Source organism: Rhinoderma darwinii, unplaced genomic scaffold, assembly GCF_050947455.1.
Source record: "Rhinoderma darwinii isolate aRhiDar2 unplaced genomic scaffold, aRhiDar2.hap1 Scaffold_671, whole genome shotgun sequence".
Lineage (NCBI taxonomy): Eukaryota > Metazoa > Chordata > Amphibia > Anura > Rhinodermatidae > Rhinoderma > Rhinoderma darwinii.
This window is the reverse complement of record NW_027464229.1, coordinates 61,187-133,275: the sequence shown is the minus strand read 5'-3', so window position 1 is coordinate 133,275 and position 72,089 is coordinate 61,187. Positions and strand designations below refer to the sequence as shown.

At 48.3% G+C, this 72,089-nt stretch overlaps 1 protein-coding gene across 1 annotated transcript; it reads right to left on the bottom strand.

The window, feature by feature from the left end:
• Positions 1-16,576: 16,576 nt before the first annotated feature.
• On the bottom strand, positions 16,577-53,651 carry LOC142728077 (immunoglobulin superfamily member 3-like). The gene is made up of 11 exons (XM_075849095.1): positions 53,547-53,651; positions 53,024-53,156; positions 38,048-38,425; positions 33,271-33,678; positions 31,461-31,850; positions 30,137-30,538; positions 28,309-28,713; positions 20,883-21,284; positions 20,073-20,489; positions 19,218-19,616; positions 16,577-17,925 (listed from the first exon to the last, which is right to left on the bottom strand). The coding sequence occupies exons 2-11, from the start codon at positions 53,070-53,072 to the stop codon at positions 17,675-17,677; spliced, it is 3,501 nt and encodes a 1,166-aa protein (XP_075705210.1). The 5' UTR covers positions 53,073-53,156; positions 53,547-53,651; the 3' UTR covers positions 16,577-17,674.
• Between the last annotated feature and the right edge of the window lie 18,438 nt (positions 53,652-72,089).

Below are 72,089 nucleotides of genomic sequence, written 5' to 3'. Positions count from 1 at the left end.
AGGAGGGTCCTGTGTAACATGTAACTTGTCCTGTGCAGGTGATATCAGAGAAGGGTCCTTGTGTAACATGTAACTTGTCCTGTGCAGGTGATATCAGAGAAGGGTCCTGTGTAACATGTAACTTGTGCTGTGCAGGTGATATCAGAGGAGGGTCCTGTGTAACATGTAACTTGTCCTGTGCAGGTGATATCAGAGAAGGGTCCTGTGTAACATGTAACTTGTGCTGTGCAGGTGATATCAGAGGAGGGTCCTGTGTAACATGTAACTTGTGCTGTGCAGGTGATATCAGAGAAGGGTCCTGTGTAACATGTAACTTGTGCTGTGCAGGTGATATCAGAGGAGGGTCCTGTATAACATGTAACTTGTCCTGTGCCGGTGATATCAGAGAAGGGTCCTGTGTAACATGTAACTTGTCCTGTGCAGGTGATATCAGAGGAGGGTCCTGTGTAACATGTAACTTGTCCTGTGCAGGTGATATCAGAGAAGGGTCCTGTGTAACATGTAACTTGTGCTGTGCAGGTGATATCAGAGGAGGGTCCTGTGTAACATGTAACTTGTCCTGTGCAGGTGATATCAGAGAAGGGTCCTGTGTAACATGTAACTTGTGCTGTGCAGGTGATATCAGAGAAGGGTCCTGTGTAACATGTAACTTGTGCTGTGCGGGTGATATCAGAGAAGGGTCCTGTGTAACATGTAACTTGTGCTGTGCAGGTGATATCAGAGGAGGGTCCTGTGTAACATGTAACTTGTGCTGTGCAGGTGATATCAGAGAAGGGTCCTGTGTAACATGTAACTTGTGCTGTGCAGGTGATATCAGAGAAGGGTCCTGTGTAACATGTAACTTGTCCTGTGCAGGTGATATCAGAGGAGGGTCCTGTGTAACATGTAACTTGTGCTGTGCAGGTGATATCAGAGAAGGGTCCTGTGTAACATGTAACTTGTCCTGTGCAGGTGATATCAGAGAAGGGTCCTGTGTAACATGTAACTTGTCCTGTGCAGGTGATATCAGAGAAGGGGGTCCTGTGTAACATGTAACTTGTGCTGTGCAGGTGATATCAGAGAAGGGTCCTGTGTAACATGTAACTTGTCCTGTGCAGGTGATATCAGAGAAGGGTCCAGTGTAACATGTAACTTGTGCTGTGCAGGTGATATCAGAGAAGGGTCCTGTGTAACATGTAACTTGTGCTGTGCAGGTGATATCAGAGAAGGGTCCTGTGTGACATGTAACTTGTCCTGTGCAGGTGATATCAGAGGAGGGTCCTGTGTAACATGTAACTTGTGCTGTGCAGGTGATATCAGAGGAGGGTCCTGTGTAACATGTAACTTGTGCTGTGCAGGTGATATCAGAGAAGGGTCCTGTGTAACATGTAACTTGTGCTGTGCAGGTGATATCAGAGGAGGGTCCTGTGTAACATGTAACTTGTGCTGTGCAGGTGATATCAGAGAAGGGTCCTGTGTAACATGTAACTTGTGCTGTGCAGGTGATATCAGAGAAGGGTCCTGTGTAACATGTAACTTGTCCTGTGCAGGTGATATCAGAGGAGGGTCCTGTGTAACATGTAACTTGTGCTGTGCAGGTGATATCAGAGGAGGGTCCTGTGTAACATGTAACTTGTCCTGTGCAGGTGATATCAGAGAAGGGTCCTGTGTAACATGTAACTTGTGCTGTGCAGGTGATATCAGAGAAGGGTCCTGTGTAACATGTAACTTGTGCTGTGCAGGTGATATCAGAGGAGGGTCCTGTGTAACATGTAACTTGTCCTGTGCAGGTGATATCAGAGAAGGGTCCTGTGTAACATGTAACTTGTCCTGTGCAGGTGATATCAGAGAAGGGTCCTGTGTAACATGTGACTTGTGCTGTGCAGGTGATATCAGAGAAGGGTCCTGTGTAACATGTAACTTGTCCTGTGCAGGTGATATCAGAGAAGGGTCCTGTGTAACATGTAACTTGTCCTGTGCAGGTGATATCAGAGAAGGGTCCTGTGTAACATGTAACTTGTGCTGTGCAGGTGATATCAGAGAAGGGTCCTGTGTAACATGTAACTTGGCCTGGTAAGTGTTTTTGATTGATAGAGCTTTTGATGTCTGTAAATATGACCTCCTGATTCTGCAAATTCAACAAATGACCATTTTACTTCTCTTTACAACCTGTAAAATGTATTGATCTCTGTTGGGTATAATAATGTGAAACAAAAAAAATCTGTTCTCATTAGGAGATTGATTCAATAAAATTTGCATTATACTCCAACGGTTGATGCTGGAAGATTATACTGACTGTCATTGCATCGACTATTTAGGAAAATCAGCGAAAAGTAACATTTGCAGAATAATTTGTAACGCGGCATATATATGTCAGAGCTTTGTTCTAGTGCTGTATTTATGTACTGATCTTGGTTGTGTTACTGTATATATGTACTGAGCTTGTTTCTGGTTCTGTATATATGTGCTGAGCTTTGTTCTGGTGTTGTATATATGTACTGAGCTTTGTTCTAGTGCTGTATATATGTACTGAGCTTTGTTCTGGTGTTGTATATATGTACTGAGCTTGTTTCTGGTTCTGTATATATGTACTGAGCTTTGTTCTAGTGCTGTATATATGTACTGAGCTATGTTCTGGTGTTGTATATATGTACTGAGCTTGGTTCTAGTGCTGTATATATGTACTGAGCTTTGTTCTGGTGCTGTATATATGTACTGTGCTTGTTTCTGGTGCAGTATATATTTACTGAGCTTGGTTCTGGATCTGTATATATGTATTGAGCTTGGTTCTGGTGTTGTATATATGCACTGAGCTTGGTTCTGGTGTTGTATATATGCACTGAGCTTGGTTGTGGTACTGTATACATGTCAGAGCTTTGTTCTGGAGCTGTATATATGTATGAGCTTGGTTCTGGATCTGTATATAAGTATGGGCTTGGGTCTTGATTTGTAATTATATAGGATATATTTAAAATAACAAAATTGCAGGGCAGATGGAATTGTTTTCAATTCATTATATATTTCATGGGAACCGTTCTGGTCGTTTTAACCCGTTGAACCGCCACCATGCGGTAATACATGACCTGACAATATTTCCAAACATTCCCTTGTATGTTTTTTTCAGATGCAGCAAAATCCTTAAAATCCACTTTTAAAACAGCCCACACTATATGCTAATTACTCATTAGAGGGTCATGGGGCAGTCCGCTATCCTGAAGAGTCACATAGTCCTGCCTACAAACCCACCTTTCCATGTTTGACTGGCATGCTCCTGGCTGATGCAACTATCTCGGATGCGCCATTGCCTTGGTGCTCTATACACAAGGGGGGGGACTGTGTGGCACTATACACAAGGGGGGGGGCTGTGTGGCACTATACATATGGGGGGGTTGTGTGGCACTATACACAAGGAGGAGCTGTGTGGCACTATACACAAGAGGGAGCTGTATGGCACTATACACAAGAGGGAGCTGTGTGGCACTATACTCAAGGGGGAGCTGTGTGGCACTATACACAAGGGGGAGCTGTGTGGCACTATACACAAGGGGGAGCTGTGTGGCACTATACACAAGGAGGAGCTGTGTGGCACTTTACACAAGAGGGAGCTGTGTGGCACTATACACAAGGGGGAGCTGTGTGGCACTATACACAAGGGGGAGCTGTGTGGCACTATACACAAGGGGGAGCTGTGTGGCACTATACACAAGAGGGAGCTGCATGGCACTATACACAAAGGGGAGCTGTGTGGCACTATACACAAGGGGGGACTGTGTGGCACTATAAACAAGGGGGAGCTATGTGGCACTATAGACAAGGGGGAGTTGTGTGGCACTATACACAAGGGGGAGCTGTGTGACACTATACACAAGGGGGCTGTGTGGCACTACACAAGGGGGCTGTGTGGCACTATACACAAGGGGGAACTGTATGGCACTATTTACAAGGGGGAGGGCTGTGGATCTATCTACAGGGGGCTGAGTGTGGCGCAATCTACAGCGGTCTGTGTGTGGCACTTTCTACTAAAGGGGGCTGTGTGGCACTGTATACAAGGGAGGGGGCTGTGTGGCACTGTATACAAGGGAGGGGGCTGTGTGGCACAATATACAGTGGGAGCTGTATAGCGCTATATACAGTGGGGGCTTTATGGCAATATCTACAGGGGAGCTGTATGGCACTATCTACAAGGGGGAGGTGGGGGCGCTATCTACAAATGGGGTGTGACACTGTCTATAGGTGGGGCTATATAGCACTGTCTACAGGGGGCACTATTTATAAGGGGGCTTGCTTGTGGCACCCAGGGGGGCCCCGGTCAAGAGTTTGCTATGGGGCCCAGTCTTTCCTAGTTATGCCCCTGTCCATAGGGTTATGTTCTAGGGATCTTGGCATTTATAGGTTTATGATATAGGATCTTGGCATTTATAGGGTTATGATATAGGGATCCTTGCATTTATATGGATCCAGGCATCTATAGGGTTGTGCTCTAGGGATCCTGGTGTCTATAGGGTTGTGCTCTAAGGATTCTGGCATCTATGGGGTTATGGTCTATGGATCCTGTTTATAGGGTTATGTTCTAGGGATCTTGGCATCTATAGGGTTATGATATAAGGATCCTGGCATTTATAGGGTTATAATAAGGGGATCCTGGCATTTATAGGGTTATGATATGGGGATCCTGGTGACTAAAGGGTTATGATATAGGGATCCTTGCATTTATAGGGACCCTGGCATCTATAGGGTTATTGTCACGAAGCGGGTTAGTGGACCCACTAGGCCGTACCGCCGTAGCGGGGAGGCAGCTGGCCAAACAGGAAACCCAGGAAATACAATGTCCCGCACAAGGTTACCTGGATAGTCCGGACGTGGCCACTCCAGGACAGCTTTCACTTTCTCAGGATCCATCTTGAGGCCTTGATCAGAGATGATGTAGCCCAGGAAGGGCAGATAACTCCTCTCAAAGACGCACTTCTCCAGCTTGGCGTATAAATGATTCTCCCTCAATCGTAGTAGAACCTGACGAACATGCCTCCGATGAGTCGTCGGATCTGGGGAGAAAATCAAAATATCATCGAGATAAACAACAACACAGACATAGAGTAGATCTCGGAGGATGTCGTTAACGAACTCCTGAAACACTGCGGGAGCGTTACACAGTCCGAAGGGCATCACCAGGTATTCGTAGTGCCCGTCCCGGGTGTTAAATGCCGTCTTCCACTCGTCACCCCGGCGAATCCGGACTAGATTGTAAGTCCCCCGCAGGTCTAGCTTAGAAATTTTTTTGGCTCCTCGTATGCGATCAAATAGCTCAGAGATGAGTGGCAACGGGTATTTGTTCTTGACTGTTTTCTGGTTGAGACCACGGTAGTCAATGCAGGGACGAAGGGATCCATCCTTCTTTTTAACGAAGAAGAATCCAGCCCCGGCCGGGGAGGAAGACTTTCGTATGAAACCCCTCTCCAGATTCTCCTTGATATAGGCCGACATGGATAGAGACTCAGGCAAGGAGAGAGGATATACCCGTCCACGGGGGAGAGAGGCATTAGGAACCAGTTCAATGGGGCAGTCATAGGTGCGATGTGGAGGCAGCGTCTCAGCCTCCTTTTTGCTGAAAACATCTGCATACTGAGCAAAATGGGGAGGCAGTCCCGACAGCGACTGAGGCAGAGAAGGCTTGACAGGATGGATCTGCAACAGACAACGACCATGGCACTTGGAGCCCCATTGGAGAACCTCTCCAGAATTCCAGTCCAGAACTGGGGCATGTAGTCAAAGCCAAGGCAGGCCCAGCAGAACCGGATTGATGGCCTTGGGCAAAACAAGGAAGGAAATTAATTCAGAATGAAGTACTGCAACCTGGAGCTTCAACGGCTTGGTTTTAGAAACGATGGGATCAGGCAGAGGCAGTCCATTAACTGAGGCAACAGCCAAAGACGTCTCCAGGGGAACTGTGGGCAGCTGAAGATGATCCACAAGCTCTTTCTGGATGAAGTTTGCAGCAGAACCAGAGTCTTCCTCCGGACGTGGCAGATGACACAGGACGTGGCGGATTCCTCCGGACGTGGCACGACTAGATACTAAGGGCACAGCACGGGAAACAGGAACAGGGAACAAGGCACGGGTAACAACTGGAACGGGAAAACACTAAGGGACCATTTGCAAGACAGACTGGGAAAACTAACAACGCTCAGGCAAGGATTAGAAGGCCTGGGGCCTTCTTATAGACCAGGTAATCGTGGCAGTTGATGATGATGACGACTTTCTATTTGCGCGAACGTGCGCGCGCACCCTATGGGACATAGCAGAACGGAGCGGAAGTGGGCGCTGGCGTCTCCTAGGAAGGAGATGGGGACCAGCGCTCACGGATCCATGGCTGCGGGCGTCGGGAGGTGAGTAAACCCCACGGCCATGGACGCTACAGTTATGATATAGGGATTCTGGTGTCTGTAGGATTAAGATATAGGGATCCTGGTGTCTTTAGGGTTATGTTCTAGGGATCCTGGCGTCTATAGGGTTATGTTCTAGGGATCCTGCCGTCTATAGGGTTATGTTCTAGGGGTCCTGGTGTCTATAGGGTTGCGCTCTAGGGATCCTGGCATCTATAGGGTTATGCTCTAGGGATCCTGGCATCTATATGGCCATATCCTATGGATCCTGGTGTCTATAGGGTTATGGTTTAGGGTGCCTGGTGTCTATAGGGTTATGATATAGGGATCCTGGTGTCTATAGGGTTATGATATAAGGATTCCGGTGTCTGTAGGGTTATGATATGGGAATCTTGGTGTCTACAGGGTTATGATATAGGGATCCTGGTGTTTATAGGGTTATAATATAGGGATCCTGGTATCTATGGGGTTATGATATACCGCTCCTGGCGTCTATAGGGTTATGATATAGGGATTCTGGTGTCTGTAGTCTTATGATATAGGGATCCTGGCATCTATAGGGTTATGATATCGTGATCTTGGCATCTATATGGTTATGATATAGGGATCTTGGCGCCTATAGGGTTATGATATAGGGATCCTGCCGTCTATAGGGTTATGATATAGGGACCCTTGTATCTATGGGGTTATGATATGGGGATCCTGGCGTCTATAGGGTTATGATATTGGGATTCTGGTGTCTGTAGGGTTATGATATAGGGATCCTGGCATCTATAGGGTTTTATGATATAGGGATATTGGCATCTATAGGGTTTTGATATAGGGATCTTGGCGTCTATAGGGTTATGATATAGGGATTCTGGTGTCTGTAGGGTTATGTTCCTGTGATATCAGCTGACTCTCTTTAATCACCAGTAGGGGGCACCAAAATCTTAATTTAGGAAAGTTTCTGGTTGATCTCCGTTTTTTCCCTTCCTTGTTCTGTGCAGATGATAAGAGCTGAGGGGAAAGTCCAGGGCCGTCAATCCATCTCCGATAATAGCGTGGGCCGCGCTCGCCTTCTGATCTCACTTTCAGGTTGTGTACCGTAAACAGCTGTGGATGTAGAACTATCATCGCCCGCTCCCTCGGCTCCACTGAACACAAGTTATATGTACAGACGGGGGGAAGCAGCGGATCCTCCGGCCTGTCCGATCTACACATCAGGCGTCTGGCGAGGGATTGGCCACCACTAAAGACGTCAGCAATAGTTTTCCAAAATGACGCAGTTTTTTTTAAAGAAATTGCCGCCTGATGTGACCCGGCATCGGCCTCCAGGAGTAGGAAATGGCGCATGTACTTTATAACTGTGGTGATCGGTTATGTCAAAATAAGCCACGGCCTCGAAGAAATATTGTCGAAGAGAAGATGTGTCCGGGCGCTGTATAAATTCTATCTGAATAAATGCCTGCGCCAATTTTTATATGTGCGCCCCCAGTCACATGACTGGTCACTGACCCACAATATCCCACCCAGCACACATGGGGTAAAGTTTCGGGGGTTCTGCGGATCCGGACAAGTTGGCGTTTGCTCTTCTCCAGGTGACATCATCAATGACCTCACAAGTGTTTGACAGTGGGACGCGAACCCCGGGCCGTGTGATGTCACCCTGTAATTACTATGACTCACGTCTTATCAAGACTCCGATCCAAGAAACACCCGGTAGAGATCTGAGAACGAACGCTGCGCCCAGGGATCAACACGAGAAACATCGGAAATACCCCCCCATGCACATAGATTAGATTGTAAGCTCCTCGGCTGCAGGCCTGATATTACATGTGACCATCCCCATGACCGCTGCAGTGCATGTTATACAGAGATGAGAGAATCAATCTGACTGTTCTGACGTTTCTCGTAATGTTCGCTGCTTGCCCACCATCGCTTGTTTGAGGGTCGCATGATCAGTGATGTCATCAGCTGGATATAGGATGGGCGCTCTCTATCTGATCAGACCCCCCCTTAAACAGCCGCCGCGTAACACATATGACAGACCGCACATGTGGGGGAGGGGTGTGGATGCAGCTGACCCCCACGTCTCCGCCATATCTGCTGATAACGGAGTCATGAAGCCGCCGCAGCCTCGGGATCCGCAGATAAGCCCTCATCATCTGCATGTTTGTTTATGCAGTTTAATATTTCATTAGCAGGGAGCGGCGGGGGGCCCCTGGGGCCCGGTATTCGCACATATCACGTCTAATTACTTCTTCTTGTTTTATCTACCAGGTTATAGAGGAAAGTTCTGGAATCTCAGATCTTCTGTATTCTGCAGATCTCACTCGGATCATTATCTATTTATAACGTACCAGTGGCAGCGGCAGGTTCTACAGGACGACCGGGGGACGACAAGATCAGTAAACATGTAACTGCGGTGGGGACTGCCGTCTCTCTGACTTCAGGGGTGTTACCACAGCGCCAGGCCGCGGGGAGACGACGCTTTCACCGGTTCGCGGCTTCTGCTCGTCTCTAGTAGGGGGGATTCTCATGGTCGGGGGCTGCACTGTCACACGAGTCGCGTCCACATCCTGTCTGCTCCGCTGTGACATCATGCCGGTGCGCATGGTCAGAAATTTGACGCCATCACTCTGCAGCATCATCCGAACATCTGTCCTGTTATAACTTCTAGGTTTGTGCGCTGGATCACTAGGGGACCCCCTCCCCCCCATCCATGTCCTCCCCCGCTGCATACACAAGTCTTTACTTCTAACCAACCACAAAGGTTAATAAATGCCCACGCAGCCAATCAATGCCCAGTGAGAGACTCAGGTTATTGGCTGAAAATTCTAGACGTGGCAGTTCATGGGATTTATCACCAGATCACCAAATACACGTCCCGAAGATACAAGGACAAAAAATATATATAAAACTTGTATAAAAATGTTTATCAGACGATACAAAGCCACTGATTGGTGGAAAATAAACTCCCAGTGTCAGGCAGCTGCTGCAAAGGCAAATAAAACCATGGGTGCATCACAAGGGGCCTAGATGTACATGATGAAAACATAATCCTACCTCTATACCACTCAATCGTCAGACCGCACCTGGAATACAGTACAGTACTGATCACCTGTGTATAAGACATAGCAGTGCTGGAGCGGTGTAGAGGAGACGAGACACAGTAATACATGGAATATTGTGCACAGCACTGATTACATGTGTATAGGACAAAGCATATGTATAAGTTACACATCTTGTAAATAGTGATATGGAGCATGCTGGTATAACCTGGGTGTCTTCTGTATATAATTATATATGTACAGCTGGTATAAGTTATACATCTTCCTGTATATAGTGATATGGAGCATGCTGGTATAACCTGGGTATCTTCTGTATATAATTATATATGTACAGCTGGTATAAGTTATACATCTTCTTGTATATAGTGATATGGAGCATGCTGGTATAACCTGGGTATCTTCTGTATATAATTATATATGTACAGCTGGTATAAGTTATATATCTTCTTGTATATAGTGATATGGAGCATGCTGGTATAACCTGGGTATCTTCTGTATATAATTATATATGTACAGCTGGTATAAGTTATACATCTTCTTGTATATAGTGATATGGAGCATGCTGGTATAACCTGGGTATCTTCTGTATATAATTATATATGTACAGCTGGTATTAGTTATACATCTTCCTGTATATAGTGATATGGGGCATGCTGGTATAACCTGGGTATCTCCTGTATATAATTATATATGTACAGCTGGTATAAGTTATACATCTTCTTGTATATAATGATATGGAGCATGCTGGTATAACCTGGGTATCTTCTGTATATAATTATATATGTACAGCTGGTATAAGTTATATATCTTCTTGTATATAGTGATATGGAGCATGCTGGTATAACCCGGGTATCTTCTGTATATAATTATATATGTATGGCTGGTATAAGTTATACATCTTCTTGTATATAGTGATATGGAGCATGCTGGTATAACCTGGGTATCTTCTGTATATAATTATATATGTACAGCTGGTATAAGTTATACATCTTCTTGTATATAGTGATATGGAGCATGCTGGTATAACCTGGGTATCTTCTGTATATAATTATATATGTACAGCTGGTATAAGTTATATATCTTCTTGTATATAGTGATATGGAGCATGCTGATATAACCTGGGTATCTTCTCTATATAATTATATATGTACAGCTGGTATAAGTTATACATCTTCCTGTATATAGTGATATGGAGCATGCTGGTATAACCTGGGTATCTTCTGTATATAATTATATATATACAGCTGGTATAAGTTATACATCTTCTTGTATATAGTGATATGGAGCATGCTGGTATAACCTGGGTATCTCCTGTATATAATTATATATGTACAGCTGGTATAAGTTATACAACTTCTTGTATATAGTGATATGGAGCATGCTGATATAACCTGGGTATCTCCTGTGTATAATAATATATGTACAGCTGGTATAAGTTATATATCTTCTTGTATATAGTGATATGGAGCGTGCTGGTATAACCTGGGTATCTCCTGTGTATAATAATATATGTACAGCTGGTATAAGTTATATATCTTCTTGTATATAGTGATATGGAGCATGCTGGTATAACCTGGGTATCTCCTGTATATAATTATATATGTACAGCTGGTATAAGTTATACATCTTCTTGTATATAGTGATATGGAGCGTGCTGGTATAACCTGGGTATCTCCTGTATATAATTATATATGTACAGCTGGTATAAGTTACACATCTTCTTGTATACAGTGATATGGAGCATGCTGGTATAACCTGGGTATATTCTGTATATAATTATATATGTACAGCTGGTATAAGTTATACATCTTCTTGTATATAGTGATATGGAGCATGCTGGTATAACCTGGGTATCTCCTGTATATAATTATATATGTACAGCTGGTATAAGTTATATATCTTCTTGTATATAGTGATATGGAGCGTGCTGGTATAACCTGGGTATCTTCTGTATATAATTACATATGTACAGCTGGTATAAGTTATATATCTTCTTGTATATAGTGATATGGAGCATGCTGGTATAACCTGGGTATCTTCTGTATATAATTATATATGTACAGCTGGTATAAGTTATACATCTTCTTGTATATAGTGATATGGAGCATGCTGGTATAACCTGGGTATCTTCTGTATATAATTATATATGTACAGCTGGTATAAGTTACACATCTTCTTGTATATAGTGATATGGAGCATGCTGGTATAACCTGGGTATCTCCTGTATATAATTATATATGTACAGCTGGTATAAGTTACACATCTTCTTGTATATAGTGATATGGAGCATGCTGGTATAACCTGGGTGTCTTCTGTATATAATTATATATGTACAGCTGGTATTAGTTATACATCTTCTTGTATATAGTGATATGGGGCATGCTGGTATAACCTGGGTATCTTCTGTATATAATTATATATGTACAGCTGGTATTAGTTATACATCTTCTTGTATATAGTGATATGGGGCATGCTGGTATAACCTGGGTATCTTCTGTATATAATTATATATGTACAGCTGGTATTAGTTATACGTCTTCTTCTATATAGTGATATGGAGCACGCTGGTATAACCTGGGTATCTTCTGTATATAATTATATATATACAGCTGGTATAAGTTATACATCTTCTTGTATATAGTGATATGGAGCATGCTGGTATAACCTGGGTATCTTCTGTATATAATTATATATGTACAGCCGGTATAAGTTATACGTCTTCTTGTATATAGTGATATGGAGCATGCTGGTGTAACCTGGGTATCTGCTGTATATAATTATATATGTACAGCTGGTATAAGTTATACATCTTCTTGTATATAGTGATATGGAGCATGCTGGTATAACCTGGGTATCTCCTGTATATAATTATATATGTACAGCTGGTATAGCTTATACATCTTCTTGTATATAGTGATATGCAGCATGCTGGTATAACCTGGGTATCTTCTGTATATAATTATATATGTACAGCCGGTATAAGTTATACATCTTCTTGTATATAATGATATGGAGCATGCTGGTATAACCTGGGTATCTCCTGTATATAATTATATATGTACAGCCGGTATAAGTTATACATCTTCTTGTATATAGTGATATGGAGCATGCTGGTATAACCTGGGTATCTCCTGTATATAATTATATATGTACAGCCGGTATAAGTTATACATCTTCTTGTATATAGTGATATGGAGCATGCTGGAATAACCTGGGGATCTTCTGTATATAATTATATATGTACAGCCGGTATAAGTTATACATCTTCTTGTATATAGTGATATGGAGCATGCTGGTATAACCTGGGTATCTGCTGTATATAATTATATATGTACAGCCGGTATAAGTTATTCATCTTCTTGTATATAGTGATATGGAGCATGCTGGTGTAACCTGGGTATCCTCTGTATATAATTATATATGTACAGCTGGTATAGGTTACACATCTTCTTGTATATAGTGATATGCAGCATGCTGGTATAACCTGGGTATCTCCTGTATATAATTATATATGTACAGCCGGTATAAGTTATACATCTTCTTGTATATAGTGATATGGAGCATGCTGGTATAACCTGGGGATCTTCTGTATATAATTATATATGTACAGCTGGTATAAGTTATACATCTTCTTGTATATAGTGATATGGAGCATGCTGGTATAACCTGGGTATCTTCTGTATATAATTATATATGTACAGCTGGTATAAGTTATACATCTTCTTGTATACAGTGATATGGAGCATGCTGGTATAACCTGGGTATCTTCTGTATATAATTATATATGTACAGCTGGTATAAGTCATACATCTTCTTGTATATAGTGATATGGTGCATGCTGGTATAACCTGGGTATCTTCTGTATATAATTATATATGTACAGCTGGTATAAGTTACACATCTTCTTGTATATAGTGATATGGAGCATGCTGGTATAACCTGGGTATCTTCTGTATATAATTATATATGTACAGCTGGTATAACCTGGGTATCTTCTGTATATAGTGATATGGGGCATGCTGGTATAACCTGGGTATCTTCTGTATATAATTATATATGTACAGCTGGTATAAGTTATACATCTTCCTGTATATAGTGATATGGAGCATGCTGGTATAACCTGGGTATCTTCTGTATATAATTATATATGTACAGCTGGTATAAGTTACACATCTTCTTGTATATAGTGATATGGAGCATGCTGGTATAACCTGGGTATCTTCTGTATATAATTATATATGTACAGCTGGTATAAGTTATACATCTTCTTGTATATAGTGATATGGAGCATGCTGGTATAACCTGGGTATCTTCTGTATATAATTATATATGTATGGCTAGTATAAGTTATACATCTTCTTGTATATAGTGATATGGAGCGTGCTGGTATAACCTGGGTATCTTCTGTATATAATTATATATGTATGGCTAGTATAAGTTATACATTTTCTTGTATATAGGGATATGGAGCATGCTGGTATAACCTGGGTATCTTCTGTATATGATTATATATGTACAGCTGGTATAAGTTATACATCTTCTTGTATATAGTGATATGGAGCATGCCGGTATAACCTGGGTATCTTCTGTATATAGAGATATGGAACATACTGGTATAACCTGGGTATCTCCTGTATATAATTATATATGTACAGCTGGTATAAGTTATACATCTTCTTGTATATAGTGATATGGAGCATGCTGGTATAACCTGGGTATCTTCTGTATATAATTATATATGTACAGCTAGTATAAGTTATACATCTTCTTGTATATAGTGATATGGAGCATGCTGGTATAACCTGGGTATATTCTGTATATAGTTATATATGTACAGCTGGTATAAGTTATACATCTTCTTGTATATAGTGATATGGAGCATGCTGGTATAAGCTGGGTATCTTCTGTATATAATTATATATGTACAGCTGGTATAAGTTATACATCTTGTATATAGTGATATGGAGTATGCTGGTATAACCTGGGTATCTTCTGTATATAATTATATATGTACAGCTGGTATAAGTTATACATCTTCCTGTATATAGTGATATGGAGCATGCTGGTATAACCTGGGTATCTTCTGTATATAATTATATATGTACAGCTGGTATAAGTTATACGTCTTCCTGTATATAGTGATATGGAGCATGCTGGTATAACCTGGGTATCTTCTGTATATAATTATATATGTACAGCTGGTATAAGTTATACGTCTTCTTGTATACAGTGATATGGACCATGCTGGTATAACCTGGGTATCTTCTATATATAATTATATATGTACAGCTGGTATAAGTTATACATCTTCTTGTATATAGTGATATGGAGCATCCTGGTATAACCTGGGTATCTTCTGTATATAATTATATATGTACAGCTGGTATAAGTTACACATCTTCTTGTATATAGTGATATGGAGCATGCTGGTATAACCTGGGTATCTTCTGTATATAATTATATATGTACAGCTGGTATAAGTTATACATCTTCTTGTATATAGTGATATGGAGCATGCTGGTATAACCTGGGCATCTCCTGTATATAATTATATATGTACAGCTGGTATAAGTTATACATCTTCTTGTATATAGTGATATGGAGCATGCTGGTATAACCCGGGTATCTTCTGTATATAATTATATATGTACAGCTGGTATAAGTTATACATCTGCTTGTATATAGTGATATGGAGCATGCTGGTATAACCTGGGTATCTCCTGTATATAATTATATATGTACAGCCGGTATAAGTTATACATCTTCTTGTATATAGTGATATGGAGCATTCTGGTATAATCTGGGTATATTCTGTATATAATTATATATGTACGGCTGGTATAAGTTATACATCTTGTATATAGTGATATGGAGCATGCTGGTATAACCTGGGTATATTCTGTATATAATTATATATGTACAGCTGGTATAAGTTCTACATCTTCTTCTACGTAGTGATATGGAGCATGCTGGTATAACCTGGGTATCTTCTGTATATAATTATATATGTACAGCTGGTATAAGTTATACATCTTCCTGTATATAGTGATATGGAGCATGCTGGTATAACCTGGGTATCTTCTGTATATAATTATATATGTACAGCTGGTATAAGTTATACATCTTCTTGTATATAGTGATATGGAGCATGCTGGTATAACCTGGGTATCTTCTGTATATAATTATATAGGTACAGCTGGTATAAGTTACACATCTTCTTCTATATAGTGATATGGAGCATGCTGGTATAACCTGGGTATCTTCTGTATATAATTATATATGTACAGCTGGTATAAGTTACACATCTTCTTGTATATAGTGATATGGAGCATGCTGGTATAACCTGGGTATCTTCTGTATATAATTATATATGTACAGCTGGTATAAGTTATACATCTTCTTGTATATAGTGATATGGAGCATGCTGGTATAACCTGGGTATCTTCTGTATATAATTATATATGTACAGCTGGTATTAGTTATACATCTTCCTGTATATAGTGGTATGAAGCATGCTGGTATAACCTGGGTATATTCTGTATATAATTATATATGTATGGCTGGTATAACTTGGGCACAGATTTTTGAAGTGTACGTGTTGTTTCTTTATAAACATTCCCTTTATCGTCTTGTAGAAGCTTTTAGTTTGTGTTGTGTGTCCCCGGATGCGGTTTTTGTATATAGGCGGAGAGGAGGGTGAAGCAGCAGGGAATGCAGCTGATTGGTCAGACTCTCCGCACAGTTATGACATCACACTCGTCCAGTCATCAGTCATTTCTGTAAACGTACATGAAGAGGGAAAATAAAACCCCAAATCTGTGGCTTTCACACGACATTTCTGCCCCCACCACATCTACAGCCACATAACAGAGTAATAGTAATAATGTGTCAGACGTGTAGCGGAGGGGATGAGGCCGTGACGTGTACGCAGCTGTGTGACTCTGTGACTAAAGTCGATTCTCTAGTGTGTTCCACATGGCGGACTGCGGCTGCTGCTTCCGGTCTGGGTGTCAGCAGGCAGAGCAGTTCTGGAAGTGACGTATTGTGCAGCCCGTGAGGAGCACCTGGGGGGTTCATTATGTGGGTGGAGTCATGTTTTATGCCCCTCCCCCATGTGGCGGTCACACCAGCACTCACACAGCAGTAACGAGTCGCACGCGAAGGTAACAGAACACGGACTTTACTGTTGTCAAATGAAGATCATAAAAAACAAGCTCAGTGCAACATATCACAAGATAGAGGAGGGGGCGAGCGGGCGGCAGGGTCGGCAGTCGCTCTTACGCAGGCCGCGGTTCAGTCCTCTTATTAGCCATTTCACCACCAGTGGCCGGAGCACCGATCCGGTTTTGGTGAGTGGTCCAGAGTAGCCGGTGACGGTGGGCGCAGCGGTGGCGCCGCAGAGATGGCGTCTGATGGATCCGGATTTTGGAAATGCGTTTAATGAGGAATCCGGATGGGAATGAAATCGGTATAAAACGGAAGACTATTTCCAGCAGGGGGCGCATATTTACATGAACTGACATTGGCTTGTCCCATTCGTGAGCCATCCTGCGCCACCGGATTCAAAATGGCTGCCCTGCGGGTAAGGAAGACGGGGCCAATGATCCCAATAAGTTACCGGACCCCCTGAAACCCCCTCAATTAACACTTTCACTCCTGGAGTGTATTACTACAAGATGGGTCCTTCTGGCAGCACCGGCAGCGCGGCCGGACAGCGCTCAAACCATAATACCACAGTGCAACAAAGAAACATACAGGAAAGGGTTAAAAACGAGATGTACAATAAAAAATAACGACCCACAGGCAGCGCGGGGCCCGATACAGGCGGCGGGCGCATACAAGAGACCCCGCTGAGCATTTAGCAGACACGTTATGGCACACGTCTGTCCGGGCGAGAAGAGCGGCGGGTCCCAGAGGGGCCCCCGGGGGCCACACAAACATCATGTGGGTGAAGTCGCTCTGAAAGAAATGATACAATCTCTTGCTGCTTGAGTCCATACCCACCCCCCACTGCCAGAGCGGGGGGCACTGCCAGCAAGTCATCCGAGAAAGGAAGGACGTACCATGACGCGCATTGTCCCTGCGCCTCATTCCTGGTGTAGACGAGGGGCACCCCGCTTTCCATGGAGCAGATATACAAAGCTTTGGCTGAGGCCAGGGGAAACGTTCCAGTGCCCAGCACAAATGCCCCCGGGTCCTGGCTCAGTGCCCAGTTTCCCCCCAGGCTGAGAGGAGCTTGGCTGCTGGAGCTGGCACAGCCGCTTAGTCAATGGTGCCCGGGTGGATGCTGAGCACGGGCGGCTCCAGGCAGGTGGGGGAGTAATTCAGGTGCGGCTCCTTGATCCATAAGAGCGGCACGCCGTTTTTGCCCTCGCCAGTCTTGCTGGATGGTCGGCTGCGGAACCTCACCAGCAGGATGGTGATGATGAGGATGCCGAAGATGGGGAAGGGATAGAAGAAGACCAGGTAGAAGAGCGCGTCGTTGGAGCAGATGACGGACTGCAGGCTGGATTCTGCGGATAAAACAAAAACATGGATGATAACACCGAGGGCCAGGCAACAACGGGACGGAACCAACTGTGAGCGCCCGTCACATGATCAGAACCCTCATCTAATGTTACATTGTAAATCTCTGCCGCGTGGTGTAACCGCTCCACCTCCTTACAGAACTGCGCTGAACTCCAATCACACCCAGAGCTGCAGTCACAATTCTGATGATTTTGGCCTCATGCACACGGCCCTGCCCGTAATCACAGCTGGCCGATTTTTTGTGCCGTGCTCCCATACAAAGTACAAAAAAAGAAAATTAGGACATGCTCCATATTTCACGGCACGGTTCTACTCTACGGAAAGGTGTCCGCGGCCAATAGAACTGGGCGGGTCCGTAATTACGGAGATTTTTACGGTCGTTTTCATGGGGCCTTCCTGTTAACTCAGGTTCTTTTTTAGGCCGGGTTCCCGCAGGACGGATGCGCTGCGTAAAAAGTCATGCAACGTGTCCGACCCGGCACCCGCATAACATCCACTGCGGAAGAAGCCGTTCACACTTGCCCCTCCCTCCTCCGCTCCAGTGACGTTGCAGGCCATGTGACACTGCAGTCTGTGATTGGCTGCGACAGTCTCATGGGACGCAACGTCATCCAGGGAGGCCGGACCGGAGGAGGGAGAAGGAGCAGAGAGTTCTGTTTTTTAACGTTTTCGCTGCATTTTTTTTTTCGCAGCGTCGGCCGGAGTTTTACTAAATCTCATCCACTGTAAATGTGGTGGAATTTCCGCGCACAATTCCGTTGCGGAAATTCTGCAGCGTTTATGCTACGTGGGAACCTGGCCGTTCTGCGTTGTGGGAAATGTAGCGTTAGCACAGTGCTGTTCAATACCAAGGAACAGCATCCACCAGTGTGGGTGCAGCTCTGAACGTGGCTGGAGTATAAGATATGATGTCACAGCAGAATTGTGAATGCAGCTCTGGTTGTGACTTGAGTATAAGCTATGACATCATACAGAATTGTGGATGCAGCTCCGGTTGTGACTGGAATATAAGATATGATGTCACAGCAGAATTGTGAATGCAGTGCTGGTTGTGACTGGAGTATAAGACATGACATCACACAGAATTGTGGATGCAGCTCTGGTTGTGGCTGGAGTATAAGACATGACATCACACAAAATTGTGGATGCAGCTCTGGTTGTGACTGGAGTATAAGACATGATGTAACTCTGCGTCAGTACGAGAATCTCCGGATTTCCAGTTAATTGGCGCTACATGGAGATTTACCCTGTAACCGGACGTTTGCCCCCCACTTACCCTTGCTCTGCACGGCGACCCATCCTACCAGACTCTCATCCTGGGCCAGCAGGTACCAGACCCCGCGAGGCCCCATCATCCACTCCTGGACAGAACACGTGTAATTCCCGGAATCCGCCCGGCTGGCCTGAGGGATCCTCATCTTATACATGGTGGGCGAGAGCTGGAGCTGTTGCAGGCGGCCCTCCCAGCGCGGGGCGAGCGGGCTCCACACACCGGAGCGGTCCGTGGTCAGGATGGTCTCAGCCTCCGCCCCCCGACTCCGGCTGTGAAAAGACCAGGACACCGCCAGCTGCGAATCAGGCCGCGAGCGGGACAAGACGGTGCAGTCCAGGGTAACATGGCCGCCGTCCAGCACCGAAACATTGAGGGGCGCAGCGTCCAGCAGCAGGTCTGCATCTGAGGGGAGACAAGACGGGTGTTCTGTCAGTGTGCTTAACATCTTCAAGATCTCTGCTTGCAGTTGGTGAATGCGAACATGCTAACATATCTAGTGACTGAATACCGGTCCTGACTTAGTCATGCTCACACAGCTGAGCATTTGTTACAATTTTATCCAGTCTAGACAATCCTCGGAGATAAATGGCCTGGACTCCAGGACACAAGAATTCATTTTACCTGCACTGATACATTGTAACAAACTATCAGGACAGAGCTTTGTTCCGCTGATGCGTTTACCTCACAGAGGATGGTTTACAGCGATACATTGTAGCAAAGCTTCAGGAAGTGTTAGGGCTGTACAGGTTTAACAGCAAGCATAGTTATTGAAAAGGAGGAAACGAGGTTCAAGCTGTTAGAAAGTTTCAGAGACTGGACGGATATAATACACACACACACACGGGTTGTAGCACTCACCTGGGCGCCGCACACTGACGTAGGTAGCGGCTGATCGCTCGTCCGCCCGCTTGTACCACTGCCCCCTGGGGTCCTGCAGCCATTCCTGTACCCGGCAGCTGTAGGCTCCGCTGTCCTGCTCCTCGGCCCGGTGTAGGGTGAGGGTGTAGACCCCGGGCGACGGCTGCCAGAGATGGAAGCGACTGGGCAGCTCCAAGCTCCCTCTCTCTTCATCCTCAGTGGGGGGCAGAGTGATGCCATCTGGGGATATCCTGGCCACCATCCTCCTCTCAGGCTCTCCTGCCCTCCAGACCAACCACTCCAGGGACAGGCGAGACTGCGGCAGAGTACGATTCAGCACCGGGCACGTCACCGTGAAGCTGTCACCCTCCAAGGAGGAAATATTCCGAGGGAGCAGATCCACCCGCAGGTTGTTTTCTGTGGAGATGAAGGGGCACATGGGTCAACATGGTGCTGGCATCACTTTCCAATGTCATCACATACAGTGCCCCCTCTATACCATACAATACGGGCCGGCGCCCTCTATACCATAAAATACGGGCCGGCGCCCCCTCTACACCGTGCACCACCGTCCGGCGCCCCCTCTACACCGTGCACCACCGTCCGGCGCCCCCTCTACACCGTGCACCACCGTCCGGCGACCCCATCTACACCGTGCACCACCGGCCGGCGACCCCATCTACACCGTGCACCACCGGCCGGCGACCCCCTCTACACCGTGCACCACCGGCCGGCGCCCTCTCTCCCCCGTACACCACCCCCTCTAAACCGTACACCACCGGCTGGCCGCCATTGTCCCCCACTTCTCACCGGGCATTTTCACTGCGACCTCCGTCAGTCCTGATGCGTCCTTGGCGAGCTGGTACCAGGCCTGGTTGGGGTCCAGCATCCACTCCTCCACCTGGCAGTAGTAGCCGCCACTGTCCTCCTGCCGTGCCCCCAGCAGGGTGAGTGTGTAGTGTCCGGGGGTCAGCTCCTCCAGCTGCAGCCGGTCCTTCAGATCCGCCTCCTCGGCGTAAGTCCCGTACTCCATGCCAGCCCCGCTGCGCACAATCAGCTTCCCGTCAGCCCCCGAGGGCTCCTGGGCGAACCACAGTACTGAGAAGCGGGAGTCCGGGCCGCTCTGAGCCCGCACCGCGCAGGTCAGGGTCACCGCCGCACCCTCCAGCACCGCCACAGAACGCGTCCCCTTACCGACCTGCAACCGCGACACTGAAAGACAGACACGAGGAGATGTAAACCTGCCTGGACCTCAATACATAGCGGTCATTCAGGAGTCCAGGAAAGCTGGATGACAAGCCCTATACGAGCTTATTGAATCATGTATTGTATCCGCCATTCAAGAGTCCGGGAAATCTGGGTGAAAACCATCGTCACAGCTCCCGACACGGTGTGTCACTCAGCTTTTCCAGACACCTGAAAGTTAATCTGCTATTTATACCATCATACATCCCCTACTCCCATCGCTACATAATATGGTAGATTTGCCATTCGGGACTGTAGGAAAGCTGGGTGACAATCTGTGGGGGAGCTGTAATCTTATCAGTACTTAACTAGGAATATGTGCCATTCATGAATCTGGGAAAGCTGGGTGACAACTAGTATAGCCCCCCACAGGGCGCAGTGTCCCCCCCACACATCGCTTCATCGCTTCCTGTTCCCGATTGATACTGGGACCCGCAGACTGCGATCACCTCCCTCCCAGGCAACCGTTGCTATGGAGACCTACGTTTCCAGGGGAACCACATGCACAGAGTCCCGGGGAGTGGGCGTACGACGCGGAGGACAGCGCAGAAATAGGGAGACCACAAAACACCCGCATCGTACGTTAATGAGGGTCAGCAGGACCAGAATGCAAAGCGACAGATTATGCAAATGAGCCAGCGTGCTAACGAAATAATCCGATCCATACTGGGATCCTATAACATACCCATTATATACTGGGATATATAAAAATATATCCTAAGATATAGCTCCTGCGTGGAATCACTATAAATGGACCCTATATACACTGCAATTACGGTAAATGGACCTTATATAGACAGAGATCCCTATATATGTGAAGTTGACTATAAATATGCCCTATATACACTGGGATCCCCGTAAATGGACCCTATATACGCAGAGTTGACTATAGATTAACCCTTTATACACCAGGATTACAATAAATCTGTGCCAAATTTTAATCAAACCAGGACATGTCAGACTATGGAGGAGCCACAGAATGAAGAGGAGAAGGAGGAGCCACAGAATGAAGAGGAGAAGGAAGAGGAGGAGGAGCCACAGAATGAAGAGGAGAAGGAGGAGGAGGAGGAGCCACAGAATGAAGAGGAGAAGGAGGAGGAGAAGGAGCCACAGAATGAAGAGGAGAAGGAGGAGCCACAGAATGAAGAGGAGGAGGAGGAGGAGGAGGAGGAGCCACAGAATGAAGAGGAGAAGGAGGAGGAGCCACAGAATGAAGAGGAGAAGGAGGAGCCACAGAATGAAGAGGAGAAGGAAGAGGAGGAGGAGGAGGAGCCACAGAATGAAGAGGAGAAGGAGGAGGAGAAGGAGCCACAGAATGAAGAGGAGAAGGAGGAGCCACAGAATGAAGAGGAGAAGGAGGAGCCACAGAATGAAGAGGAGAAGGAGGAGGAGGAGCCACAGAATGAAGAGGAGAAGGAGAAGGAGACACAGAATGAAGAGGAGGAGGAGGAGGAGGAGGAGGAGGAGGAGCCACAGAATGAAGAGGAGAAGGAGGAGCCACAGAATGAAGAGGAGGAGGAGGAGGAGGAGCCACAGAATGAAGAGGAGAAGGAGGAGAAGGAGCCACAGAATGAAGAGGAGAAGGAGGAGGAGGAGAAGGAGCCACAGAATGAAGAGGAGAAGGAGGAGAAGGAGCCACAGAATGAAGAGGAGAAGGAGGAGGAGGAGAAGGAGCCACAGAATGAAGAGGAGAAGGAGGAGAAGGAGCCACAGAATGAAGAGGAGAAGGAGGAGGAGGAGAAGGAGCCACAGAATGAAGAGGAGAAGGAGGAGCCACAGAATGAAAAGGAGGAGGAGGAGGAGGAGGAGCCACAGAATGAAGAGGAGAAGGAGACACAGAATGAAGAGGAGGAGGAGGAGGAGGAGGAGCCACAGAATGAAGAGGAGAAGGAGGAGCCACAGAATGAAGAGGAGGAGGAGGAGGAGGAGGAGCCACAGAATGAAGAGGAGAAGGAGGAGAAGGAGCCACAGAATGAAGAGGAGAAGGAGGAGGAGGAGGAGGAGAAGGAGCCACAGAATGAAGAGGAGGAGGCGGAGCCACAGAATGAAGAGGAGAAGGAGGAGGAGGAGAAGGAGCCACAGAATGAAGAGGAGAAGCAGGAGCCACAGAATGAAGAGGAGAAGGAGGAGGAGAAGGAGCCACAGAATGAAGAGGAGAAGGAGGAGGAGGAGGAGGAGAAGGAGCCACAGAATGAGAAGGAGAAGAAGGAGGAGGAGAAGGAGCCACAGAATGAGAAGGAGAAGAAGGAGGAGGAGAAGGAGCCACAGAATGAGAAGGAGAAGAAGGAGGAGAAGGAGCCACAGAATGAGAAGGAGAAGAAGGAGGAGAAGGAGCCACAGAGGTAGGGGGAGAAGAAAAGGGGAGAAGAAGGAGGGGGAGAAGGAGGGGGAGAAGAAGGGGGAGAAGGAGCCACAGAGGGAAGAAGGAGGAGAAGAAGGGGGAGAAGGAGCCACAGAGGGAAGAAGGAGGAGAAGAAGGGGGAGAAGGAGCCACAGAGGAGAGAAGAAGGGGGAGAAGGAGCCACAGAGGGGAGAAGGAGGAGAAGAAGGGGGAGAAGGAGCCACAGAGGGGAGAAGGAGGAGAAGAAGGGGGAGAAGGAGCCACAGAGGGAAGAGGGAGGAGAAGAAGGGGGAGAAGGAGCCACAGAGGGAAGAGGGAGGAGAAGGAGGAGAAGGAGCCATAGAGGGAAGAGGGAGGAGAAGGAGCCACAGAGGGAGGAGAAGAAGGGGGAGAAGGAGCCACAGAGGGAAGAGGGAGGAGAAGAAGGGGGAGAAGGAGCCACAGAGGGAGGAGAAGAAGGAGCCACAGAGGGAAGAAGGAGGAGAAGAAGGGGAGAAGGAGCCACAGAGGGAGGAGAAGAAGGGGGAGAAGGAGCCACAGAGGGAAGAGGGAGGAGAAGAAGGGGGAGAAGGAGCCACAGAGGGAGGAGAAGAAGGAGCCACAGAGGGAAGAAGGAGGAGAAGAAGGGGAGAAGGAGCCACAGAGGGAGGAGAAGAAGGGGGAGAAGGAGCCACAGAGGGAGGAGAAGAAGGGGGAGAAGGAGCCACAGAGGGAAGAGGGAGGAGAAGAAGGGGGAGAAGGAGCCACAGAGGGAGGAGAAGAAGGAGCCACAGAGGGAAGAAGGAGGAGAAGAAGGGGAGAAGGAGCCATAGAGGGAAGAGGGAGGAGAAGAAGGGGGAGAAGGATCCACAGAGGGAAGAGGGAGGAGAAGAAGGAGCCACAGAGGGAAGAGGGAGGAGAAGGAGGAGAAGAATGAGCCACAGAGGGAAGAGGGAGGAGAAGGAGGAGAAGAAGGGGGAGAAGGAGCCACAGAGGGAAGAGGAGAAGGAGGAGAAGGAGCCACAGAGGGAAGAGGAGAAGGAGGAGAAGAAGGGGGAGAAGGAGCCACAGAGGGAAGAGGGAGGAGAAGAAGGGGGAGAAGGAGCCACAGAGGGAAGAGAAGAAGGAGGACAAGGAGCCACAGAGGGAAGAGAAGGAGGACAAGAAGGGGGAGAAGGAGCCACAGAGGGAGGAGAAGAAGGAGCCACAGAGGGAAGAAGGAGGAGAAGAAGGGGAGAAGGAGCCATAGAGGGAAGAGGGAGGAGAAGAAGGGGGAGAAGGAGGAGAAGAAGGAGAAGAAGGAGCCACAGAGGGAAGAGGGAGGAGGGAGGAGAAGAAGGAGCCACAGAGGGAAGAGGGAGGAGAAGGAGGAGAAGAAGGGGGAGAAGGAGCCACAGAGGGAAGAGGGAGGAGAAGGAGGAGAAGAAGGGGGAGAAGGAGCCACAGAGGGAAGAGGAGAAGGAGGAGAAGAAGGGGGAGAAGGAGCCACAGAGGGAAGAGAAGAAGGAGGAGAAGGAGCCACAGAGGGAAGAGGGAGGAGGAGAAGGAGCCACAGAGGGAGGAGAAGAAGGAGCCACAGAGGGAAGAGAAGAAGGAGGAGAAGGAGCCACAGAGGGAGGAGAAGGAGCCACAGAGGGAAGAAGGAGGAGAAGAAGGGGAAAAGGAGCCACAGAGGGAAGAGGGAGGAGAAGAAAGGGGAAAAGGAGCCACAGAGGGAAGAGGGAGGAGAAGAAGGAGCCACAGAGGGAAGAGGAGAAGGAGGAGAAGAAGGAGGAGAAGAAGGGGGAGAAGGAGCCACAGAGGGAAGAGAAGAAGGAGGAGAAGGAGCCACAGAGGGAAGAGGGAGGAGGAGAAGGAGCCACAGAGGGAAGAGGGAGGAGAAGGAGGGGGAGAAAGAGCCACAGAGGGAAGAGGGAGGAGAAGGAGGGGGAGAAAGAGCCACAGAGGGAAGAGGAGAAGGAGGAGAAGAAGCCACAGAGGGAAGAGGAGAAGGAGGAGAAGAAGCCACAGAGGGAAGAGGAGAAGGAGGAGAAGAAGCCACAGAGGGAAGAGGAGAAGGAGGAGAAGAAGCCACAGAGGGAAGAGGAGAAGGAGGATAAGAAGGGGGAGAAGGAGCCACAGAGGGAAGAGGGAGGAGAAGAAGGGGGAGAAGGAGCCACAGAGGGAAGAGAAGAAGGAGGAGAAGGAGCCACAGAGGGAAGAGAAGAAGGAGGAGAAGGAGCCACAGAGGGAAGAGAAGAAGGAGGAGAAGGAGCCACAGAGGGAAGAGGGAGGAGAAGGAGGGGGGAGAAGGAGCCACAGAGGGAAGAGGAGGAGGAGGAGGAGGAGGAGGAGAAGCCACAGAGGGAAGAGGAGGAGGAGGAGGAGGAGGAGAAGCCACAGAGGGAAGAGGAGGAGGAGGAGGAGGAGGAGAAGCCACAGAGGGAAGAGGAGGAGGAGGAGGAGGAGGAGAAGCCACAGAGGGAGGAGGAGGAGGAGGAGGAGAAGCCACAGAGGGAAGAGGAGGAGGAGGAGGAGGAGGAGGAGAAGAAGCCACAGAGGGAAGAGGAGGAGGAGGAGGAGGAGGAGGAGAAGAAGCCACAGAGGGAAGAGGAGGAGGAGGAGGAGGAGGAGGAGAAGAAGCCACAGAGGGAAGAGGAGGAGGAGGAGGAGGAGGAGGAGGAGAAGAAGCCACAGAGGGAAGAGGAGGAGGAGGAGGAGGAGAAGAAGCCACAGAGGGAAGAGGAGGAGGAGGAGGAGGAGGAGAAGAAGCCACAGAGGGAAGAGGAGGAGGAGGAGGAGGAGAAGAAGCCACAGAGGGAAGAGGAGGAGGAGGAGGAGGAGAAGAAGCCACAGAGGGAAGAGGAGGAGGAGGAGGAGGAGGAGGAGGAGGAGAAGAAGCCACAGAGGGAAGAGGAGGAGGAGGAGGAGGAGGAGGAGGAGGAGAAGAAGCCACAGAGGGAAGAGGAGGAGGAGGAGGAGGAGGAGGAGGAGGAGGAGGAGGAGGAGAAGAAGAAGCCACAGAGGGAAGAAGAGGAGGAGGAGGAGGAGGAGGAGGAGGAGGAGGAGAAGAAGCCACAGAGGGAAGAGGAGGAGGAGGAGAAGCCACAGAGGGAAGAGGAGGAGGAGGAGGAGGAGGAGAAGCCACAGAGGGAGGAGGAGGAGGAGAAGCCACAGAGGGAAGAGGAGGAGGAGAAGCCACAGAGGGAAGAGGAGGAGGAGGAGGAGGAGGAGGAGAAGCCACAGAGGGAAGAGGAGGAGGAGAAGCCACAGAGGGAAGAGGAGGAGGAGGAGGAGGAGGAGAAGCCACAGAGGGAAGAGGAGGAGGAGAAGCCACAGAGGGAAGAGGAGGAGGAGGAGGAGAAGCCACAGAGGGAAGAGGAGGAGGAGAAGCCACAGAGGGAAGAGGAGGAGGAGAAGCCACAGAAGGAAGAGGAGGAGGAGAAGCCACAGAAGGAAGAGGAGGAAGAGGAGGAGGAGGAGGAGGAGAAGCCACAGAGGGAAGAGGCAGAGAAGCCACGGAGGGAAGAGGCAGAGAAGCCACGCAGGGAAGAGGCAGAGAAGCCACGGAGGGAAGAGGCGGAGTATTTATAAATAAGACGCAGAAGGTCACATCAGGCGCACAAACAAAATATCCCCAACAGAATGAAGAGGGGGAACCAAGAGCGTCTACAGATAATATACAGATTGTCAGCTCTTTTGCACTGCACAGTCGACGTCTATAGATAATATACAGGTTGTCAGCTCTTCTACACAGCCGGTGTCTATAGATAATATACAGATTGTCAGCTCTTCTGCATCACACAGCCGGCGTCTACAGATAATATACAGATCGTCAGCTCTTCTACACAGCCGACGTCTACAGATAATATACAGATTGTTAGCTCTACTACACAGCCGGCGTCTACAGATAATATACAGATTGTCAGCTCTACTACACAGCCGGCGTCTACAGATAATATACAGATTGTCTTTCATCTATATCCCGAGTGCTGGGGTTTGGTGGAGAGATACCGGCTCCACGTTCCCCGATAATCATGTTCTATCATTACTCCCCCCTCCCACTCCTCGCGCCTCCGTCTGTGGGGGAGGGGGATCTGCAGATTGTAATTATCATTAAAGACTCTTCTGGGCGCAGAGCGGCGGTTATTATTGAGCAAGACTGCGCCGGGACATCCGGGGGGACACGACTAATGGCTTCCAGTTTATGAGCTGCAGAAGGAGGGTGGGGGGGGGGGGGGTTGAGACTGCAGAGAGGAAAAGAGTGCAAGAGAGAGAAAGAAAATCGTATTGTGTATTATAGTTGTGGAAGAGGGAGTGTATATGGTATATAGTTTGTTATATAGTGTACATGGTGTATAGAGGCTATACAGTGTGTATATATAATGTATAGGGTGTATAGATATAGTGGGTATACATAGTGTATAGGATGTGTATAGGGCGTGTATATAGATAGTGTATAGGGTGTGTATATAGTGTATAGGGTCTATACAGTGTGTGTAGAGTGTATATATAGTGTATAGGGTGTATAGGTGTAGAGTGTATAGGGTATATAAGGGATAGAGGGTCTGGACAGGTAGCAGAGGTAGTGTGTCATCATAGACGGAGCGTGTACCTGGGGGGGGATTAATGTGGATTTACCAGTCTGGCAGTGACCTCCACACCTCCCCCGCTGAGTGACCGGTCTCTCACCTGGCCGCAGGACTCTGATTTCCAGCAGGTTGGAGGTTCTCTCTGCCAGGCGGGTCCAGCTGGCATTGTATTCTCTCCTCCACAGCTCGGCCATACACTGGTACTTCCCGGCCTCGGACTCGCTGGCCCGGCTGACGCTCAGACGCACGTTGTGGCTGGAATCGGCTTTCTCCACAATGCTGCGACCACGGAAGTTACCAGCTCGCTCTCCCCACTGGACCCCGCCAGAGCGGCTGAACGTCACCAGGTCGTGTGTGTCCCCTCCACTGACGGGCTGGAAGCGCCAGGTCACCGAAATGCCCACCCAGGGCGGATAATGAGGCTTGAGGATACACTGAAGGTCAAAAGAGTCATAATAGCTGACGCCCGGAGTGCGGGAGATGGCCGTCACCGCAAATCCTGTATCTGGAACAAGAGGAAGCAGACAGGAGAATCACCACACAGAAATAGCCGGCATCTCCTGAAATACTCTGTGCTGCTGGGGACCCTGCCCCTTCCTCGAAATAACGCTTAGTCTGCTGGGTACCCTGCCCTTTCCACTAGGTGACTCAGTCTGTGACCTGCTATTAGATCTGCACGCTCCTCTCCTGACATACTCTGTGCTGCTGGGGACCCTGCTCCTTCCACTATGTGACTCCGCTTGTGACCTCCTATTAGAGCGGTGCACTCCTGTCCTGTAATACTTTGTGCTGCTGTGGACCCTGCACCTTTTATATGTAAGTCTCAGTCTGACTTCCCATTAGATCTACACACTCATTTGCTAAAATACTCTGTGCTGCTGTGGACGCTGCTTCTTTCACTATAACGGACCGTCTGTAATCTCCCATATGATCAGTACCACTATTTGCTGAAATACTCTATGCTGCTGTGGACTCTCATCCTTTCACTATTTAACACAGTGTGTGACTTTCCACAATCTCAGCTTACGCCTCTCCCGAAATCCTCTGTGCTGATCCCACTATGTTGTATGGCTACATGCTGACGCGGTTACCCCCCTCGTGTCACATGACTGAGCGATCACATGGCGGTGAGAAAGTGCCAGTGAAGTGGTTGGGAAGGTTGTTGCTTTAGGTCGATCTCCGTGTTCACCGCGGACACTACTCCTAGTCACTCAGCCGTGTCGCGCCACTTACGCTCATTGTCTCCAGTCGTATTGTGACAGCACATTCCACACACGATGGACCCATGCCAGGAATTACAAACCCTGCCAGTGATCCTCATGTCTTACACTCCAGTCACATCCAGAGCTGCAGTCACCGTTCTGCTATTACATCCTATAGAGGAGGCGGCCTCATTACCCTCATTACCTTGATTTCCCAAAACTGCTTAACACAAAGGAGATGGGACCAGGCGGAGATGGTGCCTCCTTTTCTCACGGGCCTTTAGCATAAGCTGCCCCTATGTCGCGTACACCCGTGCTTACACACAAATCACCTCCAGAGCTGCATCCAAATTCAGACTGCAGCTCTGATCTCACAAGACATCACGGCCCCTGAGTAATGAGAATGCAGTGCATTATGGGATTGCAGCTGTTAAGGGTGTCAGTCAGCTCCGTGCTGGGGGACTCCAAGTGGCAGCAACCAGGGGTGTAACTATAGGGGGTGCAGAGGTTGTGGTCGCTTCCTGATACCTTAGGAGACCCAAAAGGTCTTTGCCCCCCTATGAGGAGACCATTAGTATAAATGACATCTGACGGGGCCCTCTGAGATTCTGGAGCTTCAAGTTACTCAGCCAGCAGATATGTGGAGGCAGCTCTGGATGTGACTGGAGTAAATCCATCTGGTTACACGCATTACTCTGCGTCATTTGTACCCGGACTGTGACTCACCTAGAGAAGTAACATCCACGTTGGTCTTGGCGGACCTCTCACCCAGCCTCTGCCAGTCTCCGTCGTAGCTCGGCAGCCATTCTGTGACGCGGCATTCATATGAGCCGCCATCTTGGCGCTGACTGCTCTCCAGCTCCAGGGTGAAGGTGTCGGAGCCGGACCTCACCATCCGCAGACCTCCAGCACTGGCTCGCTCCCTGTACGCCTGACTTGCCCAGGTCACGCCGTCCCGATCTTGCTGGATCACCTCTCGTTGCCGGTTTTGTGCGTCTTGGAGGTGCCACGAGGCAGATATGCGGCTCTGCGGACCAAACAGCGAGGCCACCGAGCAAGTCAAGAAAATACGGGAGCCTTCCAAGACCGCGCTGGAGTTTACCACCACGGTGACTGTAACGGAGGTCCCTGCAAAAGAGCAAGATGAAGAACCATGAGAAAACCAAAGGAGGGTCCCCGGGTCAGAGATCCGGCCACAGGAGTAGCCCCAAAACCACACAGACAATCACATACCCCAGGGAGGACCGCCACGGTGGGGGTGGGCTCAGATGGGATGAGCCCCAAAACCACACAGACAATTATCACATACCCAGAGGGGAGGACCGCCACGGTGGGGGTGGGCTCAGAGGGAAGGACCGCCACGGTGGAGTGGGCTCAGAGGGAAGGACCGCCACGGTGGAGTGGGCTCAGAGGGAAGGACCGCCACGGTGGAGTGGGCTCAGAGGGAAGGACCGCCACGGTGGAGTGGGCTCAGAGGGAAGGACCGCCACGGTGGAGTGGGCTCAGAGGGAAGGACCGCCACGGTGGAGTGGGCTCAGAGGGAAGGACCGCCACGGTGGAGTGGGCTCAGAGGGAAGGACCGCCACGGTGGAGTGGGCTCAGAGGGAAGGACCGCCACGGTGGAGTGGGCTCAGAGGGAAGGACCGCCACGGTGGAGTGGGCTCAGAGGGAAGGACCGCCACGGTGGAGTGGGCTCAGAGGGAAGGACCGCCACGGTGGAGTGGGCTCAGAGGGAAGGAGCCCCAAAACCACACAGACAATCACCACATACCCAGAGGGGAGGAGCGCCACGGTGGGGTGGGCTCAGAGGCGAAGGACCGCCACGGTGGGGTGGTCTCAGAGGCGAAGGACCGCCACGGTGGGGTGGGCTCAGAGGGGAAGGACCGCCACGGTGGGGTGGGCTCAGAGGGGAAGGACCGCCACGGTGGGGTGGGCTCAGAGGGGAAGGACCGCCACGGTGGGGGCGGGCTCAGAGGGGAGGACTGCCACGGTGGGGGTGGGCTCAGAGGGGAGGACCGCCATGGTGAGGTGGACAGTGATGGTCACTTACTCAGAGGTGAGACCGTGATGGGAATGTTCTTTGGCCTCTTGCTGTCACGGTCCACCATCTCTCCGGACGCCGACCTCTCCCTCTCGGTCACCCTGCAGTTGTATTTGCCGCTGTCTTCTGGACGAAGCCGAAAGATCTTGAGGGAGAAGATGCTGTCACTGTCCCGGGCCACACGCAGCTCTCCACGACTCTCTCTCTGGCTGTAGTCTCCGGTCAGCGAGGAAACCCCCCCAGGGCTCAGACCGGCGATCACTGAACTGTTAAAAGCCCAGGACACAGCGAACGTGCGATCTGCAGCATTCTGAGCCTCAATGATGCACCGCAGCTCCGCGCCCTCCCCGGCGCTGTACGTACGACGGTCCGTCTCCAGACGCACATGAAATTCCTTGTCTATAGGGAAGAAACGGATCATGTAACGGTGACCAAGGTATAAAATATACGTATGGAAATAAAAATAACATTTTATATACAGGAACAGCTAAACCCTCTATTACTACTGACAACCAGCCTGTATATCATGTGTGAGAGGTTGTCACAGCTCCGCCCCCTGTTACTGACATCACTGATATATAATATAATTACACTGTGATCAGACATGAGATCCACACATCTTATATACAGTAACAGCTATTCATCTATTACTACTGACAACCAGCCTGTATATCATGTGTGAGAGGTTGTCACAGCCCCGCCCCGTCACTGACATCACTGATATATAATATAATTATACTGTGATCAGACATGAGATCCACACATCTTATATACAGTAACAGCTATTCATCTATTACTACTGACAACCAGCCTGTATATCATGTGTGAGAGGTTGTCACAGCCCCGCCCCCTGTTACTGACATCACTGATATATAATATAATTACACTGTGATCAGACATGAGATCCACACATCTTATATACAGTCACAGCTATTCATCTATTACTACTGACAACCAGCCTGTATGTCATGTGTGAGGTTGTCACAGCCCCGCCCCGTCACTGACATCACTGATATATAATATAATTACACTGTGATCATACATGAGATCCACACATCTTATATACAGTAACAGCTATTCATCTATTACTACTGACAACCAGCCTGTATATCATGTGTGAGAGGTTGTCACAGCCCCGCCCCCTGTTACTGACATCACTGATATATAATATAATTACATGTGATCAGACATGAGATCCACACATCTTATATACAGTAACAGCTATTCATCTATTACTACTGACAACCAGCCTGTATATCATGTGTGAGAGGTTGTCACAGCTCCGCCCCCTGTTACTGACATCACTGGACATCACTGATATATAATATAATTACATGCGATCAGACATGAGATCCACACATCTTATATACAGTAACAGCTATTCATCTATTACTACTGACAACCAGCCTGTATATCATGTGTGAGAGGTTGTCACAGCTCCGCCCCCTGTTACTGACATCACTGATATATAATATAATTACATTGTGATCAGACATGAGAGCCACACATCTTATATACAGTAACAGCTATTCATCTATTACTACTGACAACCAGCCTGTATATCATGTGTGAGAGGTTGTCACAGCCCCGCCCCCTGTTACTGACATCACTGATATATAATATAATTACATGTGATCAGACATGAGATCCACACATCTTATATACAGTAACAGCTATTCATCTATTACTACTGACAACCAGCCTGTATATCATGTGTGAGAGGTTGTCACAGCTCCGCCCCCTGTTACGAATGAATGGTACATGGGGTGGATTAGATCACGTGACAGGTTTATTATAGTTTTTTTCCTTCATGTTTCACCTGTTGTTTGGACGATGACCTCTGACCCCTCGGATTGCTTGCGTGTCATAGTAAACCAGGATCGGTCGGGGTCCTCGATCCACTCGGCTCCCTGGCAGAAGAACTCTCCTTGGTCTGGTGGCTGCAGGTTGTACACGGTAAGGCGGAAGGTGCTGTTCCCCACTTTATCTAACCGGACGTCCCCCACGGAGAAGCGTTGAGCGTAGGACGGCCCAGGGCTCAGGAGGAACTCTCGGGTCAGGGAGATGACCTCTTCGGTTTGTTCCCCATTCTTCCGGTACCAGGAGACGGAGAGGTGGGTGTGCTGGGTGCTGCTGTGGGACACCTCACAGGAGAGCTGCAAAGAGCCGCCCTCAACCTTCTGTAGGGTCTGAGCGGGGGACGAGACGAGTAGCGTGTCAGGAATCACTGCGGACAGAGGAGACCAGGTCAGAGAAGGTCTGGAACCAGACGAGGGCCCGAACATACAGACCAATCCTGAAGACGGGGTCACTAGCAAACAATATCCCCCATCACCAAACTATCTATACCCTGAAACCAAAGAATTCTCTCTATTACAAACAGTGAAGATCCTTAAAGGACAACTCCACCCGTAACATAGGATTTCTCTGGTGACAACCAGCCTCGTTATCATGACAAGGATGGAGAGGTTGTCACGGCCACGCCCTCCTACTAGCCGTCTAGTCTGTCCCCACAAGGATCCATCACTGCAGAGGATCCGATCACCCCCCAGTAATTACTCTGAACCCCATAATAGTGCACTAGAACATACAGCCGGCGTGTCAGGTGTGGGGGAGGGGTAAGGAAGGAAAAGACAGGACTAGGAGATGATAAAAATCAGGGGCCTGGAGGACTGGAGTGAGCGGATAATGAGGATGTAATCTGCTGTAATGTTTCAGCCTCACAGATCCGTCTTCATTTAATAAAGCAGAGAGGGGGGGGGGGGGGGGAAACCACCATTAACCTATAAACTGCCAGAACTGCAGCGAGAAAACAAAACGTCCTCCGCTCCCAGCCCTATGGTAGTTCTCTAATGAAAAGATCAGGCATCAGCTGCCAGATAGCCACATAAACAGGAGGGAAGGTGCCAAGGAGAAGGTACGGAGGAGGACCTGGGATCACATACACAGGAGGGAAGATACCAGGGAGAGGTTACAGGGGAGGACCTGGGATCACATACACAGGAGGCAAGATACCAGGGAGAGGTTACAGGGGAGGACCTGGGATCACATACACAGGAGGGAAGGTGGCAGGGAGAGGGCACAGAGGAGGACCTGGGATCACATACACAGGAGGGAAGGTGGCAGGGAGAGGGCACAGAGGAGGACCTGGGATCACATACACAGGAGGGAAGGTGGCAGGAAGAGGGTACAGAGGAGGACCTGGGATCACATAAACAGCAGGGAAGATACCAGGAAGAGGGTACAGGGGAGGACCTGAGATCACATACACAGGAAAGAAGGTGGCAGGGAGAGGGTACAGAGGAGGACCTGGGATCACATACACAGGAAAGAAGGTGGCAGGGAGAGGGTACAGAGGAGGACCTGGGATCACATACACAGGAGAGAATATACCAGGGAGAGGGTACAGAGGAGGACCTGGGATCATAAACACAGGAGAGAAGATACCAGGAGGGAAGGTGGCAGGGAGAGGGTACAGAGGAGGACCTGGGATCACATACACAGGAAAGAAGGTGGCAGGGAGAGGGCACAGAGGAGGACCTGGGATCACATACACAGGATGGAAGATACCAGGGAGAGGGTACAGAGGAGGACCTGGGATCACATACACAGGAGAGAATACACCAGGGAGAGGGTACAGAGGAGGAACTGGGATCACATACACAGGAGGGAAGATACCAGGGGAGAGAGTACAGAGGAGGACCTGGGATCACATACACAGGAGGGAAGATACTAGGGGAGAGAGTACAGAGGAGAACCTGGGATCACATACACAGGAGGGAAGATACCAGGGAGAGGTTCCAGGGGAGGACCTGGGATCACATACACAGGATAGAAGATACCAGGGAGAGGGTACAGAGGAGGACCTGGGATCACATACACAGGAGAGAAGATACCAGGGAGAGGTTCCAGGGGAGGACCTGGGATCACATACACATGAATGAAGGTGGCAGGGAGAGGGTACAGAGGAGGACCTGGGATCACATACACATGAATGAAGGTGGCAGGGAGAGGGTACAGAGGAGGACCTGGGATCACATACAAAGGATAGACGATACCAGGGAGAGGGTACAGAGGAGGACCTGGGATCACATACACAGGAGGGAAGATACCAGGGAGAGGGTACAGAGGAGGACCTGGGAATCACATACACAGGAGGGAAGATACCAGGGAGAGGGTACAGGGGAGGACCTGGGATCACATACACAGGATAGAAGATACCAGGGAGAGGTTACAGGGGAGGACCTGGGATCACATACACAGGAGAGAAAATACCAGGGAGAGGTTACAGGGGAGGACCTGGGATCTCATACACAGGATAGAAGATACCAGGGAGAGGGTACAGAGGAGGACCTGGGATCACATACACAGGAAAGAAGGTGGCAGGGAGAGGGTACAGAGGAGGACCTGGGATCACATACACAGGAGAGAATATACCAGGGAGAGGGTACAGAGGAGGACCTGGGATCACATACACAGGAGAGAAGATACCAGGAAGAGGGTACAGAGGAGGACCTGGGATCACATACAAAGGAGGGAAGATACCAGGGGAGAGGGTACAGGGGAGGACCTGGGATCACATACACAGGAGAGAAGATACCAGGAAGAGGGTACAGAGGAGGACCTGGGATCACATACAAAGGAGGGAAGATACCAGGGGAGAGGGTACAGGGGAGGACCTGGGATCACATACACAGGATAGAAGATACCAGGGAGAGGTTACAGGGGAGGACCTGGGATCACATACACAGGAGAGAAGATACCAGGGAGAGGGTACAGGGGAGGACCTGGGATCACATACACAGGAGAGAAGATACCAGGGAGAGGTTACAGGGGAGGACCTGGGATCACATACACAGGAGGGAAGATACCAGGGGAGAGGGTACAGAGGAGGACCTGGGATCACATACACAGGAGGGAAGATACCAGGGGAGAGGGTACAGAGGAGGAACTGGGATCACATACACAGGAGGGAAGATACCAGGGGAGAGGGTACAGAGGAGGACCTGGGATCACATACACAGGAGAGAAGATACCAGGGAGAGGGTACAGGGGAGGACCTGGGATCACATACACAGGAGGGAAGATACCAGGGAGACTGTACAGGGGAGGACCTGGGATCACATACACAGGAGAGAGCGTTGTACTACATCATAGACATCCAACAGTTCCTTGGCTCCTCCAGTATTATGTTTTTAGGGTTTACCTTATTATTGATGTATAATGACAAATGCTGCCAATTCCTTAATTTCTCACAATTATCAAGATCTCTGCTTGTTTTCAGTGAATGGGAACATTCTTCTCACAGCTGAGGTTTTGTTACAATTGTATCCGGTATACACGATCCTCTGTGAGGTAAACAGCCTGGACTCTAGACTGATACATTGTAACAGACTATTAAGACAGGAGAAAAACGTGTGATGCGATGTTAGGCCCCATGGACACGACCGTAAAATTACCGACCCATTCAGTTCTATTGCCCGCGGACGCCTTCCCTTATCGCTACGGATAGGTGTCCGGGCCGTAGAACTTTACATGTCCTATATTTTGGGCTGTGCTCTTACACTTTGTAAATGGTTACGGGCACGGCCGTGTGGATGAGGCGTTGAGCTCAGATTGTGTAGTATAAAACGCTCAGGCAGATTTTCAGTCTATGAATACAAAGATTCACTGTCAGCAAGTAGAGATCTTGAAAATGGTGGAAAGTAGACACCATTCATTAGAACATGACAGAACTGTCGGTTACAGGATGATTAATATTTCAGGAGCCGATGATCATGTTATATTTATCAGTATTACATCCCCCACACCGGTGAGAACATGCGGCTGGTGTGGGCACTGGTGTGGGCGCTGCTGTCACCCGCCTCGTTCAGGGCACTCTTCATTATCCCGGGGGGGGGGGTTCAGCCTGATCTACTCCAGCTGTCGGCCATCTGCCCCCCTCGTCTCTCACACCAGAGTCCCCCGAGCTTCACTCTAAAAGCCGCTGCCGGGAGTGGAAAGTGTTCCAGAAAATGTCCCATTAACTATTTATGTGCAAGCCGGGAAGCGTTGCACCGAGGGAGGGGGGAGAATCTCCCATCTATAGCCTGGGGGGCGTCAGTGATGAGCTACATGGAAAATCTCAGATTAGAGAATCCGGCGCTTCGCAGAGACCATTACCCGGCCCATTGTTCCCTGTATGACCTGGAGTGTAGACGCGGGACCCCCGCCGTCCTCTCTAATGGATCTTAATTACTTATAAATGTAGAAACCCTCTGCAGAAATCATCCGCTTGGAGCCTCCTCTTCCCCAGCGCCCCGCTCACATTAAGAGGTGGTCTGAGCGATGGCGACGCCGCCTCCGGCACCTTCTCTGCTGCGCCACCGACATGTCTCATGATTACTTCAGAACAAATGTGTCCGTGTAGAGCGGACGACGGAGAAAACCGCAATCAATAGCGGAGGCGTCAGGAGAAGGAGCCGGAACAGCGGAGCTGTAACCGGTCATACGGGAGGGGTAGTGCGGAGCCCCGGGGGTGAGCAGGATGGCCGAGCCTCAGTCCAGTACTGGGCCCTACATAGTGAGCCGTCACGGGCCCCGTCTGCAGCTCTTACCGCTCAGGTTGACCTTGGCGCTGTAGCTGCCGTAGAACTTGGGGTCGGTGTTGGGCGTGTGACATTCGTATTCTCCAGCGTCTCGTTCCTGCAGCTGGCGGATGTGTAGGGTGGTGCGGTCCCCCGTCACCCTCTCTATGGAGATGTCCCCATTTTGGACACGCTGGTTGTATATGGCGTAGGAGAAGGAAGGGTCTTGGGTGCTCACCATCTGGACCTCCCGGTCGGGGGCGGAGGGCAGGTAGATGGAGTACTGGAAGTTCTGCTCCGAAGGGCCCTGGTAGCCTTTAACCTGGCACCAGATGGTAACGTGAGAGCCCACGGTGCGGTACAGGGGCCCCTGCTGAATGGTCACCTCCCGCTGAGCCCAGGAGACACCTGTGAGGAGAACACAACATGGAGAATTATTTTCAATGCCAACACCAATCAGAGCGTTCACGTACCTTGAATATTACGCCAACATCTCGCCGCCAAACCGGTTTGCACAATGTAGTAGATGGATTAATACAGCGACACAGATTCCCTCATCATGAATCGCATTTCAATCCCACACATTTTCATTTACCAGCACATGAATACTCTGTGCCCACACAACAGATCTCAGACATGCCCAGATGCCAGCTCATCCCACCAGGTGTCATGGCGAATCCCAAGAGAACATATGCCGGGTGCAGAGCTATTCCTGTCCTCAGAGCCGAGCGGGTGCCAGGGCCTGGATACCGATGTGCAGATACCGCTCACTCCGTCATGGGTTAGAGGGCACCAGTATTCATGCCCATCTTAAGGCTCTTAAGGCGATACAGTGCCCATTAATGTTCCTAAATTTCCAGCGATAACGCGTATATGGAGAGGCAGGGCATATGTGGCTCCTGTATACAGTATTTGGGGAGGAATGCATCATATATGACTCCTGTATACGCCGTGTGTGGAGGGACGGGACATAGATGACTCCTGTATACGCCGTGTATAGGGGGATGGGTCATATAGGATTCCTGTATACGCTGTGTGTGGAGGGATGGGACATATATGGCTCCTGTATACGCCGTGTGTGGAGGGATGGGACATATATGGCTCCTGTATACGCCGTGTGTGGAGGGATGGGACATATATGGCTCCTGTATACGCCGTGTGTGGAGGGATGGGACATATATGGCTCCTGTATACGCCGTGTGTGGAGGGACGGGACATATAGGACTCCTGTATACGCCGTGTGTGGAGGGATGGGACATATAGGACTCCTGTACACGCTGTGTATAGGGGGATGGGTCATATATGATTCCTGTATAAGCCATGTGTGGAGGGATGGGACATATATGGCTCCTGTATACGCCGTGTGTGGAGGGATGGGACATATATGACTCCTGTATACGCCGTGTGTGGAGGGACAGGTCATATATGACTCCTGTATACGCCGTGTGTGGAGGGACAGGTCATATATGACTCCTGTATACGCCGTGTGTTGAGGGACGGGACATATAGGACTCCTGTATATGCCGTGTGTTGAGGGACGGGACATATAGGACTCCTGTACACACCGTGTATAGGGGATGTGATATATATGATTCCTGTATACGCGGTGTATAGGGGATGGGACATATATGACTCCTGTATACGCCGTGTATAGGGGGATGGGACATATATGACTCCTGTATACGCCGTGTATAGGGGGATGGGACATATATGACTCCTGTATACGCCGTGTATAGGGGGATGGGACATATATGACTCCTGTATACGCCGTGTATAGGGGGATGGGACATATATGACGTAGCGGTGACCAGGAGACAACACGACCTCACACACTGAAGGACATAAATTCCTCTGTTTGTGAAGGTTCCTGTGCACCTCCCCCACCCTGACAGCTGGATGTGAGAGGGGGGCTACAATACAAGGACCAGCAGCGCCCACCCTGTCACACCCCAGTCTACACAAGAGGATGAGGAAGAAAACCACACAACACGCAGGACGACGACGCGGATCATTCGCTGCAGAGATTCATCAATACGAGGCAGGAACGTACCAAATTATTATTAATATGACGCCAAACAAAAAGGTCCTCCTTCCCCACGAGGAGACGAGCACTAGAAATTAAGTTGATAGTTGGGGGCCCCGGTTACAGGTTTTGCTTCGGGGTCCAAAAGCAACAATTTACATTTCTGCATCTAAAACACTAAAAACTCGCTGCACGGAACGTGGGACTGAATCTTGTGATCAAATTGTCGCACATTGTTTTATGCAACAGACGCAAAACAATAAAACTCATCAGTGAGAAGAACCTCAAATATAAGGAAATACAGACCCTAAACACGAGGGAGGAGGGCGGGCGAGGAGACCCCGAACACGAGGGAAGAGGGCGGGCGAGGAGACCCCGAACACGAGGGAGGAGGGCGAGCGAGGAGACCCCCGAACACGAGGGAGGAGTTCGGGCGAGGAGACCCCGAACACGAGCGAGGAGGGCGAGCGAGGAGACCCCGAACACGAGCGAGGAGGGCGAGCGAGGAGACCCCGAACACGAGGGAGGAGGGCGAGCGAGGAGACCCCGAACACGAGGGAGGAGTTCGAGCGAGGAGACCCCGAACACGAGGGAGGAGTTCGAGCGAGGAGACCCCCGAACACGAGGGAGTATTTCGAGCGAGGGGACCCCGAACACGAGGGAGGAGTTCGAGCGAGGATACTACCGAACACGAGGGAGGAGTTCGAGCGAGGAGACCCCCGAACACGAGGGAGGAGTTCGAGCGAGGAGACCCCCGAACACGAGGGAGGAGTTCGAGCGAGGAGACCCCCGAACACGAGGGAGGAGTTCGAGCGAGGAGACCCCCGAACACGAGGGAGGAGTTCGAGCGAGGAGACCCCCGAACACGAGGGAGGAGTTCGAGCGAGGAGACCCCCGAACACGAGGGAGGAGTTCGAGCGAGGAGACCCCCGAACACGAGGGAGGAGGGCGAGCGAGGAGACCCCCGAACACGAGGGAGGAGGGCGAGCGAGGAGACCCCGAACACGAGGGAGGAGGGCGGGCGAGGAGACCCCGAACACGAGGGAGGAGGGCGGGCGAGGAGACCCCGAACACGAGGGAGGAGGGCGGGCGAGGAGACCCGAACACGAGGGAGGAGGGCGGGCGAGGAGACCCCGAACACGAGGGAGGAGGGCGGGCGAGGAGACCCCGAACACGAGGGAGGAGGGCGAGCGAGGAGACCCCGAACACGAGGGAGGAGGGCGAGCGAGGAGACCCCGAACACGAGGGAGGAGGGCGAGCGAGGAGACCCCGAACACGAGGGGGGGGTGAGGGAGGACACGGAGACCCCGAACACGAGGGGGGGTGAGGGAGGACACGGAGACCCCGAACACGAGGGGGGGTGAGGGAGGACACGGAGACCCCGAACACGAGGGGGGGGTGAGGGAGGACACGGAGACCCCGAACACGAGGGGGGGTGAGGGAGGACACGGAGACCCCGAACATGAGGGGGGGGGTGAGGAAGGACACGGAGACCCCGAACATGAGGGGGGGGGTGAGGGAGGACACGGAGACCCTGAACATGAGGGGGGGGGGGTGAGGGAGGACACGGAGACCCTGAACATGAGGGGGGGGGGGGTGAGGGAGGACACGGAGACCCTGAACATGAGGGGGGGGGTGAGGGAGGACATGGAGACCCCGAACACGAGGGAGGAGGGCGAGCGAGGAGACCCTGAACACGAGGGAGGAGGGCGAGGAGACCCTGAACATCTGGGGGGGGGGGGGTGAGGGAGGACATGGAGACCCTGAACATGAGGGGGGGGGGGGTGAGGGAGGACATGGAGACCCTGAACACGAGGGAGGGGGGATGAGGAAGGACATGGAGACCCTGAACACGAAGGAGGGGAAGGGTGAGGAAGGACATGGAGACCCTGAATATAAGGTGGTTGGGGAAGAACATGCAGATGTGAAGCAGCGGACCCTGAACATGGCACACGGGATATGATGAATACACGTGGTGACAGGCGATACATCCGGTTACTCAGCAGTTAGACCGGTTCTATCATGAATGAAGAAATCATCTCCTCGCCCCAGGGGCACAGAGCTGACATATACCCACCAGTGTGACGCGGCCCACCCATGACCTGGACACCGGAACACATGACGCAGACAATTTACCCTGTGTGAGAATTTTTACTGGAACTTGAGCGTGTCCTCAGATGTAACGTCGTCCTCCCGTGAGAAGTCCGACTACAGTAAAAAGCCAAGACGTCAATCCTACAAAAACAAACAGATCTCATCCAATCAGAACGAGACGTGGCTACAATATCACCCAAGAAAATCTCCAAAACAATATAAAATCGCTAAAATCTCATTCAATTCCAAAACCAGTGTAAAGTAGAAGGTGGAGGAGGTGGTGGAGAAGAAGGAAATGGAGAAGAAGAAGAAGAAGAAGAAGAAGAAGAAGAAGAAGAAGAAGAAGATGGAGAAGAAGAAGGAGAAGGGAGGAGGTGGTGGAGAAGAAGGAGAAGGTGGAGAAGAAGAAGGAGAAGGGAGAAGGTGGTGGAGAAGAAGGAGAAGGTGGAGAAGAAGAAGGAGAAGGGAGAAGGTGGTGGAGAAGAAGGAGAAGGTGGAGAAGAAGAAGGAGAAGGGAGAAGGTGGTGGAGAAGAAGGAGAAGGTGGAGAAGAAGAAGAAGGAGAAGGGAGAAGGTGGTGGAGAAGGGAGAAGGTGGTGGAGAAGAAGGAGAAGGTGGAGAAGAAGAAGGAGAAGGGAGAAGGTGGTGGAGAAGAAGGTGGAGAAGAAGAAGGAGAAGGGAGAAGGTGGTGGAGAAGAAGGAGAAGGTGGAGAAGAAGGAGAAGGTGGAGAAGAAGAAGGAGAAGGTGGAGAAGAAGAAGGAGAATGGAGAAGGTGGTGGAGAAGAAGGAGAAGGTGGAGAAGAAGAAGGAGAAGGGAGAAGGTGGTGGAGGAGAAGGTGGAGAAGAAGGAGAAGGGAGAAGGTGGTGGAGAAGAAGGAGAAGGGAGAAGGTGGTGGAGAAGAAGGAGAAGGTGGAGAAGAAGGAGAAGGAGGAGGTTGTAGTGGAGAAGAAGAAGGGAGAAGGTGGAGAAGGAGAAGGGGGAGAAGGAGAAGGGAGAAAGTGGAGAAGAAGAAGGAGAAGGGAGGAGGTGGTGGAGAAGAAGAAGGGAGAAGGTGGAGAAGGAGAAGGGAGAAGGTGGAGAAGGAGAAGGGAGAAAGTGGAGAAGGAGAAGGGAGAAAGTGGAGAAGGAGAAGGGAGAAAGTGGAGAAGGAGAAGGGAGAAAGTGGAGAAGAAGAAGGAGAAGGGAGGAGGTGGTGGAGAAGAAGAAGAAGAAGGGAGAAGGTGGAGAAGAAGAAGGAGAAGAAGGAGAAGGAGGAGGTGGTGGAGAGAGAAGAAGGGAGAAGAAGGAGAAGGGAGGAGGTGGTGGAGAAGAAGAAGGGAGAAGAAGAAGGGAGAAGGTGGAGAAGGAGAAGGGAGAAGGAGGAGAAGAAGTAGAAGGTGGAGTAGAAGGTGGAGAAGCTTCAGTCTAGGGAACACCTTTCCAACCAGCCACGTGTGGTTACCTCTGCAGTTGTCAGAGCCGTTAGCGCCAAGTCTGACACCTCTAGGGTCTAACCCGCATCTGCCCCCACATGTAAGACAACCTGCCCAGGGGTGGAGAGATTATAGAGCGGTCATTCTTCTACCTCCGTCAAATCTTATGGTTTGGACTGAGACTTCTAATAAAATTAGCAATTTGATGAAAATGTTGGGAATTTTGTATTTTCTTAGTAGTGCGAAAACCCCCCGAGAGTTGTTACCCCGATCAATAAGATCGCCCATTGTTAAACCTTTGTTGGTCCACCAGAGACATTAGGGGGGGGGGGGGTGTCCGGATTCTGAAATACTGGGGCAGCCGGCTCGTGGGCACTTCGTACGTAACATGTCCTATATGGAAAGAAAACGGGAGTGGGCGGGGCACAATCAGAAAGAAAACAACATAAAAAGTCGTTATTTATAGGTTTTAAAGCAGGTAGGGAACGTGTACGGGGAGAACTGGAAGAATTCAGGGAACATATTCACTTTAGAGACGCTGTTTTTCATAACTAGGCGACAGACTGGACCATCCACAGATCCCAGGGATCGCCCTCAGCAAGGGGGTAAATAGCCCCATAGAGGGAAAGTATAGTAGGGGCTAATCGTCTTATCTAGCTTTCCACAGACTATGAATTAGGTTTGAAGAGCGACACCCCCTCCCATCTGCCCCGGCTGTGTCAGTCTTCACTGCGGTTCTAGCATTCTGTTCCTGATGCAGGAATCTCAGGATGAACAGAGCTGTAGGTCCCTCTTGGACAGTGGATCGCTGCGGAGCGGGAGAACGGACGATATACAAGATGAATCTAGGAGAAAAGTCCTTGATCATCATCCATAACAACGCTGCGTCTGTGGCCGGGGTCCAGCACATGTTATACGTGGATCCGGCGCGGTTACGTAACGCCATGCAAGCACTGGCAGCACACGAGGACCTTGCACCCTGCAGCGAGCGCGGCTTTAATGCAGCAATTACAAGCTCTGTGCATTATTATTACACATCTCACACCATTCATTACCACAACACGAACACGGATCGGCGCCCGGTGCCGGGGGAACCATCAGCCGTCACCATGGCAACCCCGAGCGCAGGCTTCAGCCCTGCGTCATTCCAGAAAAAAGCTCAGAGACTAATAGGTAATTTGATTTTATCAGAATGTAAAGAAGAAAAAAGCTGAAAGATAGAAAGATGGGGGAGGGGACGGCGGCGGCACCAGCGCCGCTCGCACCGCAGAGCCAAAACTTGGTGGATTATTCCGGCGCCGCGTTCAATAGAACAATCCCAGAGAGAACGTAAGAGGCTTGTACAATGTAATCAGCGAGGGACGGCGAGCCGGGATCAGCTTACGGGGGAGGGGGCAGACACGAGACTCAATAATACAAAATAATCACCGCAAAGCAGGGGGGGGGGGGGTTAACATGGCGGCAGCTGCTGCGTCACCTGTACCGGCAGGCGTTACTATTATTCTGAGAGATACACCGGAGCAGCCGCCGCAATGGAGGCCGCCACGTGCTGCGCTGTATGATGTATTGGACGCGTCTTATTGGCCGCTGATGGTGATGACATCACAACTTGTACCGGTTATAATAATTTACTAGAGAATAATGAACAGAAGAAGAAATAATTCTCCAGATAAGGATGTGGATTCCTCGTATGTTACCGTACGGCGCCCTCCGACTCACATACATCACCCCATCCGCCCGGGACACGGATGTAACAGCCGGCGCTTCCATACATTAGACCCCATCAAAAATTCATGACCCAACTGAGGCCGATCGATTTTACACGCAAAGCGTTTTAGGCGAAATAAACGAAAATCTTCCCTCAGCGCCAAACAGACCCCGAAGAGGTCACATGACCAAAATCCAACCGCCAAAAGTACAGAAACAAACAAATCCACACCGCCAAAGATAACGCAGTCATTGTATATAAGAGATGAAGCCTAAGTTATAGCAGATGAACAATTATATACAGAACATACCCGGGTTATACCAGCATGCCCCATATCACTATATACAAGAAGATGTATAACTTATACCAGCTGTACATATATAATTATATACAGAAGATGCCCAGGTTATACCAGCATGCTCCATATCACTATATACAAGAAGATGTATAACTTATACCAGCTGTACATATATAATTATATACAGAAGATGCCCAGGATATACCAGCATGTTCCATATCACTATATACAAGAAGATGTATAACTTATACCAGCTGTACATATATAATTATATACAGAAGATACCCAGGTTATACCAGCATGCTCCATATCACTATATACAAGTAGATGTATAACTTATACCAGCTGTACATATATAATTATATACAGAAGATACCCAGGTTATACCAGCATGCTCCATATCACTATATACAGAAGATACCCAGGTTATACCAGCATGCTCCATATCACTATATACAAGAAGATGTATAACTTATACCAGCTGTACATATATAATTATATGCAGAAGACACCCAGGTTATACCAGCATGCTCCATATCACTATATACAAGAAGATGTATAACTTATACCAGCTGTACATATATAATTATATACAGAAGATGCCCAGGTTATACCGGCATGCTCCATATCACTATATACAAGAAGATGTATAACTTATACCAGCTGTACATATATAATTATATACAGAAGATGCCCAGGTTATACCAGCATGCTCCATATCACTATATACAAGAAGATGTATAACTTATACTAGCTGTACATATATAATTATATACAGAATATACCCAGGTTATATCAGCATGCCCCATATCACTATATACAAGAAGATGTATAACTTATACCAGCTGTACATATATAATTATATACAGAAGATACCCAGGTTATACCAGCATGCTCCATATCACTATATACAAGAAGATGTATAACTTATACCAGCTGTACATATATAATTATATACAGAAGATACCCAGGTTATACCAGCATGCCCCATATCACTATATACAAGAAGATGTATAACTTATACCAGCTGTACATATATAATTATATACAGAAGATGCCCAGGTTATACCAGCATGCCCCATATCACTATATACAAGAAGATGTATAACTTATACCAGCTGTACATATATAATTATATACATAAGATACCCAGGTTATACCAGAATGCTCCATATCACTATATACAAGAAGATGTATAACTTATACCAGCTATACATATATAATTATATACAGAAGATACCCAGGTTATACCAGCATGCTCCATATCACTATATACAAGAAGATGTGTAACTTATACCAGCTGTACATATATAATTATATACAGAAGATACCCAGGTTATACCAGCATGCTCCATATCACTATATACAAGAAGATGTATAACTTATACCAGCTGTACATATATAATTATATACAGAAGATACCCAGGTTATACCAGCATGCTCCATATCACTATATACAAGAAGATGTATAACTTATACCAGCTGTACATATATAATTATATACAGACGATACCCAGGTTATACCAGCATGCTCCATATCACTATATACAAGAAGATGTAGAACTTATACCAGCTGTACATATATAACTATATACAGAAGATACCCAGGTTATACCAGCATGATCCATATCACTATATACAAGAAGATGTATAACTTATACCAGCTGTACATATATAATTATATACAGAAGATGCCCAGGTTATACCAGCATGCTCCATATCCCTATATACAAGAAGATGTATAACTTATACCAGCTGTACATATATAATTATATACAGGAGATACCCAGGTTATACCAGCATGCTCCATATCACTATATACAAGAAGACGTATAACTTATACCAGCTGTACATATATAATTATATACAGGAGATACCCAGGTTATACCAACATGCTCCATATCACTATATACAAGAAGATGTATAACTTATACCAGCTGTACATATATAATTATATACAGAAGATACCCAGGTTATACCAGCATGCTCCATATCACTATATACAGAAGATGTATAACTTATACCAGCTGTACATATATAATTATATACAGGAGATACCCAGCTTATACCAGCATGCTCCATATCACTATATACAGGAAGATGTATAACTTATACCAGCTGTGCATATATAATTATATACAGAAGATACCCAGGTTATACCAGCATGCTCCATATCACTATATACAAGAAGATGTATAACTTATACCAGCTGTACATATATAATTATATACAGAAGATACCCAGGTTATACCAGCATGCTCCATATAACTATATACAAGAAGATGTATAACTTATACCAGCTGTACATATATAATTATATACAGAAGATGCCCAGGTTATACCAGCATGCTCCATATCACTATATACAAGAAGATGTATAACTTATACCAGCTGTACATATATTATTATATACAGGAGATACCCAGGTTATACCAGCATGCTCAATATCACTATATACAAGAAGATGTATAACTTAAACCAGCTGTACATATATAATTATATACAGAAGATACCCAGGTTATACCAGCATGCTCCATATCACTATATACAGGAAGATATATAACTTGTACCAGCTGTACATATATAATTATATACAGGAGATACCCAGGTTATACCAGCATGCTCCATATCACTATATACAAGATGTATAACTTATACCAGCTGTACATATATAATTATATACAGAAGATACCCAGGTTATACCAGTATGCTCCATATCACTGTATATAGAAGATGTATAACTTATACCAGCTATACATATATAATTATATACAGAAGATACCCAGGTTATACCGGCATGCTCCATATCACTATATACAAGAAGATGTATAACTTATACCAGCTGTATATATATAATTATATACAGAAGATACCCTGGTTATACCAGCATGCTCCATATCACTATATACAAGAAGATGTATAACTTATACCAGCTGTACATATATAATTATATACAGAAGATACCCAGGTTATACCAGCATGCTCCATATCACTATATACAAGAAGATGTATAACTTATACCAGCTGTACACATATAATTATATACAGAAGATACCCAGGTTATACCAGTATGCTCCATATCACTGTATATAGAAGATGTATAACTTATACCAGCTATACATATATAATTATATACAGAAGATACCCAGGTTATACCGGCATGCTCCATATCACTATATACAAGAAGATGTATAACTTATACCAGCTGTATATATATAATTATATACAGAAGATACCCAGGTTATACCAGCATGCTCCATATCACTATATACAAGAAGATGTATAACTTATACCAGCTGTACATATATAATTATATACAGAAGATACCCAGGTTATACCAGCATGCTCCATATCACTATATACAGGAAGATGTATATCTTATACCAGCTGTACATATATAATTATATACAGAACATACCCGGGTTATACCAGCATGCTCCATATCATTATATACAGGAAGATGTATAACTTATACCAGCTGTACATATATAATTATATACAGAAGATACCCAGGTTATACCAGCATGCTCCATATCACTATATACAGGAAGATGTATAACTTATACCAGCTGTGCATATATAATTATATACAGAAGATACCGAGGTTATACCAGCTGTACATATATAATTATATACAGAACATACCCGGGTTATACCAGCATGCTCCATATCATTATATACAGGAAGATGTATAACTTATACCAGCTGTACATATATAATTATATACAGAAGATACCCAGGTTATACCAGCATGCTCCATATCACTATATACAAGAAGATGTATAACTTATACCAGCTGTACATATATAATTATATACAGAAGATACACAGGTTATACCAGCATGCTCCATATCACTATATACAAGAAGATGTATAACTTATACCAGCTGTACATATATAATTATATACAGAAGATACCCAGGTTATACCAGCATGCTCCATATCACTATATACAAGAAGATGTATAACTTATACCAGCTGTACATATATAATTATATACAGAAGATGCCCAGGTTATACCAGCATGCTCCATATCACTATATACAAGAAGATGTATAACTTATACCAGCTGTACATATATAATTATATACAGAAGATACCCAGGTCATACCAGCATGCTCCATATCACTGTATACAAGAAGATGTATAACTTATACCAGCTGTACATATATAATTATATACAGGAGATACCCAGGTTATACCAGCATGCTCCATATCACTATATACAAGAAGATGTATAACTTATACCAGCTGTACATATATAATTATATACAGAAGATACCCAGGTTATACCAGCATGCTCCATATCACTATATACAAGAAGATGTATAACTTATATCAGCTGTACATATATAATTATATACAGAAGATACCCAGGTTATACCAGCATGCTCCATATCACTATATACAAGAAGATGTATAACTTATACCAGCTGTACATATATAATTATATACAGAAGATACCCAGGTTATACCAGCATGCTCCATATCACTATATACAGGAAGATGTATAACGTATACCAGCTGTACATATATAATTATATACAGAAGATACCCAGGTTATACCAGCATGCTCCATATCACTATATACAAGAAGATGTATAACTTATACCAGCTGTACATATATAATTATATACAGAAGATACCCAGGTTATACCAGCATGCTCCATATCACTATATACAAGAAGATGTATAACTTATACCAGCTGTACATATATAATTATATACAGAAGATACCTAGGTTATACCAGCATGCTCCATATCACTATATACAAGAAGATGTATAACTTATATCAGCTGTACATATATAATTATATACAGGAGATACCCAGGTTATACCAGCATGCTCCATATCACTATATACAAGAAGATGTATAACTTATACCAGCTGTACACATATAATTATATACAGAAGATACCCAGGTTATACCAGCATGCTCCATATCACTATATACAAGAAGATGTATAACTTATATCAGCTGTACATATATAATTATATACAGGAGATACCCAGGTTATATCAGCGTGGTGTAGCATGTAGTGAAGTTGTATAGGATGTATGTATGACATACGGTGATGTCGCTCTGGATAGGAGGATGACATCACTGTATATAATCAGTCTTGGCGCCTCCACGTACAGAGCAGCTTCTCTCGCAGGCAGTGTCCTATGGTCTCTCAGTATTAGGGTCCCGCTTCCTCTGTAACCAACATTTATTTCAGTTCAGGATTTGGGGTTACAGTCTGCGGGGGGAGAAGCAGCTGGATTCATGCACAGGGTGGTCTGTGGGGTAACACCTGCACAGTGAGCGCAGCGGTCGGCTCTGCAGTGCGGTGATATTTATGGGGACACAAGTAAACAGGATACTGGAAGCTTCACATCCCACTCAGTAAACATCCAGATCCTCCTTCCCATTAATCTCACTACCACTAAAATGTGCGCCAGCTAAGCCACAACTGCATGCTATGCCGCCAGCGAGGGGGGTCACGTGACCACAAGCCCACCCAACCAGCGAAGAGGGGGGTCACGTGACCACAAGCCCACCCAACCAGCGAAGAGGGGGTCACGTGACCACAAGCCCACCCAACCAGCGAAGAGGGGGTCACGTGATCACAAGCCCAGCCCACCAGCGAAGAGGGGATCACGTGACCACAAGCGCACCCAATCAGCGAAGAGGGGGGTCACGTGACTACAAGCCCACCCAACCAGTGACGAGGGGGTCACGTGACTACAAGCCCACCCAACCAGCGATGAGGGGGGTCACGAGACTACAAGCCCACCCAACCAGCGAAGAGGGGGGGTCACGTGACCACAAGCCCACCCCACCAGCGAGGGGGTCACCATGGTAGGATTAGGTGAGGTTGTGGTGGGTACAAGTAGCTCATGTTCTGGCACTGAAGGTCCTGGCCTCAGGGGTTTGTTGGGGTGGGGTGGGGGTAATAACAGATGTGTGGGGGGGGGGGTGACAGAATCAGTGACTCAACCTCTGTAAATCAGCGCTGCGCTCACAGATTAACCCTTCCTGTGCCAGGCCCTGTAACAGCACATTAACCCTTCTGCAGGAAGCTACAGAGCACCGGGCACCCACATTAACCTCTCTTATGCCCGGGACCTGCCAGAGAGTCCCACACTAGTGCCAGGTATCTTTAACCCCTCGAAACATATGACCAGGGGTCCATTTTAACCATGTAATTGCCTTCAAGGAGGAGAGAGACCGTCCATAGAGTCACCACTAACAGCAGAGACAGAATGCGCAATGTAAACAGAAGCCACGGACAAAGACATCTGCCCCGCCAGTGCCAGCCTCTCCCCCGCCAGTCCAGGATAAACCCCGCCAGTGCCAGCCTCTCCCCCGCCAGTCCAGGATAAACCCCGCCAGTGCCAGCCTCTCCCCCACCAGTCCAGGATAAACCCTGCCAGTGCCAGCCTCTCCCCCGCCAGTCCAGGATAAACCCCGCCAGTTCCAGCCTCTCCCCCGCCAGTCCAGGATAAACCCCGCCAGTGCCAGCCTCTCCCCCGCCAGTCCAGGATAAACCCCGCCAGTGCCAGCCTCTCCCCCGCCAGTCCAGGATAAACCCCGCCAGTGCCAGCCTCTCCCCCACCAGTCCAGGATAAACCCTGCCAGTGCCAGCCTCTCCCCCGCCAGTCCAGGATAAACCCCGCCAGTTCCAGCCTCTCCCCCGCCAGTCCAGGATAAACCCCGCCAGTGCCAGCCTCTCCCCCGCCAGTCCAGGATAAACCCCGCCAGTTCCAGCCTCTCCCCCGCCAGTCCAGGATAAACCCCGCCAGTGCCAGCCTCTCCCCCGCTAGTCCAGGATAAACCCCGCCAGTGCCAGCCTCTCCCCCGCTAGTCCAGGATAAACCCCGCCAGTGCCAGCATCTGCCCCGCCAGTCCAGGATAAACTCCGCCAGTTCCAGCCTCTCCCCCGCCAGTCCAGGATAAGCCCCGCCAGTGCCAGCCTCTCCCCCGCCAGTCCAGGATAAACCCCGCCAGTGCCAGCATCTGCCCCGCCAGTCCAGGATAAACCCCGCCAGTGCCAGCATCTGCCCCACCAGTCCAGGATAAACCCCGTCAGTGCCAGCATCAGCCCCACCAGTCCAGGATAAACCCCGCCAGTACCAGCCTCTGCCCCGCCAGTCCAGGATAAACCCCGCCAGTACCAGCCTCTGCCCCGCCAGTCCAGGATAAACCCCGCCAGTACCAGCCTCTGCCCCGCCAGTCCAGAATAAACCCCGCCAGTGCCAGCATCTGTCCCGCCAGTCCAAGAGTAATCCTGTCTGTGCCAGCATCTGCCCCACCAGTCCAGGATAAACCCCACCAGTGCCAGCATCTGCCCTGCCAGTCCGGGATAAACCCCACAAGTGCCAGCATCTGCCCCGCCAGTCCAAGATTAACCCTGTCTGTGCCAGCAGCATCTAGTCCATCCCTGACCTCTGCTTGTCTGTTCAGAGACTCTTTCCGGAGAACTTACCTACAGCCAGGACCCCAGTAAGGAGAAGCCAGATGCCCGGGCAGCCCATGTTGTGTGTGGTCACAGTGCCATGTGTGTCCTGTAATCACAGCCTCGAACCTCAGGAGGTCACAGCGGGCGGAACCCCTCAATCCTAAGGGACAAAGGGGAGCAGATGGTGAGCGGGGGCCCGGACACATGACACCCACAACAACACAACCAGACACACACCCTGCCAGTCCCCACATGTGGCACAACAAGGTACCCTCCACCGGTACAAATACACAATACACAGACATCACACACACACGCACACAACAAAACAAATATACACACAATACACAGACATCACACACACCATATATACACAATACACTATCACACACACACACACACACCATGTACCATCCCTGCACCAAACGCAACAGATGACAAATATATACAATGTATCATATCCTCTAATGTAGACACAATACACTTATATGTACAATGTAATAGACACAGATATAGCTATACATATACACACACACAGTAATATACACACCCTGCTCGCAGCTCTCTCAACATCCACAGATCAAGGAGACTCAATACCAACTGACAATGAAATCCCAACCAAACAGCCCCACCTCTAGACAGCCCCAACAAGAGACAGCCCCCAACCCAGCCCATACCAAGAGACAGCCCAACCCTCTAAACACTCCCATAGCACTGCTATAATAATCCACCCCTCCCAACAAGACAACCTACAGCCCTCCAAGAGACAGCCCTAATCCCCCATGAGACATCACACCTGTAGGATGGACAGCCCCGACCCAGGACAGTCTTATCAGGGAACAGTCAGAACCCCTACAATGGACAGTCCCAATATAACAATAGACTGTTCAGACCTCACCCCAGACTGTATCAGCCAGCACAAAGAGACCTCCAGCCCGGGGCCGTCACAGACAGCAGGGGACCCCAGCGCAAGAACATATAGGGGGCATCATAGAGCACCCCCTATATGTCACCCCGGGTAATTGTCAGATACATGAGCTCAGTCCCTTCCATGTAATCTAATAGACAGTAGAGAGCGGCTTATAAAGTGGCAGTGCCCCCCAATCTAATGGACCCCCGTGTAACCCCACATATAGAATATCTACCCCAGACAGAGACTCACCTGAGAGACAACCCAGGAACTAAGAGACATCAACACCTGAGAGACAGCCCAGGAACTAAGAGACATCAACACCTAAGAGACAGCCCAGGAACTAAGAGACATCAACACCTGAGAGACAGCCCAGGAACTAAGAGACATCAACACCTGAGAGACAGCCCAGGAACTAAGAGACATCAACACCTGAGAGACAGCCCAGGAACGAAGAGACATCAACACCTAAGAGACAGCCCAGGAACTAAGAGACATCAACACCTGAGAGACAGCCCAGGAACTAAGAGACATCAACACCTAAGAGACAGCCCAGGAACTAAGAGACATCAACACCTGAGAGACAGACCAGGAACTAAGAGACATCAACACCTAAGAGACAGCCCAGGAAATATGAGACATCAACACCTGAGAGACAGCCCAGGAACTAAGAGACATCAACACATGAGAGACAGCCCAGGAACTAAGAGACATCAACACCTGAGAGACAGCCCAGGAACTAAGAGACATCAACACCTGAGAGACAGCCCAGGAACTAAGAGACATCAACACCTGAGAGACAGCCCAGGAACTAAGAGACATCAACACCTGAGGGACAGCCCAGGAACTAAGAGACATCAACACCTGAGAGACAGCCCAGGAACTATGAGACATCAACACCTGAGAGACAGCCCAGGAACTAAGAGACATCAACACCTGAGGGACAGCCCAGGAACTAAGAGACATCAACACCTGAGAGACAGCCCAGGAACTAAGAGACATCAACACCTGAGAGACAGCCCAGGAACTAAGAGACATCAACACCTGAGAGACAACCCAGGAACTAAGAGACATCAACACCTAAGAGACAGCCCAGGAACGAAGAGACATCAACACCTGAGAGACAGCCCAGGAACTAAGAGACATCAACACCTAAGAGACAGCCCAGGAACGAAGAGACAGCAACACCTAAGAGACAGCCCAGGAACTAAGAGACATCAACACCGAAGAGACAGCCCAGGAACTATGAGACATCAACACCTAAGAGACAGCCCAGGAACTAAGAGACATCAACACCTGAGGGACAGCCCAGGAACTAAGAGACATCAACACCTGAGAGACAGCCCAGGAACTAAGAGACATCAACACCTGAGAGACAGCCCAGGAACTAAGAGACATCAACACCTGAGAGACAACCCAGGAACTAAGAGACATCAACACCTAAGAGACAGCCCAGGAACGAAGAGACATCAACACCTGAGAGACAGCCCAGGAACTAAGAGACATCAACACCTAAGAGACAGCCCAGGAACGAAGAGACAGCAACACCTAAGAGACAGGCCAGGAACTAAGAGACATCAACACCTAAGAGACAGCCCAGAAAATATGAGACATCAACACCTGAGAGACAGCCCAGGAACTAAGAGACATCAACACCGAAGAGACAGCCCAGGAACTATGAGACATCAACACCTGAGAGACAGCCCAGGAACTAAGAGACATCAACACCTGAGAAACAGCCCAGGAACTATGAGACATTAACACCTGAGAGACAGCCCAGGTACTATGAGACATCAACACCTGAGAGACAGACCAGGAGCTAAGAGACATCAACACCTGAGAGACAACCCAGGAACTAAGAGACATCAATACCTGAGAGACAGCCCAGGAACTAAGAGACATCAACACCTGAGAGACAGCCCAGGAACTATGAGACATCAACACCTGAGAGACAACCCAGGAACTAAGAGACATCAACACCTGAGAGACAGCCCAGGAACTAAGAGACATCAACACATGAGAGACAGCCCAGGAACTAAGAGACATCAACACCTGAGAGACAGCCCAGGAACTAAGAGACATCAACACCTGAGAGACAGCCCAGGAACTAAGAGACATCAACACCTGAGAGACAGCCCAGGAACTAAGAGACATCAACACCTGAGAGACAGCCCAGGAACTAAGAGACATCAACACCTGAGGGACAGCCCAGGAACTAAGAGACATCAACACCTGAGAGACAGCCCAGGAACTATGAGACATCAACACCTGAGAGACAGCCCAGGAACTAAGAGACATCAACACCTGAGGGACAGCCCAGGAACTAAGAGACATCAACACCTGAGAGACAGCCCAGGAACTATGAGACATCAACACCTGAGAGACAGCCCAGGAACTAAGAGACATCAACACCTGAGAGACAGCCCAGGAACTAAGAGACATCAACACCTAAGAGACAGCCCAGGAACGAAGAGACATCAACACCTGAGAGACAGCCCAGGAACTAAGAGACATCAACACCTAAGAGACAGCCCAGGAACGAAGAGACAGCAACACCTAAGAGACAGGCCAGGAACTAAGAGACATCAACACATAAGAGACAGCCCAGAAAATATGAGACATCAACACCTGAGAGACAGCCCAGGAACGAAGAGACAGCAACACCTAAGAGACAGCCCAGGAACTAAGAGACATCAACACCGAAGAGACAGCCCAGGAACTATGAGACATCAACACCTAAGAGACAGCCCAGGAACTAAGAGACATCAACACCTGAGGGACAGCCCAGGAACTAAGAGACATCAACACCTGAGAGACAGCCCAGGAACTAAGAGACATCAACACCTGAGAGACAGCCCAGGAACTAAGAGACATCAACACCTGAGAGACAACCCAGGAACTAAGAGACATCAACACCTAAGAGACAGCCCAGGAACGAAGAGACATCAACACCTGAGAGACAGCCCAGGAACTAAGAGACATCAACACCTAAGAGACAGCCCAGGAACGAAGAGACAGCAACACCTAAGAGACAGGCCAGGAACTAAGAGACATCAACACCTAAGAGACAGCCCAGAAAATATGAGACATCAACACCTGAGAGACAGCCCAGGAACTAAGAGACATCAACACCGAAGAGACAGCCCAGGAACTATGAGACATCAACACCTGAGAGACAGCCCAGGAACTAAGAGACATCAACACCTGAGAAACAGCCCAGGAACTATGAGACATTAACACCTGAGAGACAGCCCAGGTACTATGAGACATCAACACCTGAGAGACAGACCAGGAGCTAAGAGACATCAACACCTGAGAGACAACCCAGGAACTAAGAGACATCAATACCTGAGAGACAGCCCAGGAACTAAGAGACATCAACACCTGAGAGACAGCCCAGGAACTATGAGACATCAACACCTGAGAGACAACCCAGGAACTAAGAGACATCAACACCTGAGAGACAGCCCAGGAACTAAGAGACATCAACACATGAGAGACAGCCCAGGAACTAAGAGACATCAACACCTGAGAGACAGCCCAGGAACTAAGAGACATCAACACCTGAGAGACAGCCCAGGAACTAAGAGACATCAACACCTGAGAGACAGCCCAGGAACTAAGAGACATCAACACCTGAGAGACAGCCCAGGAACTAAGAGACATCAACACCTGAGGGACAGCCCAGGAACTAAGAGACATCAACACCTGAGAGACAGCCCAGGAACTATGAGACATCAACACCTGAGAGACAGCCCAGGAACTAAGAGACATCAACACCTGAGGGACAGCCCAGGAACTAAGAGACATCAACACCTGAGAGACAGCCCAGGAACTATGAGACATCAACACCTGAGAGACAGCCCAGGAACTAAGAGACATCAACACCTGAGAGACAGCCCAGGAACTAAGAGACATCAACACCTAAGAGACAGCCCAGGAACGAAGAGACATCAACACCTGAGAGACAGCCCAGGAACTAAGAGACATCAACACCTAAGAGACAGCCCAGGAACGAAGAGACAGCAACACCTAAGAGACAGGCCAGGAACTAAGAGACATCAACACATAAGAGACAGCCCAGAAAATATGAGACATCAACACCTGAGAGACAGCCCAGGAACTAAGAGACATCAACACCGAAGAGACAGCCCAGGAACTATGAGACATCAACACCTAAGAGACAGCCCAGGAACTAAGAGACATCAACACCTGAGAAACAGCCCAGGAACTATGAGACATTAACACCTGAGAGACAGCCCAGGTACTATGAGACATCAACACCTGAGAGACAGACCAGGAGCTAAGAGACATCAACACCTGAGAGACAACCCAGGAACTAAGAGACATCAATACCTGAGAGACAGCCCAGGAACTAAGAGACATCAACACCTGAGAGACAGCCCAGGAACTATGAGACATCAACACCTGAGAGACAACCCAGGAACTAAGAGACATCAACACCTGAGGGACAGCCCAGGAACTAAGAGACATCAACACCTGAGAGACAGCCCAGGAACTATGAGACATCAACACCTGAGAGACAACCCAGGAACTAAGAGACATCAACACCTGAGGGACAGCCCAGGAACTAAGAGACATCAACACCTGAGAGACAGCCCAGGAACTATGAGACATCAACACCTGAGGGACAGCCCAGGAACTAAGAGACATCAACACCTGAGGGACAGCCATAAGTCACCTACTCTACAGACAGACGGGTATCAATGTAAATAAATAAATGGCCTATGGAGTCAGTGGTCGTGGCCGGAAGTAACGGAGTAGTTGTCATTTAACAGTTTGTTACTCACCTCGCCCCGATCCAGCGACACTCTTCTGCTTGTGGCCCCGGGCTCTATGCTCACAGCCACGTGTCTCCATGACAACCAGCCTGCTCTGATGACATTACGCAGCCTTAAAAATGTGATTCTCCTGGATACCCCTTCCTGTGAGTGAGGTATATTCTGTCTAAGCTACTGCCTTTTATATGGACTCTGACCCTAAACTTGTTTCTGGATTTCGTCTTCGACCCCTGGCCCGTCCTCTAGTTACGTCTTCATCCGCTTCTTGTTGCATCCTGACCTCTTTCCTGGTGACCACCCCTGGCCGGTCTTCTGGTGATGTCTTTAGCCACTCCTCCTGCTTGTTGCATCCTGACCACTCTCCTGGTGATGACCTCTGGACGGTCTTCCGGTGACGTCTTGGTCCGCTTCTCTGACTTGTTGCATCCTGACCACTCTCCTGGTGACCACCCCTGGCCCATCTTCTGGTTACCTCTTCATCTGCTCCTCTGACTTGTTGCATCCTGACCACTCTCCTGGTGATGACCTCTGGCCGGTCTTCCGGTGACGTCTTGGTCTGCTTCTCTGACTTGTTGCATCCTGACCTCTTTCCTGGTGACCACCCCTGGTCGGTCTTCTGGTGATGTCTTTATCCACTCCTCCTGCTTGTTGCATCCTGACAACTTTCCTGGTGACCACCCCCGGACCATCTTCTGGTTACCTCTTCATCTGCTCCTCTGACTTGTTGCATCCTGACCTCTTTCCTGGTGATGACCTCTGGCCGGGCTTCCGGTGACGTCTTGGTCCGCTCCTCTGACTTGTTGCATTCTGACCACTCTCCTGGTGATGACCTCTGGCCGGTCTTCCGGTGACGTCTTGGTCTGCTTCTCTGACTTGTTGCATCCTGACCTCTTTCCTGGTGACCACCCCTGGTCGGTCTTCTGGTGATATCTTTATCCACTCCTCCTGCTTGTTGCATCCTGACAATTTTCCTGGTGACCACCCCCGGACCATCTTCTGGTTACCTCTTCATCTGCTCCTCTGACTTGTTGCATCCTGACCTCTTTCCTGGTGATGACCTCTGGCCGGGCTTCCGGTGACGTCTTGGTCCGCTTCTCTGACTTGTAGCATCCTGAGCTTTCCTGGTGACGACCCCTGGCTTCACTTTGACTTTAATTATGTATCGCTCCTACATCTCTACAGCGCACATGCTGCCATGTGGTGACTACTTTGGAAACCGCGACCTGGGAATCAAACCAGAAAAGACCATACCCCCGTGCTGAGGTTCTAGGGTGAAGAAAGGGGAGATTCCTTACACTCTGCACCTCAGTTTAGCCAGTGTCAAACCGATTGCGTTTAAAGGATCCAATTCCCGCTAATGCCATACTAGTATTGGCTGGCCATAGATTCCAAAGACGCTGTTAGCCCATGTACATCTATGAACCAGCCAAACAAGTGGCTCTGCAGGGTTCCGGTCGGGGGCATTCCAGTTGCTTGGATGCCTGATACCTGGATAATCTTGTGATGTCCATTTCTTCGGTGGTTCCAGCAGACGGCCATTTCAACTTCTCCACCTGTGCTGTCAACTCCCGTCTCTGCTCTGCGTCGCCCAACGTCACCGTGATTGTCCTTGAGGCCTGCCATGGGTTCGTTAATCAGTGTATCATACTTGTCTTTCGCAATTCTTTTCGGATCAAACCAAGGTGGCCTATATCATTTCCTTACTCTTAAGAGAAGCCTTGACCTGGACGTCACTCCCATGGGAACGTAATGTTATTATGGTCGGTCAGGACACCACTAAATTTCTTACCCTGTCGTCAGAGATTGCTTGGAATAATGGGGCTCTGGTGGCGGCCTGTTATGAACAACTCTTGGGACACATAAAAGATTAATTGAATTTGCGGGTTAAGCTCTTCCTCCAGATTACCTCATTTCCCTGGTCTTCATAGTGGATATTTGTTTCCAGTAGAGATCGTGGAAAGGGAACATGCCCGTTATTACCATCAGCAGTCCTCTAGGTGCAGTTCCAGACGAGTCCATGCAATTGAGTCTCATGGTCTAATTATCTGACTCATACATATAATATAAAGACAGGTATGTACTCAGTCCCTAAACCAGACATTGAGGACACGTGTATGCTCGCTCACATATACTGTAACATCTATGGCCTGAGATCGTCGTTCAGACTTATCTCTTGACGGCTCCGGCCATGGATATTTCTCTTCACGGCGTCTGCTCCCTCCAGAGAGACACTGGCACTCTCTTCTGGGTCCTTGGACTGATTCCCCGAGGTCGCGTCCACGGCCTTAAAGGGCGCTGTCACCCATCAATTATTAACCCAAACGGCTGCTGGACTTTAAAAAGGGGCTCTGCCCACTGGTTCCTTGCCTGAGCGTTGTTGTATATCTAAGTTTGTCTTGCAAATGGTCTCCCAGTGTTTTCCAGTTCCCAGTGTTACCCGTTCCTGCTGCCTGTACCCTGTATCCCGTGCTATCGTATCTACAGTGAGAGTCAAGTCGTGCCTTCCCGCTGCATCCACGGTGCCACCTGCTGTGAAAGTCAAGTCCTGCTCCCGCTACTGTCTACATTGCCTCAGGTACCCGTTCTGTACTAGAGACATTGTTTTGTACCTTGTTGGCCAGCTACTACCCTGCTACGCGGTACGGCCCAGTGGGTTCACACCCTGCGCCGTAACATATACAGACATCAAGGACAGGTGTATATCGCTCACGTATCCAGACATTTAGGACAGGTGTATGCTCGCTCACGTATCCAGACATTTAGGACAGGTGTATGCTCGCTGAAATATAATATAAAGACAGGTATGTACTTTAGTCCCTAAACTAGATATTCAGGACAGGTGTATGCTCGATCACATATCCAGACATACAGGACAGGTGTATGCTCGCTCACATATGCAGACATCAAGGACAGGTGTACGCTCGCTCACATATACAGACATTCAGGACAGGTGTACACTTGCTCACATATACAGACATCAAGGACAGGTGTATGCTCGCTCACATATACAGACATCAAGGACAGGTGTATGCCCGCTCACATATACAGACATTCAGTACAGGTGTATGCTCGCTCACATATACAGACATCAAGGACAGGTGTATGCCCGCTCACATATACAGACATTCAGGACAGGTGCATGCTCGCTCACATATACAGACATTCAGGACAGGTGTATGCTCGCTCACATATACAGACATCAGGGACAGGTGTACGCTCACTCACATATACAGATATCAAGGACAGGTGTATGCTCGCTCACATATACAGACATTCAGGACAGGTGTATGCTCGCTCACATATACAGACATTCAGGACAGGTGTATGCTCGCTCACGTATACAGACATCAAGGATAGGTGTATGCTCGCTCACATATACAGATATCAGGGACAGGTGTACGCTCACTCACTTACATATACAGACATCAAGTACAGGTGTATGCTCGCTCACATATAGAGACATTCAGGACAGGTGTATACTCGCTCACATATACAGACATCAAGGACAGGGGTATGCTCGCTCACATATAGAGACATTCAGGACAGGTGTATGCCCGCTCACGTATCCAGGCATTCTGGACAGGTGTATGCTCGCTCACATATAGAGACATTCAGGACAGGTGTATGCTCGCTCACATATACAGACATCAAGGACAGGTGTATGCTCGCTCACATATACAGACATTCAGGACAGGTGTATGCTCGCTCACATATACAGACATCAAGGACAGGTGTATGCTCGCTGAAATATAATATAAAGACAGGTATGTACTTTAGTCCGTAAACTAGATATTCAGGACAGGTGTATGCTCGATCACATATCCAGACATACAGGACAGGTGTATGCTCGCTCACATATGCAGACATTAAGGACAGGTGTACGCTCGCTCACATATACAGACATTCAGGACAGGTGTACACTTGCTCACATATACAGACATCAAGGACAGGTGTATGCTCGCTCACATATACAGACATCAAGGACAGGTGTATGCCCGCTCACATATACAGACATTCAGTACAGGTGTATGCTCGCTCACATATACAGACATCAAGGACAGGTGTATGCCCGCTCACATATACAGACATTCAGGACAGGTGCATGCTCGCTCACATATACAGACATTCAGGACAGGTGTATGCTCGCTCACATATACAGACATCAGGGACAGGTGTACGCTCACTCACATATACAGATATCAAGGACAGGTGTATGCTCGCTCACATATACAGACATTCAGGACAGGTGTATGCTCGCTCACATATACAGACATTCAGGACAGGTGTATGCTCGCTCACGTATACAGACATCAAGGATAGGTGTATGCTCGCTCACATATACAGATATCAGGGACAGGTGTACGCTCACTCACTTACATATACAGACATCAAGGACAGGTGTATGCTCGCTCACATATAGAGACATTCAGGACAGGTGTATGCTCGCTCACATATACAGACATCAAGGACAGGGGTATGCTCGCTCACATATAGAGACATTCAGGACAGGTGTATGCCCGCTCACGTATCCAGGCATTCAGGACAGGTGTATGCTCGCTCACATATAGAGACATTCAGGACAGGTGTATGCTCGCTCACATATACAGGCATCAAGGACAGGTGTATGCTCGCTCACATATACAGACATTCAGGACAGGTGTATGCTCGCTCACATATACAGACATCAAGGACAGGTGTATGCTCGCTCACATATACAGACATCAAGGACAGGTATATGCTCGCTCACATATAGAGAAATTCAGGACAGGTGTATGCTCGCTTACATATACAGACATTCAGGACAGGTGTATGCTCGCTCACATATACAGAGATCAAGGACAGGTGTATGCTCGCTCACATATACAGACATCAGGGACAGGTGTACGCTCACTCACATATACAGACATCAAGGACAGGTGTATGCTCGCTCACATATAGAGACATTCAGGACAGGTGTATGCTCGCTCACATATACAGACATCAAGGACAGGGGTATGCTCGCTCACATATACAGACATCAAGGACAGGTGTATGCTCGCTCACATATACAGACATCAAGGACAGGTGTACACTTGCTCACATATACAGATATCAAGGACAGGTTTATGCTCGCTCACATATAGAGACATTCAGGACAGGTGTATGCTCGCTCACGTATACAGACATCAAGGACAGGTGTACGCTCGCTCACATATACAGACATTTAGGACAGGTGTATGCTCGCTCACATATACAGACATCCAGGACAGGTGTATGCTCGCTCACGTATACAGACATCAAGGACAGGTGTACACTTGCTCACATATAGAGACATTCAGGACAGGTGTATGCTCGCTCACATATACAGACATCAAGGACAGGTGTATGCTCGCTCACATATAGAGAAATTCAGGACAGGTGTATGCTCGCTCACATATAGAGAAATTCAGGACAGGTGTATACTCTCTCACATATACAGACATCAAGGACAGGTATATGCTCGCTCACATATAGAGACATTCAGGACAGGTGTATGCTCGCTCACATATACAGACATTCAGGACAGGTGTATGCTCGCTCACGTATACAGACATCAAGGACAGGTGTATGCTCGCTCACATATACAGACATCAGGGACAGGTGTACGCTCACTCACATATACAGACTTCAAGGACAGGTGTATGCACGCTCACATATAGAGACATTCAGGACAGGTGTATGCTCGCTCACATATACAGACATCAAGGACAGGGGTATGCTCGCTCACATATACAGACATCAAGGACAGGTGTATGCTCGCTCACATATACAGACATCAAGGACAGGTGTACACTTGCTCACATATACAGATATCAAGGACAGGTTTATGCTCGCTCACATATAGAGACATTCAGGACAGGTGTATGCTCGCTCACGCATACAGACATCAAGGACAGGTGTACGCTCGCTCACATATACAGACATTTAGGACAGGTGTATGCTCGCTCACATATACAGACATCCAGGACAGGTGTACACTTGCTCACATATAGAGACATTCAGGACAGGTGTATGCTCGCTCACATATACAGACATCAAGGACAGGTGTATGCTCGCTCACATATAGAGAAATTCAGGACAGGTGTATGCTCGCTCACATATAGAGAAATTCAGGACAGGTGTATACTCGCTCACGTATACAGACATCAAGGACAGGTGTATGCTCGCTCACGTATACAGACATTCAGGACAGGTGTATGCTCGCTCACGTATCCAGGCATTCAGGACAGGTGTATGCTCGCTCACATATAGAGACATTCAGGACAGGTGTATGCTCGCTCACGTATACAGACATTCAGGACAGGTGTATGCTCGCTCACGTATACAGACATTCAGGACAGGTGTATGCTCGCTCACGTATCCAGGCATTCAGGACAGGTGTATGCTCGCTCACATATAGAGACATTCAGGACAGGTGTATGCCCGCTCACGTATACAGACATCAAGGACAGGTGTATGCTCGCTCACGTATACAGACATTCAGGACAGGTGTATGCTCGCTCAAAATATACAGACATCAAGGACAGGTGTATGCTCGCTCACATATAGAGAAATTCAGGACAGGTGTATGCTCGCTCACATATAGAGACATTCAGGACAGGTGTATGCTCGCTCACATATACAGACATCAAGGACAGGTGTATGCTCGCTCACATATAGAGACATTCAGGACAGGTGTATGCCCGCTCACGTATCCAGGCATTCAGGACAGGTGTATGCTCGCTCACATATAGAGACATTCAGGACAGGTGTATGCTCGCTCACGTATGCAGACATCAAGGACAGGTGTATGCTCGCTCACATATACAGACATTCAGGACAGGTGTATGCTCGCTCACATATACAGACATCAAGGACAGGTGTATGCTCACTCACATATACAGACATCAAGGACAGGTGTATGCTCGCTCACATATACAGACATTCAGGACAGGTGTATGCTCGCTCACATATACAGATATCAAGGACAGGTGTATGCTCGCTCACATATACAGACATCAAGGACAGGTATATGCTCGCTCACATATAGAGACATTCAGGACAGGTGTATGCCCGCTCACGTATCCAGGCATTCAGGACAGGTGTATGCTCGCTCACATATAGAGACATTCAGGACAGGTGTATGCTCGCTCACGTATGCAGACATCAAGGACAGGTGTATGCTCGCTCACATATACAGACATTCAGGATAGGTGTATGCTCGCTCACATATACAGACATCAAGGACAGGTGTATGCTCGCTCACATATACAGACATCAAGGACAGGTGTATGCTCGCTCACATATACAGACATTCAGGACAGGTGTATGCTCGCTCACATATACAGACATTCAGGACAGGTGTATGCTCGCTCACATATACAGACATCAGGGACAGGTGTACGCTCACTCACATATACAGACATCAAGGACAGGTGTATGCTCGCTCACATATACAGACATCAAGGACAGGTGTATGCTCGCTCACATATACAGACATCAAGGACAGGTGTATGCTCTCTCACATATACAGACATCAAGGACAGGTATATGCTCGCTCACATATAGAGACATTCAGGACAGGTGTATGCCCACTCACATATACAGACATCAAGGACAGGTGTATGCTCGCTCACATATACAGACATCAAGGACAGGTGTATGCTCACTCACATATAGAGACATTCAGGACAGGTGTATGCTCGCTCACGTATACAGACATCAAGGACAGGTATATGCTCGCTCACATATAGAGAAATTCAGGACAGGTGTATGCTCGCTCACATATAGAGAAATTCAGGACAGGTGTATGCTCGCTCACATATACAGACATCAAGGACAGGTGTATGCTCGCTCACATATAGAGAAATTCAGGACAGGTGTATGCTCGCTCACATATAGAGACATTCAGGACAGGTGTATGCTCGCTCACGTATACAGACATCAAGGACAGGTATATGCTCGCTCACATATAGAGAAATTCAGGACAGGTGTATGCTCGCTCACATATAGAGAAATTCAGGACAGGTGTATGCTCGCTCACATATACAGACATCAAGGACAGGTGTATGCTCGCTCACATATAGAGAAATTCAGGACAGGTGTATGCCCGCTCACATATACAGACATCAAGGACAGGTGTATGCTCGCTCACATATAGAGACATTCAGGACAGGTGTATGCCCGCTCACATATACAGACATCAAGGACAGGTGTATGCTCGCTCACATATAGAGACATTCAGGACAGGTGTATGCTCGCTCACATATACAGACATTCAGGACAGGTGTATGCCCGCTCACATATACAGACATCAAGGACAGGTGTATGCTCGCTCACATATAGAGAAATTCAGGATAGGTGTATGCTCGCTCACATATACAGACATCAAGGACAGGTATATGCTCGCTCACATATAGAGACATTCAGGACAGGTGTATGCCCGCTCACATATACAGACATCAAGGACAGGTGTATGCCCGCTCACATATAGAGACATTCAGGACAGGTGTATGCTCGCTCACGTATACAGACATCAAGGACAGGTATATGCTCGCTCACATATAGAGAAATTCAGGACAGGTGTATGCCTGCTCACATATACAGACATCAAGGACAGGTATATGCTCGCTCACATATACAGACATCAAGGACAGGTGTATGCTCGCTCACATATACAGACATCAAGGACAGGTGTATGCTCGCTCACATATACAGACATCAAGGACAGGTGTATGCTCGCTCACATATACAGACATCAAGGACAGGTATATGCTCGCTCACATATAGAGAAATTCAGGACAGGTGTATGCCTGCTCACATATACAGACATCAAGGACAGGTGTATGCTCGCTCACATATAGAGAAATTCAGGACAGGTGTATGCACGCTCACATATAGAGACATTCAGGACAGGTGTATGCTCGCTCACATATACAGACATTCAGGACAGGTGTATGCTCGCTCACATATACAGACATCAAGGACAGGTGTATGCTCGCTCACATATACAGACATCAAGGACAGGTGTATGCTCGCTCACATATACAGACATCAAGGACAGGTATATGCTCGCTCACATATAGAGAAATTCAGGACAGGTGTATGCCCGCTCACATATACAGACATCAAGGACAGGTGTATGCTCGCTCACATATAGAGACATTCAGGACAGGTGTATGCTCGCTCACATATACAGACATTCAGGACAGGTGTATGCTCGCTCACATATACAGACATCAAGGACAGGTGTATGCTCGCTCACATATAGAGAAATTCAGGACAGGTGTATGCTCGCTCACATATAGAGACATTCAGGACAGGTGTATGCTCGCTCACATATACAGACATTCAGGACAGGTGTATGCACGCTCACATATAGAGACATTCAGGCAATATCTTTATTTTTCCTTCCTGTGAGTCCTGGATTCAGGATCGGTTCACATGTTCAGTGTGGGATAGATATGAGATAGATAAATGGAGTAACGTGGTGTTTTACTTGATGACTGATGCCCGGTTTGGCCCCCAGGGCCTCGCACTGTAGAAGCGCCGGAGCTTTGACGCTGCGTTTGATATGTGGATGCGCTGACATTTCTCTGCTGTTCTCTTGTTTTTCCCTTTTACTCCTCTTGGATATTTCCTTATGATGAGAAGTAAAAAGCGCTGGGGAATGGGGGGTGGGATGGGGGGGGGGGAGGGGAGATATCATTATAATTAATAATTGCACAGTGCGTCATTAACATTATTAACTCCTTTCTGGCTGCAGAGCCCTGGGCAGGAGATTCCCGGGGAGGATGAGGTTCAGGCTATACGACTACCTGAGGCGCACATAGTATCCTGGCACTGCCCATACACACAGCATCATGATGCAGCCAAAAGTGGGGCAATGTCGCAGCACCTGACACAACTGTCGCACCACATAATGACAAAACATTGGGTCTTAAACTTAATGGAGCAGCACAGGGTATTTCGGGAAAATAGTGTTCTGACCTTGTGGGAAGTCCCAGACTGAGAGGTCCACCAGCAGCACAGAGTATTTTAGGGGATGAGGTGTGTGTGTGTGTGTGTGTGTATTAATACAGAGGAAGGTTAGAAAATAAATAACTAAATAAATAAATAAAAATTACCCACAAGGCATTAACCAATCTGACCTATAAAGGAAACATTTCTCTCCTGCTCCCTCCAAGTGTCGATCAGTCTAGATCAAACATTCTAAGGAGAATTCTTTACATTGACATATGAGCCGACGTTATCTCCTATTCCTGCTGCGGCCCAGTCCTGATGTCGGCTATTCCAGAGATTCGCCACTATATTATTCAGACGAACGGGATATACGTCCGTGCAGAAAAAAAGTCACGACATGTCCGTTCTTTGGTCGTTTTTCGCGCATCACGCACCCATTGAAGTCAATGGGTGCGTGAAAACCACGCATGCCACACGGAAGCACTAACGTGCGAACAGCGTGATTCGCGCACCAGCTGTGAAAAGGATGAATGAAAACAGAAAAGCACCACGTGCTACAAACATCCAAACAGAGTGTCATAATGATGGCGGCTGCGTGAAAAGCACGCAGCCGCGCATCATACGCTGAGGCCCCACGGAGCTGTTAAGTGCCTTTTGCGCAGGCAAAACGCTGCGTTTTTTGCATGCGCAAAAAGCACACGCTCGTGTGAACCCAGCCTTAGGATATGTTCACACGCAGAGTCAAAAACGTCTGAAAAGACGGAGCCGTTTTCAAGGGAAAACACCTCCTGATTTTCAGACGTTCAGCAACTCGCGGCTCTCGCGGCGTCTTTTATGGACGTTTTTGGAGCTGTTTTCAATAGAGTATGGAAAAAAACGGCTCCAAAAACGTCCCAAGAAGTGTCCTGCACTTCTTTTGATGAGCCGTCTTTTTACGCGCCGTCTTTTGACAGCGACGCGTAAAATTACACCTCGTCTGAACAGAACATCGTAAAACCCATTGCAAGCAATGGGCAGATGTTTGCAGGCGTAATGGAGCCGTCTTTTCAGGCGTAATTTGAGGCGTAAAACGCGTGAATTACGTCTGAAAATAGGTCGTGCGAACATACCCTTACAGTAAGGAACCAGCTCCTGTGGTCGCTATTTCACAGATCCACAGTTCTTATGGTAAAGAACCAGCTGTTGAGGTTGGCTATTCCCAGCTCCTCAGGTTGCCAATTCAACACAGTCACAGTTCTTATGGTAAAGAACCAGCTCCTGAGTTCGGCTACTCCACAGATTTACCGCTCTTACAGTAAAGAACCAGCTCCTGAGGGTGGCTATTTCATAGATTTACCGCTCTTACAGTAAAAAAAAGGCTCCTGATGGCGGCTATTTCACAGATTTACCGCTCTTACAGTAAAGAACCAGCTCCTGAGGTAGTCTATTCCACAGATACACGCTATTACAGTAAAGAACCAGCTGCTGAGGTTGGCTATTCCACAGCTTCACTGCTCTTACAGTAAAAAAACAGCTCCTGAGGTCGGCTATTTCACAGATTTACTGCTCTTACAGTACAGAAGAAGCTCCTGAGGCCAGCAATTCCACAGATTTACCAGTCTTATGGTAAAGAACCAGCTCCTGAGGTAGTCTATTCCACAGATACACTCTATTACAGTAAAGAACCAGCTCCTGAGGTCGGCTATTTCACAGATTTACTGCTCTTACAGTACAGAACAAGCTCCTGAGGTCGGCAATTCCTCAGATTCACCACACTTACAGTAAAGAACAAGATCCTGGGGTCAGCTATTCCACAGATTCACCCCTCCTACAGTAAAGAACAAGCTCCTGAGGTTGGCTATTCCACAGATTTCCCGCTCTTACAGTAAAGAACCAGCTCCTGAGGTCTGCTATTCCACAGATTCACCTCTCTTACAGTAAAGAACCAGCTCCTGAGGTTGGCTATTCCACAGATTTCCCGCTCTTACAGTAAAGAACCAGCTCCTGAGGTCGGCTATTCCACAGATTCCCTACTCTTACAGTAAAGAACCAGCTCCTGAGGTCGACTATTCCACACATTCACCGCTCTTACAATAAAGAAGACTTGTCGCCACTGGAAATTAATCCTTTTCTTCTCCAGACGGAGGGAGTGCCCCATTGTCATTTGAGGGGATTTTACATGGAGTCGGTTATCACTATATTTCCTGTATGGGCCCCTCATCTATTTATATAGGGTTCTCATGTACCCCCTCAGTCGTCTCTTCTCATGGATAAATGGGTTTCATTCTTTTCATCTTTTCTCATAACTGAGATTCTCCTCGTCTCTTATTAGTTTAGATTCTCTTCTTTGTATATTTGGTTATATTTGTAAGGACCAGACAGGATACTTAGGTCTGGTGTTCCGGATATTCCTGCCATTCTGTGTATTGGGGGCTGGTGTTCCGGATATTCCTGCCATTCTGTGTATTGGGGGGCTGGTGTTCTGGATATTCCTGGCATGCTGTGTATCGGGGGCTGGTGTTCCGGATATTCCTGGCATGCTGTGTATCGGGGGCTGGTATTTTGGATATTCCTGGCATGCAGTGTATTGGGGGCTGGTGTTCCGGATATTCCTGGCATGCAGTGTATTGGGGGCTGGTGTTCCGGATATTTCTGGCATGCTGTGTATCGGGGGCTGGTGTTCCGGATATTCCTGACATGCAGTGTATTGGAGGCTGGTGTTCCGGATATTCCTGACATGCAGTGTATTGGGGGCTGGTGTTCCGGATATTCCTGGCATGCAGTGTTTTGGGGGCTGGTATTCTGGATATTCCTGGCATGCAGTGTATTGGGGTCTGGTGTTCCGGATATTCCTGGCATGCAGTGTATTGGGGGCTGGTGTTCCGGATATTCCTGGCATGCAGTGTATTGGGGGCTGGTGTTCTGGATATTCCTGGCATGCAGTGTATGGGGGCTGGTGTTCTGGATATTCCTGGCATGCAGTGTATTGGGGGCTGGAGTTCTGGATATTCCTGGCATGCAGTGTATGGGGGGCTGGTGTTCCGGTTATTTCTGGCATGCTGTGTATCGGGGGCTGGTGTTCCGGATATTCCTGACATGCAGTGTATTGGGGGCTGGTGTTCTGGATATTCCTGGCATGCAGTGTATTGGAGGCTGGTGTTCCGGATATTCCTGGCATGTAGTGTATGGGGGCGGGTGTTCTGGATATTCCTGGCATGCAGTGTATTGGGGGCTGGAGTTCTGGATATTCCTGGCATGCAGTGTATTGGGGGCTGGTGTTCTGGATATTCCTGGCATGCAGTGTATTGGAGGCTGGTGTTCCGGATATTCCTGGCATGTAGTGTATGGGGGCGGGTGTTCTGGATATTCCTGGCATGCAGTGTATTGGGGGCTGGAGTTCTGGATATTCCTGGCATGCAGTGTATTGGGGGGCTGGTGTTCT

Coding starts and splice junctions, on each gene's coding strand:
- LOC142728077 (XM_075849095.1), bottom strand. CDS start 53,072: ATGGGCTGCCCGGGCATCTGGCTTCTCCTTACTGGGGTCCTGGCTGTA. Junction 30,539..31,460: donor CATCACGGTCTCACCTCTGA/GTAAGTGACCAT, acceptor GCTCTTTTGCAG/GGACCTCCGTTACAGTCACC. Junction 17,926..19,217: donor GGTCGCCGTGCAGAGCAAGG/GTAAGTGGGGGG, acceptor TTTTATCCGCAG/AATCCAGCCTGCAGTCCGTC.